The sequence below is a fragment of the Chelonia mydas genome, chromosome 10 (assembly GCF_015237465.2).
Source record: "Chelonia mydas isolate rCheMyd1 chromosome 10, rCheMyd1.pri.v2, whole genome shotgun sequence".
NCBI lineage: Eukaryota > Metazoa > Chordata > Testudines > Cheloniidae > Chelonia > Chelonia mydas.
The window spans coordinates 30,339,129-30,397,396 of record NC_051250.2 but is presented as its reverse complement, the minus strand read 5'-3'; the positions used below and the strand labels follow the sequence as shown (position 1 = coordinate 30,397,396).

The 58,268-nt window shown below is 53.7% G+C and overlaps 1 protein-coding gene across 4 annotated transcripts; it reads right to left on the bottom strand.

Annotated features, from left to right (window-relative positions):
• Nucleotides 1-15,644: 15,644 nt before the first annotated feature.
• RHBDL1 (rhomboid like 1) lies at nt 15,645-38,945 on the bottom strand. Of its 4 annotated transcripts, none has more exons than XM_037911622.2 (8): nt 38,500-38,945; nt 32,213-32,371; nt 30,547-30,771; nt 30,095-30,243; nt 25,657-25,769; nt 19,696-19,796; nt 18,831-18,891; nt 15,645-17,283 (listed from the first exon to the last, which is right to left on the bottom strand). In XM_037911622.2, exons 1-8 carry the CDS (start codon nt 38,536-38,538, stop codon nt 17,012-17,014), a joined length of 1,119 nt encoding a protein of 372 aa, XP_037767550.1. In that variant the 5' UTR covers nt 38,539-38,945; the 3' UTR covers nt 15,645-17,011. The 4 variants fall into 4 exon arrangements, with proteins under 4 accessions (XP_037767550.1, XP_037767549.1, XP_043379533.1 ...); XM_037911621.2 differs by having other exon boundaries at nt 32,204-32,371; nt 38,500-38,874; XM_043523598.1 differs by having other exon boundaries at nt 18,827-18,891; nt 32,204-32,371; nt 38,500-38,806.
• Nucleotides 38,946-58,268: the final 19,323 nt, after the last annotated feature.

The window sequence follows — 58,268 nt, the reverse complement described above, 5'->3', positions numbered from 1 at the left end:
CAGGATCGTTTCATGCTGCCTGGAGTTTTCCACTCTAGCAATTTTCCCTTGGGCTTTTCCCCCTCCCACTTGTTTCCATATTTCCTCTTTCTGGGAAGCTCGACTGGGTCTCGCTTTCTTTCATTCAAGAAGCAAAGTGGCTGGCTGAATAGCAGGGAGGATCTTCTTGGCCAAGTGAGAGCCTGAGCTTCCTCCCTTTATAGTCAATTGCAAATCTTCCATTGACTTGGTGTTTAAAAATCAAAGTATAAAAGAGTATGGCTACACTATGGTGACTAAACTGCCATAGCTATGGCACCATAGCTGTGGATAACCCCGTAGTGTAACTCAGCCTCAGTGGAAGGGGTTTTCCTTTACTGTAGGAACAGCACCTCCCTAACTGATGGCCGCTAGGTTGTCAGAAGAATGCTAGCTAGACACCTCGCTCTGTCTACACTGAGGGTTAAGTCAGCATATCGACATCATTCCGACCTGTGGATTTTTCACACCCGTGAGCAATGTAGGTATGTCTACCACATCTTTAAGTGTAGATCAGGACTAAGCGTTGGTCAAAGACCTCTAGGTGTGTTTTATAGAATGTAGACAGGGACTCAGAGTCCTCAGCATGAGGGGCCAAATGCAGCCTGACATGAATGTGTGAGTCTCCCATAAGCCTCCAGGCCAACTGTTCAGTAATTGGGTATGAGCCAGTGCTAACAGGTAATTTACACCAATTGGCATCTCATATCTGAATTTGGCCCACTGAGCCGGAGCGTATGAGAGTGGTAGGCCTGGTCTATGCTTAAAAATTAGATTGACCTAGGTACGTCACTCAAGACTGTGAAAAATTTCTCACCTTGGCCACCATGGCTAGGTCAGCAGAGGAATTCTTCTGTTGACCTAGTTACCACCTCTTGTAGAGATGGATTAATTACATCAGTGGAAAAAACCTGTCCGTCGATGTACGAAGCATCTACACTACAGCACTATAATTGCACTGCTGCAGTGCCGTAGCTTTGCCACTCGACAGACTGTAGCGTTAAGCATGCCCTTAAGTTAGATTCTCACTAGAGTATGCCTACACTACAGTCTCACAGCTACAGCCCGGCAGCTATGCCTCTGTTGCGTAGATGCTTCCTGCATAGACTGAAGAGTTTTTCCATTGATGTAGGTAATCTACCTCTCCGAGAGGCTGAGGCTAGGTCTTCCATTGACCTGGCTGCCACTACACCAGAATTTAGGTCGACCTAATTATGTTGCATGGGGCATGAAATTTTTCACAGTCCTGAGCGATGTAGCTAGGTTAACCTAAGTTTTAGGAGACAGAGATGCATGGTAGAAAAAGGGCATTTAAGAGCAGGGGGATAAGAAGGTGTAGGTTAAAGACTAATTTACACCTTCTCATGACTCCTCAGACAATAATTCATACTAACAGACTACCATACACATAGGTCAGTGGGTCTAAGTAGGTCTAAGGAAGTTCTTTTCCATCTTTCACATTATCTCTGCATTTGGCTCAAGTGTATCCAAAATACAATGAACCAGGTCTAGCCCTCAAAGTTTTATAGTAAAACCTGTTGTGCTAGCAACCTACAGATACTCATTTGGTGAATTACCATATAAAGGTTTCAGCACTATTTAGGACTTCTTGTCCTTGTCTATTTGTATCCTTGGCTATCTGTCTCTAACTCATCCACAAAGCCAGTGCTAAAGAGATGTCTATGGTAGGAATTTAAGGCTAGATTGCACAACCTTTACTTACTCATGTTGGTGAACACTTAAACAAGTAGTTACATTAGCCCAGTGTAAGGATTACACAACCTCACCCTTGATATTTGGCAATCATTTCCCCACTGATCTTTTGCAGGGAAGCTCAGAAACACCTAAGGGATCAAACTTTATATGGTGTAAATTGAAGATATCTAACTAATGGCAGTTATTGCTTTGCACCGTAGCAGAAGAATCCCAATCTAAGGGGTTTCGGATCTCCAGGAGGTCCTGATACAATAGATCTCTGAACTGGGGATCCTAATCAAAGGCTTAGTAAGTCAATAGAGCTAGGACTCAGAAGCGTTTACACCAGCTGATGATCTGCCCTATCAAGTGTCAGAGTGAGCATTCTCCGATTTCTGATCAGCAAAATCAAACTTACTCAGAAATAATTAATGGCCACATGTGAACTCATACCAAAAACAACAACAAGAGGTGAATTAAAGCCAATTCTGTTATTTCGGTGCAAGTTTGTGTTTGGATGAGGCCAGAGATGTGGCCTGAAACAAGGGCGGGGGGGGGGGGGGGGGGGGGCTGATTCCTAAAATGAAGATCCTTTTCTCTCAAGTGTTTTAGCCAAACAAATGTTGAAACAATTCAGCAGTGCCAACTCTCAGGATAGCTGGAGTTTTTCCTCTAAGCCCCAGCTTCTGACCATTGCATGAGAATGTTGCCTTTCATATGAACAAAAACACACTTCTAGCCTTCCTGGTATGGTTTCAGAGGGAGAAGAAAAAAAAAACCTCTGAAATACAAACACTCAAGACTCAGATAGCAAAAGATGAACACAATAAACCCAACATGTATTCTTTTTGAAGTCTCAGCTATGTTAAACCAGTCGCAGGATCTTTGATTGCTTGGGCTCAGCAAGTTTGCCAATATGAGTGCCCAACATTAGGCACCTCCTGAAAAGTGCCCTGATTTTCAGAGGTGCTGAGCAGCTGCAAAGTCCAGTGAAGTCAATGGGAATGGCAGGTGCGCTAAACAAGATCTCATTTAGGTGTCTAAAGGCGCATTTAGAGGGCTACAGTGCCATTAAAAATCTCTTTCACACAGTGCCTAACTTTAACTCTCTAGTCAAAATGTTCAAACAGCCTGAATAAAAATCACTTCCTTTCTCAGTCAGGTTTGACTTCTTTCATTTCTCAAGGATAAACCTACTAGTTCCCTAGTCATCCATATAGTCCTCCAGGGGAGAGGAGATTAAGATCTAAATGCAAAAAAACAAGGCTTGAAAAACAAGACGCTCTCTGGTCAACTTCCCTCACTCTTCTCAGAGAGCTGGAGTACAGGGGTCAACCAGAGAGCACTCTGCCACTACCACCTTTGAGATCTTCTTTATACATCGAAAAAATGAGAGCATGAAACATACCCATTCCCTTCCACTTTGCAAGTCACCTTTGGAGACCATATGAAAATGAACTAACTTTAAAGAGCTGAGCATCACTACTTTTATACTTCTCCCCCACCCCGCCCCTGTTTATGGATCTCTACTGTTTATTTCCCCTCTGTGGGGTAGGACTTAACATTTATTAATAGTGACTATCCCCTCTTGCCTAAGGCCTCTGCTGCTCTAGTCTTTCCAGGTCACTTGGCAGGTTGTTTCTGTCCCCCTGTGTGTTGGCAGGACTCTGCTGAAGGCCACACAGATTGGAAGAAAAGGAGAGTGACAAATTCTTGCCCTGACTTTTGAGGAGTTTGGAACCACAGGATCATCTGCTCCTGAAGGATCAACTAACCAGACACTGGTGGAGCAATAAGCCTGGGAAATCAAAGGCATTCCTAAGGTCACGTCTACACTAGTCTGTTTTCTGAAATGTGTCCCACTCTATCCAACAGTAGTGCAGTTCCACTAGTGATAGCAATGGTGAGACTCCAGGCACCCCCCGCTGTGCTAGACACCCCATCATCCAGCCCTGCTTGGAGAGGAGCCTGAGACACTCGGAGCTTTGAGTGGCCAATACAGATTGTAATTATTATAGAAGGATGACATATTTAAGCTTTTGTCTAGGAGATATCTGAGAAAGCGGTCACCGAGCAAAGAAAAAGATTGACAGAGATGCGGGTGCCATTAATAGGCCTTGTTTTTTTAAAGAACGGAGAGGAGATGTTTATTCATAACTAGTGGCTATCTTCTGGGAAAATGCCATGCAACACATAGGAAACACACTTGAGAAATTCTTATTGAGTCTTTGTAGAAGATCAAAAATACTTCTGAATGCTGATATGCCAATTACAACCATAAACACTAATTGGGGAGCAGCTCCCACAGTTTGGGGGATCAGAAACCATTAATCACGTTGTAATTCACTGAGAGTATTAGTGGCACAGTGCATGTCAATCAAGATATCCAACCCTTAAATCACAAAGGCTCTGAGATCTACTGAGCTGACACAAGTCAAAGGAGATACCTGCTGAACCTGTGGAAGGAGGAGATGTGAATTGATTGGCTTGCTCAGTCCATCACTGAGATGTCAGACTTGTACTGTAATTAAAATAGTCTATTGACTAAGCAGGAGTAGAACAGGTTAGTCTGCTGCTCAGTCCTGAAGCTCATTTACTTGGATTTTCTCTCTAATTTCTTGATCAAGCCAACCTTGGTTTATTTAAGCGAATGGGAATTGTGGAACATCATGGGGAGCAGGTACAGCTGACCATTTCCAGAGGAAGGAAGCTCAGAGGAGGCGGAATGGGGATAGAAGTGCCAGCATTTTGGATCTGTCACTGGAGCCTCAGTTTGCTACGCCTGCTGGCATTTCTTGTCATCAGTGATTGGGTGGGTGCCTATGAGTTCTCCCAGCTCAGGAGCACGGTCCTAAACAACATACTGTCCTCAAGAACCAGCGAGCCAGTGTCCTCACTTTGCTTGGAGTTTTTCTGTCACTCCTGAAGGACCAACCCTCAAAAGAAGCTATGCCAATGTACCATCTTGGGGCAGAGTTATTACTGTGTCTGAAATCTTACTGCTCCCTCCCACTTATGGGTCAACTGTTTGGCATGCTTGTAGTATTGCTTCTTGTCCAATTTCCTGGCACTTAGTTATTTGCAACTATTACATCCACAGAGGAAGGAAGGTCCACTCATGAGGGCGCTTGCCTGGGATTCCAGAGACCGAGGTTTAATTACCTGCTCTGCCACAGACCTTGGGCAAATCACTTAGGCTCAGATTTCTAAGGGTACTGAAATCCGTGGGAGCTGGGTGCCTAAACAACTTTACAAATCCAGCCCTTAGTCTCTCTGTGCTTCAGTTCCCTGTAAAATTAGCTTCAAGGTTCAGGGCACACTGCACCTGTGTTCCTGCTCCATGGTTCCTTGAGGGCTCCCACTCTAGGCTCCTGGCTCCTCAGCCATCACCTCTCTTGGGCAGAGACCCACGACAGTTTCAAAGATGTTCTGGGTGCACTTCTCCCCACACTTTTTCATTTACACATTCTCTGTCCATGGCCACAGAAAGTACTGAGACCTCCTCCTCAGTCTTCTCCTGCCACTGGCCAAGATGACCAACCAGCAGTCCCAGAGGAAGAAGCTGGATGGGCTGGTCCTTTGGAACCCTGGGGGCCAATTTGTAGCCATTCAACTATTCACAGATCTCCATGGAGTTCCTTTTGGGCAGCATCCACTAACTCTTGGGATACTTTCTCACATAGTGGGTGTTCTCAGGTTCTCAGCTTGGTGTCACCCTCTGGATTCCTTGTTTTGCCCCACTCTGTTTGTATTTTTTGCTCTCTCCTTCCTTCCCCTCCCCCCATTTAACTGATTTCTGGGCTCTGCAGCCTCTCCTCTCAGGAGAGGAGAGAGGCCTTGTTTTCCTTGTCATCTCTGCTCACATAGGCTGATTGTAGTTCTGTTGGGTTTTAGAAGCATATGCCACCAGGCAATCATCTTGCAGGACAACCCCCAACCCGTATGAACATGCATTCACTGAGATCCTCGGTTCTTAACCCAAAGTATTTCAATACCAGTGCTTCTGTGACAGCTTGTTTGTAAATAGCTGGCTTTTGCTAGTCATGACTCTGCTATCCTGTACCATCCACAACCAGAATTCTGAGGAGACTTAAGTAACAAGTGACGGGTGAATCTGTTTAGATACGTTAATGAACTCATTCATCTCCGTAATAACTTTTATTTTAGGTCCTTTTCAACTATGCAGTTACTTCCACCTTTCTGGAGCTGGGTCAGACACCTTGTCACCAAGTAGGTGTCCTACATAACTAATATCCTCAACCTAGTTTGGCAGCGGTTCCTGTTCAATTTAAGGCTTTATTATTTTTCATGCTGGAGAACACTGTAGTTTCTTATTGTGCTCTTGATCATTTTCACCCCATGTGAGGAGACTGTCAATTCCACCCGAGCCAGATCCTCAAAAATTCAGGACATGATGTTTTTGAACACCTTTGGCAGAGGCAATTCCAAGGGAAAGTTGCTTAAAAATATCTGCCTAGAGGGGAGTTGAAGGTGTTGAGTCAAACCTGCCAAAAACCCTTGGCTTCTACCCAAAACCAAAAATATTCTTGTATTTCAAAGTCTAGTCATGACCTCCTCAAGTGTTCTCAGGGGGGTGGACTCACATTAGATACCCTTACTTGGATCTATACTACTCCTGAGCTTGTTTGATTTTATTACAGTAACCATACTATTAATCAGAGCTGGTCTCTACCTGGTGTTTATCACTGTATTCTCTCTAAGGGTAGACTTTGCATTCTAGAAAAGCAGTCAAAAGTCTGCAGTGTCACACTTTCATTTGAGAAGTGCAGTTTTCATAGCCCTGCAAATAACCACTGTTCTTTACAATGCAAAGTCCATGTTTCTCACGAACCTTGGCCTGGCTATCAATTATACTATCAATGCCTTGGGTTCCACTTTGTCCATCTGCCCAAATTCACATAACAGCTTTAATACATAGGACTGCAACATGACAATCAATGGTCTCACCTAGCAGCTGGAGTCTTGCAAAGAGAACATGATTTTCCCAGGTAACACTCTTGCTGGGATTATAGTAGTCTTGGAATTCATGAATGATCCTATCTTGCTGTTTGCAATCCCCTTCATGCTCCTACTAATACATGCAATAGCTCTTCAAACCTGCTGCATGCAGCAGAGTAAGAAATTTCACTTCCTCCAGTTTCTCTACAACTCCCTTGCTTCCAGAAAAACTTCTAAGCACTGCAATCACCTCCTCCAGTTTCCTGATCCCAGTCACCTGATATAGGGCTGGGTTAGTAAAGGACAAGGATCAGCAACCACTGATTGCAGAGGTGGTTGTTATATTCCCTGTTTGTTTGGGGGCTTCATTTTATAGCCTCTTGTGAGAGCCCCCACATTGATTAGGGAGACAGAAGATGAAGCCAAATACCATTTCCCCAGATGGGGACTGCAATCAGGGAACTAGTCTCTGCTGAGGTTTCACCCTCCACAATCATTGTGATATTCCTGTGCCTTTGAACAATAATAAAAGGCAAAGCCCCTATAGGATCACAGGACTCTGAACAATAAACAGCTTGTCAGCCTGGCTTAGTGGATAAGGTACCAGCCTGGAAGTTAGCACAGCCAGCTGCTGGCCCCATCTTTGACTTGCTAATTCATGACCTTGGGCAAGTCACTTGCTCTCTTTCTGACCCTTCAGAGTAGCAGCCGTGTTAGTCTGTATTGGCAAAAAGAAAAGGAGGACTAGTGGCACCTTAGAGACGAACAGATTTATTTGAGCATAAGCTTTTGTGAGCTACGATGAAGTGAGCTGTAGCTCACGAAAGCTTATACTCAAATAAATTTGTTTGTCTCTAAGGTGCCACAAGTACTCCTGTTCTTTTTCTGACACTGTTTCCCCATCAATAAAATGAGGGTAATTAGCCACACCTTTGTAATGTGCTTGAGACTGAGGGAGGGAAATGCCATGAGGGTTCTATGTATTCCATAATGATTAGCAGGCCCTTTTTATTTTTTCCCTATTCCCAAAGGAAGGGCATGCAGCTGACATGCTGTATAACTCTGGCTGGATGTAAAGCATTTGATACAATGACTCATGGAAATCTTATGAGGAAAATCAGTTCAAAGTGGCTGGGACATGCAGGCTGCAGGTCTGTGAACAAAAGACATGCTAAATGGCAATGTACTGAGTTGGGGCGGGGAGAAATCAATCCCTGCAGGGAGCAGGGTAAGCCTGATTTCATTGTTAACGCTCTGGCTGCAGAAGTAAACAGCACGCTAATTAATTTAGCAGCTGACACAGAATTAGCAGACAACACAATGCAAACAGAGCGAGAAGGGGGAATGATAATTCAATGGAGCAGAGGTGTTGGAAATCACAGAATGAGATTCTGGAAAAAGGGGAGCGAATCCATTGCGGGGGGAAGATAGGAAAGTTGATCAAGGGGAGTAAGACTGTGTGTGGGTGGTGCAGTATACTTGTGTGTGGATGGGGGCACAGACCCATATACACTGCTGTGAGTTTGGGTGGGTGGGTGGACAGCGCACTGCTCTGTCTGTGGGTGGGTGTGATCGTACAGTTTGTGTGGGTGGGCGTACAGCATACTGCTGCGAGTATGTAGGCTGTACAGCTGGTGCCTACATTGTGTACGCTTCAGAATACATCCTGACAGACAACAACACAGCTAGAGAAGGTGCCTGAGACACTGGAACTCCATCAAACTTCCCTGCAGACAGAGAACACAGGCTCAGAGAGGGCCTTCTGGAGAGATTCTCCAGGGACTTGGAGTCACAGTTCAGGGCAACTTGTGATTCCACTGAGGGCACCCACTCTAGGTTCCAAGCACCCACCCGTCAACCCTCTGGGTAGAGACCTACATCTCTGTTCCTCCTAACGGAGGGTTTTCCAGGCTGCACAGTGCCTTGCCTACACTGTGATATCCCCAGCAAGACAGACTGCCTAGCCAGACCAATGTCTGCACTTTGCTTTTTCTCTGAAGGCTAAAGCAAGGTAATTGGCAGCAGTTACGAGTCACCGCACAGCTCTCTCCAAGCAGGCACACTTATTCTTCGGGTGAAAGCATTCCCAAGAACGTACATAAAAACAACAAAAGTTCTTATATGCATGCTAACTCTTTCAGAGGTCACCCATTAGTCACACGGGGCCATAGTACGCCGAGGTCCTTCCAACACTTCCCAGGCAGGATTGGGGACCCCCCTGGACAGAAGGTTCTGTCCATTTAGTGGATCAGAAAGAAGGCCCTGAGTCATTTTAAACTCAGGCTATTTACACAAAAGTCCATTCTTTGTCTGTCGGTCTCTGGAGAATCCAGTTTAACCCAGTACAGAGGAGCCTCCCCAGGGGGTGGCACCTCTCTGGAGTGTTACAACCTGAGTGAATTTGCCTAGTTACCCCTCCCTGTTCTTAGTTCCTGGGGGGCTGTGGTTCCCCCCACGGAATCATATACAAACCTGGCCCACAATGATACATACATTAATACAGTGAGGTCTCCCAAAGAGATTGTAGGAACTTGCCATCTCTGTCACCTCTCCCCACTAAAGGAGTGGGTGTAACTAAGGTGCTTGACCTGTATCCTAGGAGAACCCACAGGTTTATTCTCTGGACGGCGTGTCATAATTCTGCCATAGGCTGGGCAGTGCACCGCAGCTGCTTCAGTGTCCCTACGTTTGGCTGGAGACACTGCCATCCCCATGCTCTGTGCTATCTCTGGGACCCTGGCAAGGACAGGCAGAGAGCTTATTTCCCTGGCCTGGGCTTCAGGATTCAGAGAATTTCCCTTTAAGTCAGTTGGTCTCATCCCTCCCCTGGAGCAGGCGGCTCTCTCACCCCTTCTCTCCTCAGGTATTCGTCTGTGTAACCCTTCTGCCCGTCAGAGTTGGCAGCAACAAGGGCCAGGTTCAGCGTCTAGGGGTTCTGTTCCAACAACACAACGCAAAACCAGCTCGAGCCCCCACCCAGTGACCTGGGATAACTACATACCACCCTCCCTGGGCACCTCCAAGAGGCAATATTTCCCCTCTCGCAAGCACAGAGTCTGAGTGTAGCAAAAGCCTTTTAATAACAGAGAGAAACTATGTGGCATTATGTTGGGGAAACACCACAAACAGGATTTGTAACACAAACCATGAGCAAAACCCACCCAAGCAAATTGGGCCGTGTCCTTTCCCTTTGGTCCTTGAGTCCAGCAACCCCAAAAATCACCCAAGGTCCCAAAAGTCCAACAACCCAAAAGTCTCTGTCCCTGGTCAGTGCAGCCCCAGAGTTTGAAAGTTTATCTGCAGAATTTTACCTCCCAGCTTGGGTGGAAATGTGGGGGGGTTAAGGGGCACCTTACGTGGTCCAAAGCCGACTGCTCTGCCTCTCCGTGGGGCTCCGCTCTGCTCTGCTCCACCAGCCGTTCCACGAGTCACTCTGCTCCGCCAGCCACTCCGCTCCACCAGCCGTCCCATGAACTGCTCCAGCCATCCCATGATATATTGTCAGCCCCCTACCCCCTACTTAACACAGCTCTCAGTGACTTCAGCTCTTAGTAATTTTAGCTCTTTAGTGATTTCAGCTCGTAGTAGGGGAGCCTCAGTGCTGGTACACCATTAGCCCAAAGTGAATTCAGCTTAGCATCCTGTAACTAGACTCCTAATAGAATCAAAATTAGCTCTGATATTCCACAATGGAGACAGTGCAATTACTGTTTCAGGCCCTCACCAGGGAGCTCATACCCCCCAGATTTAACAATTTTACTAATACCTATCTCCCAGCCTCTCTCAATTCAGTAGGTTTTGGAACCCACATCCCTTGCCTAGCAAGTGCTGCTTAGTTGATGGCGAGTCCCTCCATTATAACAAAAGGCCAAGTACAGTTCCACTGTCCTAGATTCACATAATAAGGATAATAATAATTTATTCTTCCTGTCCCAATAACAGAGAAATTGGGGCTCCTACAGCAGCCAAAGTGACCATCTATGCAGGGTGGGTGCGCCTATGCAAATGAGATCAGCCCCTGAAGTTCTTTTCCACAATCCGCCACAACTCACCACCAGATGTCAGAGTACAGCTCATCCTGACTCTGCTTAAATTTGCATATACTGGGAAGGGAACCAGATTCCTCTTGGATTCTGGAGGGGGGAGCCACTGCCGTCCTCCTTGTCAGCTACCCTGTTTGCATTTTGTCTGACAGTCCCTTGCCTGTCGGGAGATCACTGGGGGTCTGCCCTCCTGCTTTTAAAGCCTTAACATAATTTCTCCAAAAGCAAGTAATATGGAATATCTACACCCAGACACCTGACCCTTCCTGGGTCTCTACAGAAATCTGTGATGGTGTCTACACCAGGGACTTTAACCCAAATTTCACCCCCTGGGAGTGTTTGATGGGGTTTCATAACATACAGCTTAACTCTAGTCTTAGCAGCCCCAAAGTCACTCCCACTGGTGATTCCATGGATCGGCACCCAGGCAGGTTCAGGTGGACACGTGGGTGGTGCTTTGGGGTGTGGATGTCTCAGTATGAGCATTAGATGTCATCGGGGATTGGCTGTGCGACTTTCTCCCTCCGGAGATTCAGCCACACAGTTAACTCTGTGAGGTTAGGGTACAGCTGGCCTTCCCAGCAGTGCACTGGGTATCCCTGGCAAAGTGACCCCACTGGCCACATATGGGCCACTGCTTTTCCCCACTCACCCCTGGGCTTCTCAGAGGTGGCTTCCCTCTGCTTGGACCCGATCCCTGTCTTCTGATCTCATTCCATTCCTGTTAGGTTTTCTATCAAACCCAGGCTGACTAGCCACATAATAGTCTGCTTATTTCCCAGCTATGGTTACATCTCTGGATTTTTCTGTTAGCCATGATTTCAGGTCAGGGTGGCAGAGTTAACAGAAACATTCTATACCCATTAATTTGTAGGCCTCATTGATCATGGTATTCCCCCCCTCCAGTTTCCCTTTTTTTTACATAACCCCTAACTTGCGTTGAAGCCTCACAGAGGTCATGTCCCCTTTTTCTGACCCCCCCCCCCCCCCAACCTTCTCCTACACGCTTCACGGGTCAGTTAAACTTGTGCAACAAAGCTTGTTTGCATGGCTCATAGTATTGTCCTCTCTGCCCATAAGGGTGGAAATTTCCAAAGCCTTGGCTCCTGACAAGGTGGAGCCAGATACTGTCCTCCAGCCCCACCTTGTTCAACTGACATCCCATTTCAAAAACATTTAGAAACACCCCTTCCCTAAAGTCATGTGGTACCTAGGCCACTCACTAGGACAGGCACACTGGGCACACTGGGACTGGCTCCACATACCAGATTATGGTTGTGCTGGCACAGTCTCTCCATCTCAAGGTGATGTTGTTGAAGCTGGTCCTGCTGGTGCAGTCTCTCCATCTTCAGCTGCTATTGATGCTCCTTGTCCTTCTCTCATTCCTTATGCTGGTGCTAGTTCTCCTTGTGCTGGCACTCCTGGTCTGCAAGCAGCTGGGTTTCCATACGCAGTCAGTCCCACTCCAGGTGTATCATCTCTTGGTCCACCTGCGCATCTGACCATGATCCCACTTGCAGTGACGCATTCAATCTGGGAGCCTCCTCCCAGCCTCACTCCATGGAGTTGGCTCCAAGATTGTCTCTGCCGGTGGGCCAGATGTTCCCTGTGAACCTGGACTATCATTCCTCTTCTGGTCATGAGAATACAGTAAGTCAACTAGCTTTGTCTTTCTTCACTCCTTAGTGCAGAGTTACCTTTCTCTCCATAGTTCAACCAGCTGACCTTTCTTCAGCCATCCATAACTCATTTTGACCTGTCTCTCTTTTTGCTCTTCCATTCCTCAAAAGACCATGAGCCCTTCCTCTGGGCTTTTCCCATCTACGCTACTTGCTGTCACTGCACTTATGGCAATTCAGGCAGTTACAGATTCCACACACGTTCCCACAATATATATCACAGTTCAGCACAACTGTACCTGTATTTCCTCCTCCTGGGCCACCAAGTGCACCCACTTTAGGTTCCTTGGCCCTCTGCTGCCACCTGTCTTGGGCAGAGACAGGGGTCTTGTTCCCTCCTGGCTGGGGTTTTTCCAGGCTTCACAATTCCTTGCCGACATCCTTGATATCCCCAGCAAGTCAGATTGCCTAGACAGGCCAGTGACTACACTTTGCTCTAGCTCTTCAAAGGCTATAAGCAGCATAATTGCTCACAGTTATAAGTTACTACCCAGCTCTTTCTAAGCAAGCACATTTATTCCTAAGCATTACCGAGAAAGCATTACTGAGAAAACATAAAAACAATAAAAGTTCCTACAAGCAGGCTAAAAGCTTACCAGGGGCCACCCATCAGTCTTATGGAGCCCCAGGGTTCTTTGTGGAACCCTTCCACAATGATTGCCCTCCGTTCTCCCCAGACAGAAGGTTCTGTCCATTTGATGAATCAGAAAGAAGGTTCCCCCCGAGTTAGTTCAAACTCAGTCGATGTATCCAAAAGGCCTTTCTTTGTCTGTTGGTCTCTGGAGAATCCAGTTTGAATCAATATACTGGCCAGCCTGCCCAGCAGGTGGTACTGCCCTGGCGTCTTAGGACCAGAGTGAATTTGCCTACTCACCCCGCACTGTTCTTAGTTCCTGAAGGAGCTGTGGTTCCCCCTCTCCCATGGACTTTCATCCAATCCCTGGCCCACAATGATACATGCCTGAATATGAGAAGCTCTCCCAAAGAGAGTGGAGAAATTGCCATCTCTGTCACACCCAGGTGAACTGTGCCACTTTCGGCCCAATGGAAGCACTGGATGAGAAGCTACTGATGAATGCCAAAGTGCATGAGTGGTGGGAGAAGGGATCTGATGCGATGTAAAATTCATAATGCATAGCAATATTTTGCCCTCCCCGCCGAGGCTACATGTGCATGAGGGGGTGTGATTTCCCCTGCTTGTGAACGCCTACTGGCGTTAGCGCACATTGCGCTAACGTGAGCACAAGTAGTAGTGTGGCCAAGGTAGCAGAGGCAGCAGCAGAGAAGACACAGCTGAGCCATTCTGAGAACATGTCCTTTAGCTAAGGCATGTCGCCTCTGCTTGTTGTGGGTGCTACTGGTGCTACAGAGCTATTTGTACTCAGGTGCTGAGCGCTCGCCCGAGTATGTGTCTACGAGCAATGGCATCACACCCCAAGTTTGCAGCGTAGATGTAGCCTGAGGAGCTCAAATCCTTTACAGGTGTCACTGAATTAACCCGTGAAGGACCTCACGGAAGCAGGTCAGGAAAAGCCTCGTCCTCATGCTACAGCTGGGGAAACCAAGGCACAGAAAGGCTAAAGCACTTGCCTGGGATCCCCCAGGGAGTCAGCAGCACAGCCAGGAATGGAGCCCAGATCTCTGACTTGAGCCTCAAAGGCACTTCCCATGAATTTCGATGTACGGTAGGTACCTAAATCCCTTTGAGAAGCTGGGCCATGGTGCTTTCACCAGATGACCTCCCAAACAAATGACATATGGCATCAGGAATCTCTGCATGTTGTCTTCTCCCTGCAGAGAAAGAGCCCTTCTGATCAGTGGGGAACCCCAGAGGGGCAGTGTGGGGAAGCGTGCACTGGTGCTACCCAAACTGTACCTGCTCTGGGCATGAAGATGACCTCAGTCTCCAGGCCTGGCCATTGGGCCCCTTTCCCTGGTGCTAAAGTCACAGGCACAAACACTCACGAGATCATGGTATGACGATCCGTCAGAGAGCCAAGCGGCTGCCCGACAGCACCTTAGAAGAGCTGGATGGACTTGGGGCATTAGATATGCTTTGACCATAGTGCTGGCTTGGCTGAGGGCTGCAGTCCCTGGTTCAACACAGAGCAGGTAGCAACAGGGCAAACTCCATACCACAATGTGGCTCACCTGCAGGAATTCAGTCTCCACAGCTTAGTGCTTGGCCTACTAGGACTGCCAATCAAGGGGCTTGCTGCGATGCGGACAGCTGCCTGCTGAGAGCCCCATTGCATTCCACACAGCCTCACAACCAGCCATGAGATGGTAGCAGCTCCAGTGCTGGGCTGGATTCGAGCTGGCACCTTGGGGTGGTGCCATGCATCTCATCACCAGCTCCCACCCCCAAGACAGCCACTCCAGCCTCCCACTTCTCTTCTCCTGCCCATTTCATCTGCAGCTTCCTCCAGTTAGAAACCAGAATAGTCACCAATGGCCAGTAAGCGTAAAGAGAGAAAAGGGCAACACCATCAACCCGTGGTTCTGGGGCCGGATTTTCAGAGGGGCTGGGATTGGAAGTGAGCCTGACACACTTCAGAATAGGGTGTGGTACTGCCAAGTTAAAGGCCCAGCTCCTCAGCTACTGTGAACAACCATCACTCTACTAAAATTAGAGCTACGGTGATTTACTGTAGCTGAGGAGCTGGCCCCACACTCGGCTGGTGCAAATGATCTTGTCTACATGTGACTGTTAAACTGGATAAAGTAGGGTGTGACTGGAAAGCAGATGAACTATTCCTGATTCACTCCCTGTGGGGACACTCTTATTCCAGAATCAGAGTGCCTTCCTGCAGATTAGCTAAATCCACATCCAAAATGGATTTTGTTAGAACAGAACACTCTTAATCCAGAATAAGAGTGTCCACACAGGGAGTGAATCAGGAATAACTCCCCTTGTAGCCACGCTCCCAGAATCTTAGCATGTTGGACAAACTACAGCAGCACTCAACATATGGGCCATTGGTGGAAGGCAGCCCTACTTCAAATACCCAGTCCTTTGCCAGTCCTCCCTCATCATCAGTCACAAGCCCGGATGTCACAAGTGGCTCTATGTGGATGAGCAATTTTCCATTTGGGCCACAGCAGATGAGGATTATGTCCCATTCAGCAGTGAATAAGCAAGCCTGGCTTCTGGTTCTTTGCCCAAGACGGGGAAATCTAGTCCTCCCCTAGGAGGAGCCAGGGAATGGATGCAACACTGCAGTGGAGACAGACAGAGAGCAGAGCCACATGGTGTGCAAAATATTTATTTATACTCCAAAAAGGGTCAGACTTCAAATGCGGGTCCTGCCTCTTTCCCTCGGCCATCCCTGCCCCTCTCAGCACGAGGCACCAACCCATTGCTCGGGAAAGCTCCCAGCAACGCCTGCCGCCGTGGAGCGACTCCAGGAGGTGTTTCACACCAGCTATTGAAACCTCTGGGGTGTGCAGGCTTTGGGACCTGGAGAGCCAAACTCGGGGTCACAGCTGAAACGAGTCTGGCTGGTCTCAAGCTCTGATTTGGCGCAGAAAAAATCTTGTTGGCACCACAGTCCATCATGTAAAAGAGCAATTTGTGTTGGGAGGCCCTGGCCTGTGGCCCCTGCACAGTGGGTGGGTGCTCAGACTAACCCTGAACTGTGTGCCACGTGAGCTCTTAAAGGGTTAAATAAGCCAGGGAGCACTGTAACTGCCCTTGGTACAGAGACCAGAGCTTGACATGGCTGTTTCCTAGGGATAAAGGAAAGATGGGCTCCCTCCTGACCTGCTTCCTGGCCTGTGGCTACACTGAGATTCCATCAGTCCCTGCACCCAACTGTATTGGCCCTATCTTCTGCAGAGTCAGGGGGCACCCGTGGCTGCTGCTGTCTGCCCGGTCTCTGCTGGCCGTGGGCAAATGGAGTCCCCTCGCTACTCTCTACTGGGCCTGGAAGCAAGGAGCGGAGATTTCATGCGGGGAGCTTTTCCACCCTTACCATGCTGCCCCCGCAGGGCTCTGCCATAAGGGACTGCACGGAGAATGGGGTGCAGGGATGGGGAGAAGCAGGAAAGGGGGAACAGAGAGCATGAGAGCGAGCGAGAGAACCACCTTCACAGGGGAGCAGTATTTTACTGGGGTCCCTGCTGTGCTGGTGCTGCCCAAAGCAGAGTAGCTGGGCTGCCCCCGCCCCCAAGAGAGCTAAGGAGAAGCAGGGACAGGGAAGAGGTACGGGCAGGAAGACTGTACATTCAGTAGGGAGCACTGGCATACCCAGCCTGGCACAGGGGGGCAGGTCAGCCGATTCACTCCCGCCCACGCTCGCCCGGGGGGCACACTCATTCGCTCACACGCAGGAGGGCGGAATAGCTTTCTGGCCGAGCTCGGCTGCGCAGGGAAGGAAGGGGGGTTGCCTCGGGATTTGCGAGCGGGCAGCGTTCCTTGTTTCCGTGTCACGCGTCTGTTGCCTCCCAGCCTCAGGCAGGGGCCGAGGAAGATCCAGTCCAGCATCCGGCTGAAATAACACACTGATAGAAGAAGTGTGTGGCTGGTAACAGGCAGGGCTCCGGCCGGGAGGTTGGCACCCGCATCGTCTGGGTTTTGGCACTTTCAGGGTGGGTGTGGAGGGCCCGGGGGGGATGCTATGGTGGAGGAGGGATATGTGTCCCCAGCAGGTCATAGGCGAATATGTTCCAGAAGACGGCGAAGACAAGGAAGGTGGCGTAGGAGAGCAGCACCACCCACCAGACACACTGGTCCTGCAGGTTCTCCTCGTAGCTGCGCAGGATGGTCAGCCCCATGCTGATGCCCACGATGGCGCCTGCCAGATGGGCCATGAAGCTGGGTTGGGGGCCAGAGGCCACCAGGGGTGGAGAGAAACGGAGCCATACGGCACGGCCCACCTCGGAGCTCACTGCAAGGGGGAGGACGAAGAGTGAGAATGTTCGCCACAACTCTGCTGAGGAGGCTATTGGCTAAGAGCCACAGCTGCCCTAGAGAGTCTTCCCTTCTCATGCCCCAGTCACCTCCCCTGCAAATCTATCCCATCAGACCCTGCTGATTCCCAGCAATCCTGCCCACTGTGCCAGGCCTCCCTTCTCCCAGACGCAGACAGGGGCTTCCCGGTGGAAGGTTGTGCAATTCTTCACCATCAGCATCTGCGTATCGGTGGGGGTGACAAGCTATGGGAAGTGGTGGGCTCTCCATCCCTGCGAGTCCCTACACTGAGCCCAGATGCCTCTGTAAAAGAAATGCTCTAATTCAACTCATCCCTTAGCGGCGGTCATACAGGCCTATGGGGGTAACAACCACCTGCCCTTCCTTTTGGCACATGGGAAGGGGGTAACATGGGGTCCTGGCATGGAAGAGAGTGAGAGCTAGTTCAATCACAACGTACTGCACTTGGGAGCTGTCGCTTACAGAGTAAGGAAGATAATTCCCCCCAGGGCAGGAATCCCTGGGGGGCAGGGTTCCAGGCATCCGGTTTTGGACTGGAACGCCCTGTTGAAAAGGGATCCTGGCGGCTCCGGTCAGCCCCATGGACCAGGCCATTAAAAGTCTGGTCGGCGATGCAGTGGGGCTAAGGCAGGCTCCCTGCCTGCCCTGGCTCTGCTCAGCTCCCGGAGGCAGCTGGCATGTCCCTGCGGCCCCTAGATCCCTAGCTCTGTGCAGCTCCTGGGAACCACAGCCAATGGGAGCTGTGGGCGTGGCGCTTGCAGGCTTGGGCAGCACACAGAGCCCCCTGGCCCCTCCACCTAGGGGCCACAGGGACATGCCACCACTTCCAGGAGCTGCACAGAGGCAGGGCAGGCAGGGAGCCTGCCTTAGCCCCACTGTGCCATCGACCAAGAGCTGCCTGAGGTAAGCACCGCCTGGCTGGAGCCTGCACCCCGATCCCCCTCCCACACCCCAACTCCCTGCCTCAACCCAGAACCTCCTCTTGCACCCTGAACCCCTAATTTCTGGTCCCACCCCAGACCCCATACCCCCAGCCAGATCCCTCACCCCTTCCTGCACTCCAACCCCCTGCCCCAGCCCTGCACTCTCTCCTGCACCCTAACTGCCTCCAAGAGTCCACACCACCAGCTGGAGCCCTCACCCCCTCCCACACCCCAAGCCCCTGCTCAAGCCCAGTAAAAGTGAGTGAGGGTGGGGGAGAGCAAGCGACAGCGGGAGCGGGGATGGAGTGAGTGGAGTCAGGGCCTCTGAAGGGGCGGGGCAGGGGCGGGGCCACAGAGAAGAGGAGGGGCAAGGTGTTCCCTTTTGTGCGATTAGAAAGTTGGCAACCCTACTGGGTGAGGTTCTCTGGCTTGCGTGAGACCGGCAACTGAACTAGGTGATTAGATTGGTCCCTTCTGCCCTTGAAATCTCAAGACACCACAGTGCTGCCAGCATCCTCACCCAGCTAGGCTCCCACAGGCCCTGCTCTCCACTGCCTGACCACATCCGACACGTACTTACTGCACACCAGAGCCAGGACCATCCGGAGCAGCTTGTACGGGCAACGCATCCCCGCCCAGTTCTGTGGACAGAGACCCCAAGTTACGGCGGCATGAGAGCTGTGGCCTGGGATCCCCTTTGGACCATTTCAAAGTGGGGAGGGACCTGAGGGTGGCCGGCCAGGCTGTTGCTCATCATTCAAAATGGCAGCGGGAGCGAGTGGCGCTCCGTGTGCGCAGGGAGCCCACCGCCTGCCCACAGCCGCATCCCATGGAACAAGACATGGTGGCCAGAGCCGGCTTACTGGACCTGGAAAGCAGGGGGCCTGTGCTGGGCCCATCAATGGGCGTAAGCACAGAGATAGGACAGCGTGCAGGAGGCAGATACCCCACACTGAGCCTACCAGAGCTGCCCAGCTGTCACTGGTAATGGCAGAGACACAGACAGAGGCAGAGGCAAAGGCTTCTCCGGGTACCTATCAGACCTCTCCCACTCAGCATTGCCCCCCTGCCAGTGCAGTGCCCCAGCTGGTGCTGGACAGGAGATCAGGAATGAACCGGTCCCTCCTGCAGTGCTAGTCCCCTGGCTGGTTATGTATCAAAAGACACAGACCAATGCTGTTTGTTGGAACGTGAGCAGAATGGCGACTTACAGTAACCCTGCAGGCCCAGACACACCCCTGGCCCGCCATGCTGCTCTCCACAGTACCTGGCCAAATCCCCTTTAGCCTCATCTCACTGGGGGCTCCTGGCCCAGGGACGTCCTCTCTGCTGTCCTGTGACCCTAAGGGACACCAGATCTCCAGTGCCAGGGGGGAGAAGCAGATCAGCCACCTCCCAGTCTGTCCTTCCCCAGGGCTGGCCTGGCTGCAGAGCCAGGTACCTACCATGACAACGTTGGCCAGGTGAGCGGAGCAGAGGGCGTAGACACCCCCCGAGCCTCCGACCAGAGGGGCCCTCATGTCTGTGATGGAGACAGTCAGGGAGCCTGTGGGGGAGAGAGGAAAGGGGGTTACAGAGTGGGGGAGAGAGGATCACCCTAGGCAGGACTAGACCCCTCTCCTGAGGAAGGAAGAGGTGGGGGGGCAGGGCAAACAGGTGCTCCGGGGCGTCAGTCATTCACTCGCTCAGCATCCAATTTGAATGGGAGGTTTCCATACTTGGGCTTTTCCTCTCCATCTGCCCACGTGACAAACTCAGTTACACACGCTCCACCTATCTCCCCCAGCCCCAACCCCAGCGCACTCACCCCTCACACGGCACGGTAACTCTCGGCACAGCCACCGCACCACCCCCCATGCCAGCCAGAACACACAGCACACACCCCCGAAGCCCACACTCCACATGCACCCCACAGGCCGCAACCACATCCCAGGAGCTCACACCTCGCAGCACACGTGCCACACCTTACCCAGGCCATATATACACACTGGCTAACACAACACACACACCCCGCCTACAATCGGCACACTCCACACCTTACCCAGGCCATATATACACACTGGCTAACAAAACACACGCACCCCGCCTACAATCGGCACACTCCACATCTTACCCAGGCCATATATACTCACTGGCTAACACAACACACGCACCCCACCTACAGTCGGCACACTCCACATCTTACCCAGGCCGTATATACACGCTAGCTAACACAACACACACACACTGCCTACAATAGGCACACTCCACATACTAGAAAGAGGTTACTGGACTTTACGCTGGTAGAATCATAGGATCATAGAAGATTAGGATTGGAAGAGACCTCAGGAGGTCATCTCGTCAAACCCCCTGCTCAAAAGGTAGTAACAAAATGTTTTTTTAAGTACATCAGAAGCAGGAAGCCTGCTAAACAACCAGTGGGGCCCCTGGACGATCGAGATACAAAAGGAGCACTTAAAGACAATAAAGTCATCGCAGAGAAACTAAATGAATTCTTTGCTTCAGTCTTCACAGCTGAGGATGTTAGGGAGATTCCCAAACCTGAGCCATCTTTTGTGGGTGACAAATCTGAGGAATTGTCACAGACTGAAGTGTCACTAGAGGAGGTTTTGGAATTAATTGAGAAACTTAACAGTAACCAGATGGCATTCACCCAAGAGTTCTGAAAGAACTCAAATGTGAAATTGCGGAACTATTAACTATGGTTTGTAACCTGTCCTTTAAATCAGCTGCTGTACCCAATGACTGGAAGATAGCGAATGTAACACCAATATTTAAGAAGGGCTCTAGAGGTGATCCTGGCAATTACAGACTGGTAAGTCTAACGTCAGTACCGGGCAAATTAGCTGAAACAATAGTAAAGAATAAAATTGTCAGACACATAGAAGAACATAAATTGTTGCGCAAAAGTCAACATGGTTTCTGTAAAGGGAGATCATGTCTTACTAATCTATTAGAGTACTTTGAGGCAGGGGTCAACAAACATGTGGACAAGGGGGATCCAGTGGACATAGTGTACTTAGATTTCCAGAAAGCCTTTGACAAGGTCCCTCACCAAAGACTCTTACATAAATTAACTTGTCATGGGATAAGAGGGAAGATCCTTTCATGGACTGAGAACTGGTTAAAAGACAGGGAACAAAGGGTAGGAATAAATGGTAAATTTTCAGAATGGAGAAGGGTAACTAGTGGTGTTCCCCAAGGGTCAGTCCTAGGAACAATCCTATTCAACCTATTCATAAATGATCTGGAGAAAGGGGTAAACAGTGAGGTGGCAAAGTTTGCAGATGATACTAAACTGCTCAAGATAGTTAAGACCAAAGCAGACTGTGAAGAACTTCAAAAAGATCTCACAAAACAAAGTGATTGGGCAACAAAATGGCATGTGAAATGTAATGTGGATAAATGTAAAGTAATGCACATTGGAAAAAATATCCCCAACTATACATACAATATGATGGGGGCTAATTTAGCTACAACTAATCAGGAGAAAGATCTTGGAGTCATCGTGGATAGTTCTCTGTAGATGTCCACGCAGTGTGCAGCGGCAGTCAAAAAAGCAAACGGGATGTTAGGAATCATTAAAAAAGGGATAGAGAATAAGACGGAGAATATCTTATTGCCCTTATATAAATCCATGATACGCCCACATCTTGAATACTGCATACAGATGTGGTCCCATCATCTCAAAAAAGATATACTGGCATTAGAAAAGGTTCAGAAAAGGGAAACTAAAATGAATAGGGGTTTGGAAGGGGTCCCATATGAGGAGAGATTAAAGAGGCTAGGACTTTTCAGCTTGGAAAAGAGGAGACTAAGGGGGGATATGATAGAGGTCTATAAAATCATGAGTGGTGTGGAGAAAGTGAATAAGGAAAAGTTATTTACTTGTTCCCATAATATAAGAACTAGGGGCCACCAAATGAAATTAATGGGTAGCAGGTTTAAAACAAATAAAAGGAAATTCTTCTTCTCTCAGCGCACAATCAACCTGTGGAACTCCTTGGCTGAGGAGGTTTGAAGGCTAGGACTATAACGGGGTTTAAAAGAGAACTGGATAAACTCATGGAGGTTAAGTCCAGGATGGGTAAGGAATGGTGTCCCTAGCCTCTGTTTGTCAGAGGGTGGAGATAGATGGCAGGAGAGAGATCACTTGATCATTACCTGTTAGGTTCACTCCCTCTGGGGCACCTGGCATTATCCCCCTTCAGGTAGTTGAAGGCTGCTATCAAATCCCCCCCTCACTCTTCTCTTCTGCAGACTAAACAAGACCAGTTCCCTCAGCCTCCCCTCATAAGTCATGTGCCCCAGCCCCCTAATAATTTTCATTACCCTCTGCTGGACTCTCTCCAATTTGTCCACATACTTTCTGTAGTGGGGGGCCCAAAACTGGTCGTAATACTCCAGATGTGGCCTCACCAGTGCCGAATAGAGGGGAATAATCTCTTCCCTCGATCTGCTGGCAATGCTACTACTAATGCAGCCCAATATGCCGTTAGCCTTCTTGGCAACAAGGGCACACTGCTGACTCATATTCAACTTCTCATCTACTGTAACTCCTAGGTCCTTTTCTGCAGAACTGCTGCTTAGCCAGTCGGTCCTCAGCCTGTAGCGGTGCATGGGATTCTTCCGTTCTAAGTGCAGGACTCTGCACTTGTCCTTGTTGAACTTCATCAGATTTCTTTTGGCCCAATCCTCCAATTTGTCTAGGTCACTCTGGACCCTATCCCTACCCTCCAGTGTATCTACCTCTCCCCCCAGCTTAGTGTCATCCGTGAACTTGCTGAGGGTGCAAACCATCCCATCATCCAGATCATTAATGAAGATGTTGAACAAAACCGGCTCCAGGACCGACCCCTGGGGCACTCCGCTTGATACCAGTTGCCAACTAGACATCGAGCTGTTGATCACTACCCGTTGAGCCCGACAATCTAGCCAGCTTTCTATCCACCTTTCATTTATCCAATCCATACTACTTTAACTTGCTGGCAAGAATATTGTGGGAGACCATATCAAAAGCTTTGCTAAAGTCAAGGTACACCCAGCTGACTTGACACCTCAAAATACATGCAGTGCACAAACATGCATTGGGCTGAATTTATCCCTGCTTGATCCCTGAAACCAACTAGGGTTACACCAGGGATGAACTTGGCCCATTAGGATGACTGGTGGGCGACAGCCCCGCAGGGCTCTTCCTGGCTTTTTGTGCTGCTCTAGAAGGAGTGGAGGTTCAGAGTAGAGGAGGGACACAGCTCCCTGCACACCCCATCCACGGCTGCCCTGGACAGCTGTGCTGGAGCTGACTCCCCGAAGGACTTGGCAGAGCAATTCCATCTAAGGCCAGTGGGCGTGGCAACAACAGGATCTGGGACTGCATCCTGCCAGGTGGGGGACAAGATCTCCCTGTCACACAGGGAAGAGGTGTTTGGGGAATGGAGCCCTGCCCCACACTGCACTGTGTGCCGCCTCTCCCAGCTACGCCACCATGGCTTTGGGGAAATCAGACAGCACTTCTCATGCTGCTCCCAATGACTAGGGAACCGGGGAATGCCCATCACTATAGCATCTAGGTATCAGTTCTGGGGACTCAGGCTTCACCCAAGAGACTCCAGCAGCACAGTGCCCCCTGCAGCATTGATCTGGTACTGACTCAGGTAGTCAGAGCCACCACCACCACTTCCTGCGCTCTTGGGTGGGCTTTCCCATCCATGATGAAGTCTAACGCGATCACAGCGCAAGGTGCTGGGGGTTAGCGACAGCGGGATGGGGGAAAAGTCTGGTTCCGATACTTCCCCAGGGCCCCCGCCCCCGTCTCCATGGATGCAGGACAGGCCACAGCAAAAACCATGGTGCGGGACTGCAAGAGAAACAGAGGTCCCTGAAATGAGGATGATGGGGTGGCTGGGGATTCCACCCTCCACCGCGATGCCAGCTAGTTCCCGCCTCACGGCCACACAAATCCACTGGTTTGAAACGAAGCTATTGCAAGAAGCTGGCGCGGGGACACTGAGCCCCTCAATTCTAGGTCACTGGTTCAAACCCAACTCAGCTATGAGTGAAAGTCAGGGTCATGTGAAGGCTACTTTGGAGTCTCAGTGCTGCTCCTGGGGGGCACAAACCCATCGTGCCTGGCCCTGATTTGCTCCCATTTTTGGCAGCAGAGGGGCCTTGCATGGAATGTGCTGTGGATCCTGGCCTTCCCTCCAGCCTCAGGTCCCTCCAGGTCAGGCTGGGCAGACTAGGGGAGTTGGCACTGCTCCTGCTACCTCTTCTGCAGCTGCAGAGTGAACGTGGCTTACAAGGGCATGGCCAATTTCCACCAGCTGAATATAAAACCCAAAGCTGGGGACCCTCCTGCATGTACTTCCCAGGGTAGCATCATCTGAGCTAGAGGAGAATCTCCATTCGCTGTGGGGCATGTGATGCAGAGCTGAGAAGTTCTGCTTCCATCCAAGAGAGGGCAGCGGTATCACACACACAGCCACTTTACTGCATGGCTGTCCTGGGCAGATGAGATGGGATAATAGCCCTTCCCCAGTGTCCCAGGGCTGGCTGCAGCTGCGTTCCCCCACAGCAGGGTTACAGTACGGGGCTCCACTCTCCCCATGCACTCCAGATATCACAGGGACAATATCGAGACCCACAGGAGGAGCTCTGAACCCCTGTTAAAGGGAGCCAACCCACTGCAATCACTATCTGTGTCTGTGGAACCCAGATCCGGTTTACAGGAGAAGGGAATAGAGCCGTAGGAAGGGGACCTCTGGGAGCAAGTCAGTAACCAACTGAAGCTCAGCAGAGATCTGGGTCACCATCTCTACGAGCCCAAGAAAGCCCGGCTCTCCTGGAAATTGCCCATGAAGGACAATCTTTCCCCCAGCCCTGCTGTCCTCAGCCATTTCAGTGGGGCTCCGCCTGACCTAAGGACACGTAATGTATCACGAGCAGCTCTAATTCTTTATTGATCTCAGCTGGCGGTGCTGACCCACCTTCTGGGAATAAGGGAGACGGAAATGCAGAGCTCTGACAGCTTAGCGGGTGGGTGTGGGGAGAGCCCAGGAGTGGCCTGCACCGCCAGGGGGAAGAGGGGAAGGCGGAGAGAACATGGGAAGGGAAAGACAGGCCAAGAGAGGAGCAAAGGAGAAAAGAAGCTGGCGGGAGAAGACAGCGGTGAGCTCTCAGGCTGACTGCCACAGCATAGGCACACACCTGGGCCTTTGCAGCCGTCTCAGGAGGGGCCCAGGGGACAGCTGAGGACTCGGTTCTAGGAGGATCAGTCACCATGGGAATAAGGGGGAGCTAACAGCCGGGTTGGCAGCGGGACGGGGTCTTGAATGAGCCTTCGCCGCCAGTGCAGGGGAAGGGAATTCCTGCAGGAGGCAGCCTCCAGCCGGGCGCTCCCCACCCACCTGCCAGCACTCCCGCCAGGTAGAGGAAGCTGATGCGTAAGATGCCATGGACCATCTCCAAGGGGACCCCAATCATCAGCTGAAGGAGGGCGTTGAATCCCAGCTGTTCCAGCCTAGACAGAGGGACAAGGAAACACATTCATCCAGCAGTAACTCGGTACGGACTAAGCAAGCAGAGGGCGCTGGCCAGCTGCGCACACAGGGCAGGGGTGGGAGGGTACACGGTGCCCTGTGCAGGAAGGCAGCGGGTTAAACCCAGGGCCCAGGATGGATCAGGGAGTTTCTGGGAATAACAAATGCAAATTGAGACTTTGGCCCAACCCTTCCCTTCTGAAGGCTTTAGGATCCCATGCTGGCCTCAGCACAGAGCAACTAGGCCCAACCGTGGGAGATGCTGGTGAGCACCTGAAATTCCCACTGGCTTCAGTGGGAGGTGGATACCCGCTGCCTCTCAAGAGCCTCCCTCCCCAGCCCAGCCAGTGTGCCGCAACCCTGAGCAGGGAGGGCCTCTGTACGGGGGGAAGGGAAGGCTGCTCTTCATGGCCCAGCTCTGCACATCTGCAGCATCTCGTCTCTCGGCACTTTATACACACCAATGAGTCCTTCCAGCACCCCCGTTTTACTGAGCAGGAGTCGAAACAGAGGGGCAGTGACTTGCCCAAGGGCACAGACTAAGCTAGTCGCAAATAAAACCTCCTGCCTCCCATGCTTCCTTGTGTAGCCCAGACCCTTCTCCTGCAAGCCTCGCTGTGATGGCTGCTCCCAGCCACACCTGTGGATATCCACCCAGGAGGGAACTGAACTGAGCCCACCTAACCTGGGCAGGATTGGAAACAGAGACCAAAAAGATCCCTCTTCCAAGATCCGCTCCCTGAGACAGTCCATCCCATTGCAGCTTGTGTAAACACCACTTCCAGCTGAATTTATTTTCACTTGGAGCCTTGAGAGCCAGTGGCCACATTCACTCACTGAGCTGAGACCTCCCGGGGCTGAGGGTGGAAGGTCTGAGACAGGAAGACCCGGCTGCAGCCTCCTGCCATGGGGCCTGTTCCCAGGAATGCCCTGGGTACATAGCAATGAGTCCTGGCCGAGCCCTGAAATGCCAGGCAGCCTCTAGGATCCCACTGACATTGGCATCGGGGATCTATTTCAAGATAACACCACCCCAGTGCTAAACGGGCGACGTTTCACCAAACAGCCTCCAATTAGAGGGCGGTCTGTTGTTAATCCCACCAATCAAGAGGCCATGATAAGTGTTAACTGCAGCTAATCTCACCAATCGGGGGAACGGGCTGCGCTCCCGTGATCAGACCTTTGTCGTTCCTTTCAATGATAATTATTTGTATCATCCCTAATTGGCATTCTTTGCTGTTACCGCGCTGGTGAGCCCCACAAAGCCGTGGTCTCTGCGCTGAGAGCATCTATGAGGGCGGGAGATGGCTGTCGTCCCCGTTAGACACTAGCTTGGGAAGGAGTCGAAGCCATGTCTCTCCTGCCTGGGACACAGAGCCATGTAACAGCGCAGCTTGCTTTTCTGCTGCTATTCGTGGCCATTGCTGGCCGATGGCCCCTTTGTGTGATCCCTCTTCCCCCTTACTCTGCCTTTGAGCATCAGTGTGTGTGGGTCTGGAGCCGTTCTCATGCAAAATGTATTGGGAGGGCCCCTGGGGTCCGGCCTATTCTGAGCCACTGGTCACTTGCTTCGTTCTCCAGGCATTTGAGGTGAATGCTTGTGCCCTGACACAGATGGAGAAGGGGGAAAAGAAAGAGAAACCCGGCAACTTTGGCATGAAATACATTTAAACACGGGTAATGCATCTGAGCTCACCCTCGATGTGCCCCAATTCTGGGCAGGCACAAGCAGGAGCCAGGTACAAGAGAGCACCTCCAAGTAGCTCAAGAGGAACTTCAGTCCTGCGGAAAAGCTTTCCAGCCCTACGCTGTCACCTCTTATCTCTCGTGACACTGCTTGGCCAGCATGCAAATCCCTCAAGAATCGACAAGGTGTTTCCCACCCCATCATAGCCCCCCTTATCCTGCCTCCCACAGCAACATCATAAGGCTGGATTTATGACATCGCAGCTCTTTCCATGACGACAGACTGGGAGGTGAGCAACCCTGGGATTCGGTCTTGGTGCCAGGATTTAGCTGCCAGGACACAGCTTTTCTTTCACAAATCCTGGCAGCTTGGACGTGGGGAGTAGTACCAGGGAAGGGTTGGCAGAGGAGGAAGGGCCTGGACTGTCAGTAATGCTAGGCCACCAGTGACTTTATCCCTTTCTCCTGTTGGGGAACTGGCTGCTCCACAAATCTGACCCTCTTCAATATAGTTTGATCAGCGTTGTGTGCGAATGAATTGCAGACGGTGGGCTGCTCACCCACTGTCCCAGCAACCATTTGATGCTAAAACTCTGTGTATTTATAGGCTTTTCAGTGGGGCTCATTTCCATCCCAGCTGATGTGCTTACAAGTGTTAATGAATTAAGCCTCACAACTGTGATGCGCCCTCTTTTACAGGTGGGGAAACTGAGGCACGGAGAGCAATTTGCCCCAAGGTCACATAGTGAGAAAATAGTAGAGCCGGGACTAGAACTCAGGTCTTCTGACTCCAAGTCTTATCCGCAACTGTATCCTTCCTTCCAAGTCACTTGGTATTGCTTTTGCTTCCTGATTGGATGACCTCCCCTTTATTATCTGCCTCTGCCCATAAGGAATGTCACTTCATCACAAGACAAATGTGTTGAGTCAAGTCTTGACCACTGGCCCAAATTTGCTTTCTGTGAAATTCGATCAAACCAAACTGCCCGTCCGGGTATTCGAACAGCAAATCAGATCATTCTCCCAGCCCATTGCTTTGACCCTGCCACCCCTCTCTCTGCGTCCCTCCACTGGTTCCGCCTTCTCTATCGCCTCTAACATAAGTTTCTTGTGTTCACTTTCTAGATCCTTCATGTCCTAGCCCCACCCAACCTGTCCTCTCTCATTCTGCATCAATAGGTCAACTCCCGCCCCCGCTCGGCCCAGGAACCCGGCCTCTGTCGCCCACTTCTTACATTTTCAAACAAGCACTTTTGTGCTTTCTCCCCTCGCACTTGAGAGAAGCTCCCTGTGCACAGCTGCAAAGCCACGTCATTGTCCTCCTTCAAACCCCTCCTTCCAACTCTCCCTTGGCATGAGGCCTACAAAAAACTGGACAATGGTTGGGCTGCAGGTGCACTGAGATCGCTGCCTACCATGGTGACTAGACTTGTCTCACTGTTCCGCCCCCATTTCTCTGTCCGTATCTGTCTGGCATCCCTTGTCTTTTACTTAGATTGCAAGCTGACTGTCTTTCTGTTCTGTCTGTACAGCACCTAGCACCGTGGAGTCCTGTGACAAGGGGGTTCTAGATGCTATGATCATACAAAGAGTAATAATAATTATCATAATTAATAACAAAGAAGGGCTGCAAACCCAACTGAGGCTAAATTCTAGTCCCCAAAATGTAACTGTCTCACTATTCATCCAGCTCAAAACCCCCTCCTGGAGTCTGATGTCCTTTATTACCCACAAAGCAAGGCACCGTGCTGGCAGCTGCAATACAAGGTACCGCCCACCCCGTGCCCTCTTAGGGGATGTCTACACTGCAGCTGGGAGCCTTCCTCCCTCCCAGCGTGGGTAGAGACAGACGCATACTAACTTTGCTTGAGCTAGGCCTCTCCGACTAGCAGCACAGGTGATGTGGCATGGGGGAGGCTCCAGGCTGAGCCCAGGGGGTTGGGTGGCCAGCCCAGGCCACCGCCTGTACAACAGTGTCCACCCTGCTATTTTTAGTGTCCTACTCAAGCAGAGCTAGCACGAGCCTGTCTCCCCAGCTGCCATGTAGACAGTGTAGACAGACCCTCAGCGGTACCTGAGCCCTGACCTGGAGGGACCACACCTACGGGGGAGAGGATAGGCCAGTCTCAAAGCCCATTCAGCCCTTGGCCTCTCTTCTGATAATGCCAGGGAGGCGCTGGGGGCTGTTGTGCACTAGGAACGCACTGAGACCCCCACTCCTCACTCCTCACTCCACACAGGCCAACAAAACGCCCATCGGGTGGGAATACCTTTCAGCCATTTCTGATCTGGGCTAGAGACAAGGAGGCAGCCTAGAGGTGACCGGTTCCCAGGAGCCATGCAGTGCCCCAGGAGTTAAATAAACGGTTCTAGTCCGCAGTTCAGAGCAAGCAGAGCGAGCTGTCGCCCATACCTCGACCTTAGCCATGATCTGCAGGCTCTGTGATCTCCGGGGGGCAGATAGGAATTCATATCCCAAGTTCATCCAGCCCTGGGCTGGCCCACCCTGCTTCAGTGACAGTCCCCACCACCCCACCTGCTGCAGAGAGACAGGAACACAGTCTCTCCACACCAGCTGAGCTGCCTACCCGCAGGGGGCATGGGAGTGGTATGTCCTTACCCGACGTGCATGAACATGTAGGTGAAAAATCTCCAGGCCCGGGCTCGGTGCCCCGGGTGGTACACCAGCGGGCTCTTCATGTACTCTGGGTGGTAGGTCTGCAGGACCCACCGGTTCAGCCGGGCCCCGTAGCAGAGGAACACGATGATCTGCAGAAGGGAAGGGGCTAGTTGTCAGTTATGACCGGAAGGAATTCCCCGCCGCGATGCTAGGCCGAGCTGAGCCTGTGATACCCCTGCCTGCTGCCAGGCCGGGTGACTCTGTGACATCCTCCTCCTGCCCTGGCTTTGGAGCTCAGCATCCCCAAGGAAGGTGCCCAGGGTGGATTATTTCCTCAGATCACATGCAGGTGCCAGGGAGCCCTACCCCAATGACTGGTTGCTAGGACCGCCCCTTCTCCCACGGCAGATACAAGGGCAGGACAATGTGGTCCCCCGGAGCAGTCAGCATACCTGGGTCAGCGTGATGGCTGCCATGAAGATGGGCGGAGGGCAGGTGCGGTGCTGGTAGAAGTACCAGCGCCGGTCCATCTCGCAGGGCAGGATCTCATAGGCCACGTAGCGGACAAAGCGCTTGTAGAAGCCCAGGCCGGTCTCGTCCAGCAGCACGTCCCGGGGCAGTGCCCTCTGCCCATTGGCAATAGCTCGTTTGAAGCTACTGGAACGTTTACTGCTAATCTGCAAAGAGAGACCGTGAGGTACACAGCCCGCCCAGCTACTCCACTCCCAGCCTCTGCCAGCAGGGGTCAGCCCAGGGCAGGGATTCCCCGTCCCATTCCTTCCAGTTCCTGCCATCATCAGGGAAGCACTGTGACCCAGGCCTTCTCCATCCTCAGCTGAGGAGAGGGGGAGGAAGGGCTTTTACTGGGGCCATGACGGGTTTGGGATTCTGAGCACACAGCAGGGACAGGGACAGCATGCTAATCTCTCTCTCTTGCCGGATCATTGCCTCGCTCGGCCAAGGCAATCAGGAATAATCTATGGAGAATTAAGGATTTCTTTCTGCATAGCCAGCGGTGCTGCCTGCTTTAGTCGAGAGCTCAGCAAAAAAGGGGGAAAATATTCTTTATTTTCCACCTCCCTATTTGTTTCCCTCTTGGAGGCCTCTCACATGGGTCCTGAACCAGCAACTTAGGTCAGAGCGCCCGCTACAGACAAAGCCCTACTTCCCCGGTTGCAGCTGCTAGAACAGAATGGGGCAGCAGCCCTGGCTGCGTGGGAGCCCCTAGCTGTGAGCTGTCCCACCATCACCCTGGAGAAGGAGCTGTAGGAGCTCCCTGCAGCAGTCAGTGATAAGGGTGGCTCTCGATGGGAGAGTCACATGAGTTCCCCTCCTTTTGCTCACAACTGTCTTTTCCTCTCACCCAGTGCTGGCACCACATGGCCAGCCCTGGGGAGGCCTCCCGAGAACAGCAATCAGCAACACAAACCATCCCCACCATGTCTCAGTTCAGGGAGGGAGCGGCTCTGCTTCTGTGGCCCGTGCCATGCTGGGCCTCCCTGCTCAACAATGCTGGCTTGCGTGGAACAGCCTCTTGTCCCCTGGGAGCTGAGCTGACCTCCCCAATTCATTTAACACAGGCCAGCCAGCAGGGAGTGCTGACTTGGAGTTCCTTCTTCAGCACCCCAGCCCAGCTGCCCACAATGGGCACTGGGCCGGCCTGAGGGATCCCACCAAATGGGCTTCATTCCGTTCTGTGCAGCGGGCGCCCTGGGAGAGTGGTTACTGCCTGGGAGCCACACCTTTGAGTCTCAGTGCCACGTTCAAGCCTGGCGTAAGCGGGGGCAGAGGGCACTGACATCAGCAGGAGCCGGGATCGCTTACACCAGGGATGAATTTGCCCCATGGTCTCTAACACCGAACTAAACGGAGGGCTGGGTTTTGCACTTCCCCTCCCTAAAATCCTGCCTTTGAGTGGCAGGTCCATGCACATGAGCGATGCCCATCTGTCCTTCAGTTGCCACCCTGAGCCTGTCCTCTTGGGGGCTGCAGGATTAGAACTGCCAGGTGGGTTGTTCCAGCTGCAATGTTTCCTGGGCAAAGCATTCCCTGGCAGCACACAGATCTACAGCGCTTGCACAGCGCCTCGGGGCTGTTACTAGTACTCACGTTACTGACCAGGTCTACCAGCTCCTGATAGCAGATCTGTCCTTCATCGTTGCTCTGGGCCAGAGCCACCAGCATCTCCAGCTTGGCGGGATCCAGGGGCAGCTCATGGCTGTGCACCAGGCTGGCGAAGGTCTCTACGCCAATGAAACCGGTGTTGTCTGGATCAAGCTGCAAAAGAAACCAGAGTCAGAGAACCCAAGGCCGAAGGGGGTCAGCTCCAAGCATTGGGAAGATGGCACTGCGGCTGGAGTAGATGGGAGCTTCCCTACACCAGGACTCTTACACTATTCCCTAAGGTCACTTCTTCTAGGAGAGGCTGGCACTGCAGTAGCTGTCAACTTGTGGGGAGTGGAGTGGCTGGGCGCTGCCCCACAGTCCTCACTCTGCTACAATGCCTGGCACAGTCATGGAGGGAGATTTTTAAAGCAAAGGATTTCAACAATGGGTTTTACTAACCCTGGAAACCCTCAGCCCAGCTGCTCTGTCTCTCTCACTCTCCCACATGAGTGCAGCCAAGGAAGTCTAGGACATGAACCAAGAGCTCCTGAGACTCAGTCCAGACCACAGAATCCTTCCACTCCATCCCTCCTACACAGCTCCTAAGATGGGAGAGTGGGCTCTGCTAAAGGCAGGAGAGAAAGTTATGGGGTGACTTGATCACAGTCTATAAAATGGGGCTAATGCTGCCCTGTCTCACTGGGCACACTCACTAACATGCGCGGAGCTCAGGCAATTGAAGCTCTGGAAGGACAAAGAGAGGTAAGTCAGCATGCGCAGGAACCCCTAACCCTAGCACCTTTGTTTATGACACTCCTGCCTCTTTCTCCTTCACCAACAAGCCCCCGAATTCTTTGCAGGTCAACTTCCAGAAAGCAGAAGCTGCACGTAAAATACGAGGGCCTTGGAAAAGGAGCAAAACTCACAGGCCTTCAAAAGGCTTGGGGAAGGGGGGGTTAGGAACATTGTCCTAGCTCTACAAAGGACAATGTTCCCCAGGTGGGTGACCCCTTCAACCTGCCCTACATTTACTGGGAGAGCATGGCTGGAATCAATAACCAGCTGTGATTACGGAGTTCAGAACCAAGGTGTCCAAACCCTGAGTCCTTTCAGAAACTTCCCAGATTCATACCTCAAGTCCCAGCAATTCCAGCTGCAGTATGAGCAACGGATCAACTCTGAAGACCTTGAACCTGAATCAGGACACGCAGCCCAATGTCGCCCCATTTCCCAACTTCTTCTGAGCTTCCCATGCAGTTTAAGAACACAAGAAAGGCCACACTGGGTCAGACCAATGGCCCATTTAGCCCAGGATCCTGTCTTCCAACAGCGGCCAATGCCAGATGCCCCAGAGGGAATGAACAGAACAGGACAGTTATCAAGTGATCCATGCTGTGTCGCCCATTCCATTTCAGCGTGTCCACATCTGCACCCTCCTCTCAGCTCCAAACTCTTTGAGATGCAATGCCCCTTCGGTGTGCAAATGGAGGGATTCTGATGGGCTGATGAGCGGGCCTTTTTCAAGTTCTCCTTTGCACTTCCCACCCTTTCCCTCACATCCCGTCTCCTGCTCCCACTTCAGAACAGGGAGCCAGACTCACACTGGCTCAGGTAAACAGAACCCCATCGAATTCCCCGCGCACCACCTTCAGCTCTTCCAAAGTGTCACGTCCTCACTCACCCAGAGCAAAGCCACAGTCATGCTGGATGTACCAGGAAGGTTTGTATCCAATTTCCTCCTTGAAAAGTACTTTGAATAATGTGGGGAAAGGGCTAGTCTTTAAAAAAAAAAAAACACGCTGGAAGGTCAAGAAGAAAAGTCAGAGTGTGGCTAAGGGCCCTGCCGAGGGCATGACAGAGGCTGGGTTCTGCCCCGGGGAGGCAAAGCCAGTAAAACAGAATTATTCTGAAAATAATATTGCCTCTGTCATCTTATTCTCCAGGGAACAAAATGCAAAACACAGAGCTCCCTGGCAATGTCCTTGTGGAATGGGCAGGACGGAGAAGGCTGCGGGACACGGACACGCTATTCTGGTTTGAGCTGAGGGAGACTGCAGCCTCTCCAGCCCAAAGAATCTACTGCTCCCTGGGGCTACTGACAGACCTAGTGGAGATTTCGCATCTCGCCCTGGAGGGCGCAGCAGCTGCAGAGAGAGCCCAATCCAGGGAAGGGGAAGGGACCCTCCTCCCCGCAAGAGCATGAGAAAGGGGATTACAAGGAGGGGGGATGCAGCACATGGCCAAATTAACCCTTTGGAAGCTGATCACAGCACCTAGACCTTGCTCTAGACAAGGAAAGCAAGTTACAAGCGGAGCTTTCTAGGGCAGAGGTTCTCAAACTGTGGGCCGCAGACCGAGCTCCACTCAGGTGGTCCGCGGACAGTTCCCTCTAAGGTGCGCACCTGGGCGGCTGCACACAACAGAACAAAGGGCCACCCACCTAATTAGAGGAGCCACGCAGGCTCGACTTCACTAATTAGGTGCCTGGACCCTGGAGAAGATGCACTTGTTAGGTGAGGTAGGGGCCTTGGGGGGAATGGGGGTAAGTGGGAGGGGGCAGTGGGGTGAGAAGAGGGGGCGGGGGGAATTTGGGATGTGCAGGGCTGCGGCAGCCAGAGAAAGAGACGACTTTCCCCAGCTCCAGGCTGCTGTGGTGGGGGAGAGACCCCCCCTCCTTCCCAGCCCCAGCTCGGGGGCTGCCGTGGCGGGGGAGAGAGGGCACATCCATCGCATTAGAAAGGTAAAACTACTGATATAAAAATATGAGTTGTGTGCTTTTCTTTGTAGAACAAAAAATATTATTATAAAGGTTTTTTTATATAGCGCTTTTATTCAACGCATTTTACACTAGTTAGCTAACGGTGCAAACAACATTTGGAAAGGTCATTAAGTGGTCCGCTGAGACCCCCTGCAACTTTCAAGTGGTCTGTGGAAAAAAAGGGTTTGAGAACCACTGCTCTAGGGGTTACTGCCTCTCCACAGCACTTGCTCCTGATCCTTCATGTGGCTGGCCATGTGCCCTGGGCTACATTTCCAGAGCCCAGTGAGCCTAGGATGGCTCTGCTGTAGGAGGGGTGGGGCAGTGCTCCAGGAAGCAGTCAGGAAGGGGCTGTGTGGGGGCAGTGTAGGACATTGCACCCCCCCACAATAAACCCCACGTCGGGTACCAATTCCACTTTTACTTTCTCCTTGGAGCCCCCAGTTCCCTGCACACTGGGCCTAGCAGGGAACTGAGGGCTCCAAGGAAGCTGTGACACCCGTGTTCACTGAACAGCATCTCAGGTAGGCAACCCCCCAGCATAAGCAGCCACATCCAAGTGTGGGCTAGTGGATAAATAGCTACGGTGCTGGACTGGGACTCAGGAAACTTGGGCTCTATTCCCAGCTCAGACACAGACTGGCTGGGTGGCCCTGCCCACGTCACTTCACCACTCAGTGCCTCCCTGTGCCTCCCCTTCTTTGTCTCTCTAGGTTGTAAGCTCTAGCGCCTGTCTCTTACTATTTTACGTACAGCGCCTAGCGCACAGGGGCTCCCACCACACTTGTGGCCTCTAGGTATGACTGTAATACATATACCAGGAATAATAATCCCTAGGGTACTTTCCAGTACCACTGGGTTTGGCCTCCAGTAAACGACCCACTTCCACCAGGCAGCCACTTGCCCCCTCTCCCTGGGTATGACAGCTGGGCCTCCATTCAGCTCACTAGAGTCAATAGCTATTCACTTCCTCTTCCTGTGGCCAATACCATTGCCATCGCTGCCCCCTCGCACCACCGTGTACTACAGCAAACGCACATGCTCTCACCCATGCACACCACACATAAATGCAGACCCAAGCACACACAACACCCGTCTGCATGCGCGCATACACACTGCACATGCATGCACGCCCTATGTGAATGCACACCCATCTACACGCATATATAGACACTACAGTATGTCCACACTTAGGATCACACACTTGTTCTGCATAGGCACACATACACATGGAGATGCACACATAGTATACCTCCACATCTCGTGTACACGCATGCCCACCCACATGTACACACGGAGATGCACACACACTATACCTCCACATCTCGTGTACACACATGCCCACCCGCACATACACCTGGAGATGCAGAGTATACACATGCCTCACACATATGTATACCTGTACGCACATGATACGCACGATAAATATGTATGCCTGCACCCTCCCCACCACACACACACGTGCATGCACATAGTATACACAGGCACACACCCCATGTGAAAGCACACCCACCCACCTGAATATGCACATAGGCATTTCATACACCCAGTATGCACTTAGAAGCACACACATACCCACATATGAGCATGCACACTTGCTCCATGCTTGCACAATACACACGGAGATGCACATCTACCATGCATGCACAAGTGCATACATGCACTCAAACACACACTTGCCCAGCTTCTCTCTTGCCTTGTGCATTTCAGTGCAAATTGGCCAGCCCATAACAGACCAAAACAGCAGCAGCAAAGTCATTCCCCACTCAGTGGCCTGCAGAGACCCCATCTCCAGCCACATTCCAGCGCCTGTGGCCTGCGCCCTCCCAGATCAAACTGTCATCACCGTTGCTCATATCCCCTGCACCTAAGGCTGCAGCATCACAACTCCCACAGGGCACGAGGACTGGGAAGTTTATTCAACCTCTAGCTGCTGAGAAAGGTTGGACATGGAGGTGACAGGATCTGAAGCCCTCCCTTAAGAAGCTCTCTAACCTTTGGACGATCATCTATAGGCCAGTGGTTCTCAGCCTATTTACCATTGTGGGCTGCATATGCAGCTCTCTGTGTGTTGTGTGGGCTGCATCCACACAATATATATACTGCTTGTATGGCCCTGAGGAGGTCACCTGGGCTACAGCTATGTGCTGATTGGGCTGCAAGTGGCCCACGGGATGCAAGTTGAGAACCACTGCTCTAGGCTGACTGGCATTGCTGCTTCCCTGCCCCCAGGAGTGTAACAGGCCCAAGCTCTCTCCCTCATGGCAACCCTTTCCTTACAGAGATGTTTAAACACATGTGTACCCCTCAACTCCTGGAGGTTCAGCTCAGATCCCACATCCGATTGCCAGTGAGACGCCTGGTAACCCAGCTCCCCCCTCCAACGAGGTTGTGGGACTTGCCCAAGGTTATGCAGTGAGTCATAGGGATAATTATTGAAAGGGGAACTTGGAGTCTAAATTCCTAACTGAAATTAACGACCAATCTCCCCCACATCAGAATCCCTGGCAGCGCAGGGGACTGGCTAAAGAGACTGAATTTGGCTGCCAGAGTAGATGAAGGGGTTCCAGCCGGGAATCAATCAGAACAGAGTGCTGCTCAGTTCCACCAAGGGTTAATGCATTAGGGCCCAATCCTGCAATCAGAGCAGAGAGCTCAATGCAACACAGTGTTAACGCATTAGGGCCCGATCCCGCGGTCAGACCACCATGTATTAATGCACTAGGGCCCAATCCTGTAGTCAGGTCACAGGGCTCAGTGCCACCATGTGTTAATGAATTAGAGCTCAGTGTTTCCAGGTGCTGGACACCCCTCACCCACTCTTTGCCCAGTCTGAGGGCAGCTGCTGCTGCTCAGCGCTGCACTGAATCAGGTCCTTAGCCTCAAACCTCTGAGCTAGAGAGCTCTGGGCTGGGATGAATGAGGAGGTCAAAAGTGAGAGGAGCTGCATGGCCACTGAGGCTGCTGGCTACAGCACATATTTCCCCCTCTGCTGCTCGAGCAGGTGCCCCGATCCAACACCCTTGGCGGCCGGTGGTTCAGGAGGTGCCCCCGGAGCTGGAATAGCAGGGTCACGGCAGGCCAGCTTCAGAGTGCCTCTGACGGAGCTGGCGGGGGGCGGGGGGAGGATGCTTGGCTCTCACTAGTGTAAGCCGCCCCCTCGCTGCCAGCAGGCACCACATCCACGCTCACGAGCACATCCGTTCTATTTCAGAGGCACGACAGAGACGGTGCTGGCTGAGGACACCAGGGCTCCCCGCCTGGACGCCACCAGGAGGGGGAGACAGACCCCAGAGGTGCACGTGGCCTGGTCTGCACGAAGCCACGAGCTAACGACACGGCATGGGAAGAACCCACCAGGGAGATACCAAGGGGATGGGCACAGAGCCGGGGTGGCACGTCTGCAGAGAGCCCCTGTTCCACTGCCCCCCCCCATGGAAAGTTAGCCCCCTCCCCAGCCTGCATGCCAGAGCTGGGCTGGCACCCACCCCATCCGAGCTGGAGAGGAGCAGCAGCCGCTGCCTTGGAAACCAGCACTCACCTGCTCCTGGATGAGCTGCAGCAAGGAGCTCCTATCCATATACCTGCCGGGGCTGGCTGGCTGCAGGGGCGGCCGGCTGCGGGGCTCATCGGAGGCACGAGGCGGCGCGGGGCGGGTTTGCTGCTCGCCTCCCAGGGCGCCGGGAGCGATGGCGGGGGGGGAGCCGGGCTGCAGCCGCCGAGCCAGCCAGCCAGCCCCGCGTTGCTGCGGAGCGATCGGAGAGCGAGCGCCGCTCCTCTCCCGCACAGCCGGGCTCCGGGGGCGGGTGCCAGCGAGAGGGGCTGCGGGAGACGCGGGGCCGGGAGCCAATGGCAGCCCAGAGGGGGCGGGGGGAGGGGGCAGCCGCGGAGCGCCGAGCCCACCGGAGCCGGGAGCGACGCTGCAGCCGCCTCTGGCGCTGGCGAGACACCTGCGGGCCCGGCCGCCGGGGAGCGCACGGGGCGGGGTGCGCGGCGGGCACGCAGCAAACGCCGGGCGGTCACCGGGATGCTCTGGGCACCTCCCCCCTGCATCCCGGGTGACACCCGCCCGGGCACAGCGCCCCCTGTCCCTGCATCCCGGGTGACACGCGGCCCGGGCACAGCGCCCCCTGTCCCTGCATCCCGGGTGACACCCGGCCCGGGCACAGCGCCCCCTGCCCCTGCATCCCGGGTGACACCCGGCCCGGGCACAGCGCCCCCTGTCCCTGCATCCCGGGTGACACCCGGCCCGGGCACAGCGCCCCCTGCCCCTGCATCCCGGGTGACACCCGGCCTGGACACAGCGCCCGCTCCCCCTGCACAGCGCCCCCCTCCCCTGCATCCAGGGTGGTACCCGCGCACAGCGCCTCCTGCATCCAAGGAAGTACTTGGCCCGGGCACAGCGCCCCCTGCCCCGTGAGTGGTACCCGGCCCAGGCACAGTGCCCCCCCCTTGCATCCAGGGTGGTACCGGGGCACAGCGCTCGCTGCCCCCCTGCCTCTAGGGTAGTACCTGGCCTGGGCCCAGCACCCCCTGCCCTCTACATCCAGGGTGGTACCCGGCCTGGGCACAGCGCCCCCCTTCCCTGCATCCAGGCCAGTACCAGGGCACAGGGCACCCTGCCCCCTACATCCAGGGTGGTACCCGGCCTGGGCACAGCACCCCCAGCCCCCTGCATCCAGGGCAGTACCCGGGCACAGGGCACCCTGCCTCCTATAACCAGGATGGTACCTGGACACAGCACCCCCTGCACCCCCATAACCAGAGTGGTACCCAGGCACAGCGCCCCCAGCCCCCTGCATCCAGGGTGATACCCGGGCACAGCACCCCCTGGCCCCCTGCATCCAGGGTGGTACCACTGCACTAAGCCATTATCTGTCTCTCCAAATGTCCCCGGGCCCGACCAAAATTCTCCCCCTGCTGGTGTCTCAAGTGAACTGTAAGCTCTGGCCTGGCCTGCAGATGTGCACAGCTGTGGGCATAGGAGGTGCAGGGTACATGACTAGCTGTTGGGTGAGTGAGCCACGTCCATGGTAGAGGGGGTGGACAGGTATTTGAGATGTAGTTTCGTTGTGATGACTGCATGAGTTTGAGCTCCTGGCTCTTTGGAGCTTCCTTCCCCAGTGTGATCCTCCGCCCTGAGACCCCTCAATAACTTCACCCCTCAATAACTGCCATGGAGCTGCATGGCGGAGATAGGGGATGCTGGCAGCAAGGAGGCAGGTTAATAAACTGTGGAATCCTCAGAGCCTGGTGCTGTGAATATTCATCCACTTCCCAGCTGTACCCGCGCGTTCCATAGGGCGCGCAACTGGAGGCAAGATGCCAGCTCTGCTCCAGCCCTGTAAGAGAGGGGGCAGCCCAGGGCACATGCCTGCTAGAGCTCGACCCGGGTGGAGGGGCTTCCCTTGGGGCAGTGGAAGGAAAGCCAGGCTGCGAGTTCCTTTGGTGCTGGGCTCCTCCTGGCTGATCCCAGCTGTGGCTGCGGGACAAAGCTGCCAGAGGAGGTCCTGCCACTGGGCTGGGCCTGAGGACATGCATTTGCACTTGCGCTTTCAGGCCTTGCTAGCTCTGATGCAATTCAGCTACAGCGGCAATAGTGAGCTGCGGAGCCGGTCTGCTTGCTGGCCGGGGCTGCCTTGTCCTCCGTCCCTTCCTCTGCCCTGCTAGGGGGGCCCGATGGGCCGTGCAGACTCATCCCTGGGAGACATTGTTGTCCTCATCACTCCGACCCCTCTGATATGGGTGGGATGGGGCCCTGGGTTCTCTGGGATAAATCTCTCCTCTGCAATCTCAGGGCTCCCTCTGCCTCCCTCCCATCTGGGCATTTCCACGGTGCAGCCTCGCAGCCAGCCTGCCTGGGGATTCCAGCGTTGCTAATATCCAGCATCGCGCTTCTTTTAGCATGTTGCTGCACTCTGCCTTCGGGCAGCGAAGGCGAATTTAGCTCTTCATTAGAGAACACTGCGCACCAAGGACAAGTCCCACACTGGCATCGCACTCACCTCCTTGGCCAGAGGCTTCTCCCTGTACAGCTCACACCCCTTATCCTGAGGCTTCCCCCCCCCCCCTACTATTCTGTGCTGTGCCCATCACCTTGGTATCTGAGCACCTTCCACAATTAACTATGAAGACTATCATCTAACAGTTACTCTGGATACCACATAAAGCCTCCATCACCAGGCAGTGGGTCAAGGGGACCTTTCCCCTCCCACCCAGCCACAGCTGCCTCTGGACTGGGAGGGTCTGTCACTGCCCTCGAGTGCCTGGAAGCAGAACTGCTCAGCTCTGTGGTGCAGTTCCCCTACTGACCCCTGAAGAGCACTCTCCTGTAGCTCAAGTGGCAGGGACCACTCCTTTCTCCCCTTCACAGCCCCATATACCTTTCTCCCCCCAGCTCTCTCTGTCTCTCAGATAAGTGGGCTGCTCCAGTTTCTAGCCACTCCCTGTTTCTCTGGAGGGGGCAGATGGGGCTCAGCATGTTTAAAGTGCAATGACAGTTTGTGAAGGGCCATTTTTGCCGCTGCCCCCGTCTATTCAAGCCTCACACGTCCTCAGTTTCTAGGTCAAACTCCCCACCCTGCGAGCTGGGCCTGGGACCGGAGAGGCAGCGGGGTTCTTTCTGCTTCTTGCACCATCCTGAGGCCTGGCTCTGGGGTGAGCTGCGCAGGGCCCTGGTGATGCACAGGGCAGGGCACGGCTAGAGGGCTCTGCACTAGGGCTGGCAAGTGGAGGAGCTGGGTTTGGTCAGTGAGCGGAGCAGCTGGGGCTCTGAGTGCACAGGGAGCCCGGACAGGCAGGCTCAAGGAACGAGAACTCCCCCCCACTCCCCACAGGTAACCTGAAGGGAGCATGGTCCCTTTGCTTTAATCACAACCCCCAACCCTGCTCCCACATGAAGCTGCAGCTGCATTACACTCAGCCTCTAAATCTGCCAGCCAATGTCCTGCACTGGGGGTTAATGCTTGGAATGACCCAGGGAACCCAGCAATACAGCAGGGTAGCTCGAGGTCGCCCTCTGGAGGAGTGCTGCACACTTACAGTAGCGAGCACCATTCAGCTGCTTTTCTAACCATCAGAGCCCCCCCCCCCGGAGGATGCAATGTTGCATTTTACAAAGGAAACTGAGGCACAGGGAAGGGGCTCACCCAACTCAGATAGATCCCAGCAGTTCTGACCCCAGCCCTCACTCTAACGCACACACACACGAGTGTGTGTGTCAGGAAGGGGTGGTTTCCTGCCTCAGACACTGGCCTTGTACGCTGCACACCTTGGGCTAGTCACTGATGCCGTGAGCCCCCCCCTCTGTCTGCCTCCCCAGGGGATGAGGACACTTTCCTGAGGAGCTGAGAGGCTGAAGCTAGCCAGGTCTGGCAGGTGCTTTTGACCCCTTGGTGCACGCGAAGGGCAAAGGCTGGTTACAGTAGCAATCCCGCTCCGCTTCGAGCGCCGCCTGCCCCACGCTGATTGCTAACACAGATCCCTGGGAGAGACAGAACTAATTCAACCTGGTTAATTAAAGCCTCCTGCAACTTATCTGCAACGGGCAGGACTTCCCCCGCATTGGCTGGCAGCTGATTGTTCCACATGCCCTGCTCTCACTTGGATGAACTGGAAACTCCTTCATCCACAGCCTCCCCATCAAAGGGGCTCACTAGCGATGGCAGACAGCATGGAGCTGGGCTGCCTCCACCTTCTGCTGCCCTTGAGCCTCCCAGCACCAGTACTGAGCAAAGCTGGCCATGTCACTCAAAGGCTAGGCCTTCCCCAGCCCCCTGTAGATGGGTCAAAGCCCTAACCTGAGCTGCCTTAGCCCACAGACCTGGGCATACCAGACCACTTCACAGAGATGCTATGTGGGGGCGGGGCCAGAGGACGGATTCAACGAGTATATTGGACTGGTGCTGAGCTGGCCAGGTATCAGGCAGTATGATTCTGGCCGGTAATGACCCCCGGGGTGGGGTATCAACAGGGCTTGCCCCCAAGACCCCTCACCTCAAAGCATGAGCCTCTACAGGACTGAGCCGAAAGCCCATGGGAGTTAATGAAAAGACTCCCATTGCCTTCATTGGCCCTGCCGCTCTTACACTTCTATGACTGGAAGGGATCAGGCCCCAAGTCCCCTAAAAAAGACTCATTACCTTCTCGTGGCCCAGCCATTAGATGGGTACAGAGAGCCAGGCTGGATTATAGGGGCTCCAGTCCAGGACCAGTTCCAAAGCAGGATCATGTTCAGTCTTAGCCACACTGCCCAGATCCCTAACTCACTGCCATCTGCCAGGCTGGGGGCGTGAGGCCCTTTGGGGGCCCAGAGTAGCTGTGAGCAGTGGGGGGCCGGGGAGCGCTAGGCATACGCAGTGTACCCACTCCCCTGGCACTGCTCAGTGTCCTGTGGAAAGGGAGGACCAGCCAGAGAGACACAGGCTGGGCAACGCCAAGGGGCACGTTTATGCTGCATTAATCACTGAAGGATCCCAGGGCACGGCACAGCCCCTGGACTCACCCTCCCCTCCCACATACCACCAGCCAGTACCCCCACTGCAGTGAACTGGCTGACACCGGGGTGAGAGGAGAACCAGGTCCCCCACACATGGCTCTGCTAGCCAATAGCTCAGCACTCCCAGATTGACAGTCCTTCCTCATCCAGAGAGCCCCAGGCCCCTGTCCCCACTTCCCCTCCTGGATAGCTGGTCCTAGGCCATGTGAGGCCAGGTCCATGCTAAGAAGGGCCACGTGGGACCTCCTTTGGAGCCTGCTGCTGCCCTAGCTAGGGAATGGGGCATTAGGAGCAGCACAAGACACAGGAGGAATAAGCTGTTCCCACAGCCCTTCCGGCCAGGAGAGCATAAGGCCGGGCTGAGGAACTGAAATCACATTTAGGCAGAGCAAAGTGCTAAGCCAGGCCGATGCCCACCTGTGGAAGGGGCTTCCCTGGCCTCGCGGTGAGCTGAGCCCATGTGCTGCAAGGCTGGGGCTGTGACTCTAGGGCACCACAGGGGACGCCAAGGAGCCTCTGCTCGCTGGGCTTCCTCGCAGTCTTTAGCTGGAGCAATGAGTGGATACACATTGCTCCCTGTCCGGGGGAAGGGGGCTCAGACTCTCCCTCACCCCAGCTCACACAGGAAGAGGTTTGCAGCCCAGCCTGCTGCTGTTGGGAGTAAAGGGCAGATGTGCCCAGCTCTGGGGAGACAGCGGGGTTAGAGAGAGACCCTTAGGGGAAGGGGTGGGGGGCTGCTCTGCTTCTTGAAGGCTGGAGAGTTTCCCCTCCCCATTCTAGTCTATGGGGCTCCACAGCACAAGGAGGGCAGGCGGTTGGGACACCTCAGCTGCCAGGAGTCCAGGATCGAGCACGTGGACAATATTGGCTGACCCCCGGAGGGAGCCCTGAGCTTGCAGTTTCCATGCCTCGCTGCAGACCTGGAGGGCCAGCTCAGTCTGACACCAAGCCCGTCTCCTAAGCAGCAGATAAGTGAGGGCCCCGCTGCGCTGGCTCCCCTGCTCTGCACCATCCTGCAATCTCCTGCTGGGAGCAAGGACCTTGGGCTGTCCTCTGTAATTAGCTCACCTCATCAAGAGAGAGATGGAGAAGCCAAGAGTGGAAATTGAATGCTCGAGGGCCTGCCGCTCCCATCCAGAGAGGGAATGGGGAAGGAGCACTAGCAAAGCAGGGAGTCACAGCGACTGCAGGGTCTGCTGGCTGGACTGGTGTCGGCATGCTGGATCTAGGGGGCGAACACAGCTACTGCAGGGCCTAGCACTACCAACAGGAGGTGCTCAGGGCCTGGTGCTGTCTCCCAGCAGCCCTGCCTGCCCTCTGAGCCAATGTTCATTCTGCATAGTCTCCTCTCCTCCCAGATGTGCTGAGAGCCCCCGTTAAAGGGGAGGCCATAAAAGCCCAAGCGATTAACTGATTTTGTCCTCAGGGGAGCCATTGCTCAGCAGAGGTGCTGAGAGGCAGAAAGAGACAGCAGAGTAATTCTCAGCAGAGTAATTCTAGAGAGAGGAGATGGGCTCTTTCTTCCCTTCCTGCCCCCTCCGGGGGAATAGCATAGAAAGGCCAGAGGCTGGGCTGGTGCCAGCCCACTGGGAGCCCTGAGTAACCCCCCTGCCCCAACACTAAAACAAGCAAGTTCTTATAATAAAAAGCGAACAGGGGCTCCTCCAGCTGCTTGGGGCCCAAAGCAATTGCTAGTCTGCTTAGGTGCAACATACAGCCCACCAAACCGACAGCAGTACACCAGAGCAGGGGTCGGCAACCTATGGCACACGTGCCAAAGATGGCACATGAGCCGATTTTTAATGGTACGCGGCTGCCTGCCGGGTCCCAGGCACTGGCCCCGCTCAGCCCGCTGCCAAACCCAGGCCAGCAACGGGCTGAGCGGGGCGGGGGCCCGGACCCCAGCAGGCAGCAGCGTGCCATTAAAAATCCTGCTGGCCCCGGCCCGCTCTTCTCCGCCCCACCTTGCAGGGGCAGGGTGAAGAAGCTTGATCCTGCCAGCTGCTGCTGCAGGGCAGGTGAGCTCCCCCGTCCCACGCATGCGGGGTTCCTGACCCTCCTCCTCTCCCTCCCTGCCGCCCATCAGCTGATGGCCCTTGCGAGGGAGGGGGAGAAGCGGAGCAGCAGCGTGCTTGCTGCTCCAGGGAGGAGGCAGAGAAGAGGGGGGGGACGGGCCTTGGGGAAGGGGGGTGGAATCAGGGCATATCCCCTCCAGCCCCGTCGTGAGCCGCTCTGGACAGGGGGCTGGGAGCACTGCCACAACCCTAGCCCACACCCCCAGCCCTCTTCCCTGACCCCTACACCCCCCCACACACTCCCAGTCCCCTGCCCTGACCCCTGCAGCCCCCACACACTCCCAGCCCTCTGCCCTGACCCCTGCACCCCCCTCACATGCTCCCAGCCCTCTACCCTGACTCCTGCACCCCCCACACATACCCAGCACCCTCACACCCCATGCCCTGACTCTTACACCCCCCACATTCCCACCCCCACCTTGAGCACCAAACGGGAGCTCCTGCACACACACACACACACATTCCCACCTGCACCCCTTGCACCAAATGGGAGCTGCCCAGGTAAGTGCGCCACACCCCAACCTCCTGCCCCAACCCTGAGCCCCCTCCCTCATTCTAGCTCTTGGCCAGGCCCTACACCCCAACCCCCAGCCTGCTCCTTCACCCCCAGCCCTATGCTCAGTGCACTCCCACCCTCAGCTCAATGCAGAAAGAGAGAGGAAGAGAGTGGGCTAGAACCAGGGAGAAGGTAGGTACCCACTCTATACGGGCAGGGCAGGGATCCCAGACTGGTACCGGGCTGAGTGGCAATGGGCTGAGCCGCTCAGCCCACTGCCGGTCTGGGGTCCCGGCCGCAGGCCCCGCTCAGACTGCTGCCGGCCTAGGTGAACAGAACCCCAGACCGGCAATGGGCTGAGCGGGCCGGCGGCGTAAGATCAGCATTTTAATTTAATTTTAAATGAAGCTTCTTAAACAGTTTGAAAACTTGTTTACTTTATATACGACAATAGTTTAGTTATAGAAGATGTAGACTTATAGAGAGAGACCTTCTAAAAACGTTAAAATGTATTACTGGCACGCGAAACCTTAAATTAAAGTGAATAAATGAAGACCCGGCTCACCACTTCGGAAAGGTGGCCGACCCCTGCACTAGAGCCTCAGTAGCTCATCGTGAGTACTAGGTAGGGCCCTTCGTGTTCGTTTTTTATTTTATTTAGTTTTTCCTGGGAATTTATCTGTGTTTATTACCACAACAAAAATCGGTGAAAATCCGTGGAAAAAACTATTCATACTTTTTCTAGATAAAGATGGGGGTTTATTTTGGTGGACGAAAGGATGTGGGCGGGGGGAAGTATTTGTAGCTTAATGCTTTGATGAATGGAATTCAATGTGGTTTGCTGCAGAACTGAAACGGAACTCAGAACACAATGCCGCCTCGGCGTTCAAGAAAATAATGTCTCTCGAATCCCCCAATAAAACTGTTCATTTGAATAAGCAGTTTACTGTGGGAGACTTAGCACTATTAGCCTGTAAATATTTACATTTAATATTTGGGCCCTACCATTTGCAGCGCATACACTCAGCTTCTCCCTTTTCTCCTGGTTTTGTTTTTTTAAAACTGTTGAATACTCCTGTGTGTTGCGAAACGTATTCAGAGATAGAGTTTCATTTTCTTCCCATTTTAGCATGTCAGATCTTTACACTGTTATCTGCGAACAGCTTGAAATGCGTACATGGTGGGAGTGAGATTCATCAGAGCTTGCATGCGTCCCTGTTTGTTTATTGTGTGTATCTTAATTTAGACTAATACATAGCCTTGCTTCAACAGGAAGCTTTGCATACACACACAGGCTCATGTATTATCATAATCCATATATCTCATGTCATAGATTGTATTTTCCTAAAAAAACAAGTTTTTGTCTATATATATTTGAATGATACAAAAGTTGGGTGAAAATTGGGAAAAAAACGAATACTACTTTTTGTAAGCCTGGGATTTTTTTTGGTAAAAATCGGTTTAAATTGCAAACGAAGGGGATTAGTAATAGGAGACACAGGCCTTTTCAATAGTCTAGCAGGATTAAACCACTGGCTTCCAGATCAGGAGCTAGCCAAGCTGTGCGGGGCACAGGGAGAATACAGGTTTCAGAGTAACAGCCGTGTTAGTCTGTATTCCGTAAAAGAAAGGAGTACTTGTGGCACCTTAGAGACTAACCAGTTTATTTGAGCATGAGCTTTCGTGAGCTACAGCTCACTTCATCGGATGCATAGCATATCGTGGAAACTGCAGAAGACATTATATACACACAGAGACCATGAAACAAACTTCCTCCCACCCCACTCCCCCGCTGGCAACAGCTTAGCTAAAGTTGATCATCAAGTAGAGCCATTTCCAGCACAAATCCGGTTTTCTCACCCTTCCTCCCCCCCCCCCCCCCCCCCCCACACACACATACAAACTCACGCTCCTGCTGGCAACAGCCCATCCCCCTTTGAAACCCCTCTTTATAATGCGCATGATAATCAAGGTGGGTCACCTCCAGCACTAATCCACGTTTTCTCACCCCCCCCACACACAGCCCCCCTCCAAAAACCACACACACAAACTCATTCTCCTGCTGGCAACAGCTCATCTTAACAATGTGCACAGCAATAATCCAAGTTTAAACCAGAACGTCTTGGGGGGGGGGGTTGCAGGAAAAAAACAAGGGGAGACAGGCTACCTTGCATAATGACTTAGCCACTCCCAGTTCTCTATTCAAGCCCAAATTAATAGTATCCAATTTTGCAAATGAATTCCAATTCAGCAGTTTCTCGCTGGAGTCTGGATTTGAAGTTTTTTTGCTTTAAGATAGCGACCCTCATGTCTGTGATTGCGTGACCAGAGAGATTGAAGTGTCTCCGACTGGTTTATGAATGTTATAATTCTTGACATCTGATTTGTGTCCATTTATTCTTTTACGTAGAGACTGTCCAGTTTGACCAATGTACATGGCAGAGGGGCATTGCTGGCACATGATGGCATATATCACATTGGTGGATGTGCAGTGTGAACGAGCCTCTGATAGTGTGGCTGATGTTGTTAGGCCCTGTGATGGTGTCCCCTGAATAGATATGTGGGCATCAGTTGGCAACGGGCTTTGTTGCAGAAGTAATGAAATTGAAGTAAAGCAGCCTCCCTCCATCACCTCCTCTCTGCAGACCCGCTTTTCCTGGGCACCTGCTAGCAATCAACCAGTACAGGAAGACCAGGCTGAGGGGATGTCTGGGGAGAGTCACTATATCTATTACGATGTTTATTACAGTAGCGCTTAGAGACCCCAGCCGAGATCAGGGCTCTGTTGGGCTAGGTGCTGCACGTGGACGTAGACCCAAACCATCCATGCCCCGCTGAAGAAGACAAGAGAGACAGAGGGCAGGAGGAAAGCAGGATTATGCCCCTTTGACAGCTGGGGAGATGAAGCGACTCACCCCAAAACCCGTGACAGAGTTGGGAACTGACCCTAGGACTCCCAGGTCCCAGGCAAGCGCCTTGACCACAAGATCAACCAATATAGCCAGTGTATATTAAACAGGTATCCAACTGGCTGGCTCGCGCCTCTCTCGCCCCACCACCCTTTGAATGTCATTTGGCTTCTGAGACTGCGTCTACTTCTGTGTTTGTACAGCAACCGATGTAATGAGCCCTGCGACCGCGATCAAGGCCTCCAGGTGCTACTTAACTGACACAATCTATACGTAGCAGTGACATTAAGCCCCAGTGGAATGCAGCCATCATTGGGGTGGCACACACAATCTTTGGCACAGCAGTTTAGGCCAGGAAGAGGAGAGGAGCCCTGCAGCTAGTTGAAACCACAGGGCAGTTTCCTAGGCAGAATGGACTGACCCAAGTTAGCATTTGGCCAGAACACCCCAATTAACGCCCCAGCACTCACACAAAGTACCAGAGGAGCTCTAATGACTGCAAATGGGCAGGGCCTTGATCCTACTTCTCATGCAAAAAGCTTTCCAACACCGCTATGCTGTAATCTGGGCTTCCACACCAACTCAGGGGACAGCACCCCCTAGCAAATCACCACTACCACCCTCCCTGCAGCACAACGCCCCCTAGCACCAGGCAGGGGCCATCTGCTTCTGCACTCTTTCCCCTATATATCACCACCAATGCTTCCAGCAGCTCTGGCATGTTCCTTGCCTTTCAGATACTGGCAAATCAGCCCGCCAGTCTGGAGCCGGTTTAGAAGGGAAACGGACGAATCTCACAGCATCCCAGTGAGCGCCCGTCTGTAGCTGGGCCCCAGCACAGCCAGCTCGATGCACACGGAACCCGAGGAACCCTCATTAGGGTGATCGGTCTCCCCCCACATCAAGCTCAGATGGGCCCTGGCAAAAGCATGTTGCCTGGGGGTGATTCAGTTTCCCTTGGCAGCCCTGCCCCATGCAGTGCGCTCCTGCTGACCCTGCAGAGGCAGAAATAGCTGAGGCAAGAGCAGCACGAGGGAAAAACAGAGCCAAAGGGAGAAAAGCGGAGAGAAGTCAGGGAGGGAGGGAGCTGGAGGGCTACTGAGAGGAAACAGAGTGATGGGTGGTGAGGAAGAGGGGCAGGAAGCAGAGGGGTGGGGCAGCAAGGGCAGCATGTACCTTTAGCCACAGAAAATTATGTGCAACTGCAAAGGTTTAGTGCTGAGCAACAAAACCACCCCTGCTTACAGCTCCCTGTGACCACAGCCCCATTCAGCAGGGCACTCAAACGGGCTGGACTTTAAGCACAGGTGCAGCCCCACTGGCATCTCTTACACCCTTAAAGCTAAGCTTAAGTACCTAGCTGACTGGGGGCCTCCAGGCCTGCTGAGCCCCCGCCACACCTATTGGCTTCTTCAGCCACTGTATTTATTTTTCAGATTCCTTCCACATGAGGCTCTTTAAAGAGCTTGCTTCGTGTTTAGCCTTAGCATGCCCCTGCTCAGGAAACCGCCCTGCCCCACACACTCCATTGGTAGCCTCTCGAACTCATCTGCTAAGCAGTCTCTGCAGGGTGTGAAGCTGTAGGGACATTCAGGGAAACATTTCCCCTAGGGCATGCACCCCACCCCCTGCCCATCAGCATCCCCAGGGTGGGGGGAGAGTGTGTGTGGCAACCAGAACCAAACCCTGCTCCGCCTCACTGCAGGGGGGGAAGGCAGACAGAAAGGGTCTGCGCAGCACTGTGGGTTTAATAGCCATTGTCTCTGCCCACGGGCTCTCCATGGCTCTGTTTCTGGGTGGTGGCAGAGGCATGGCACACCGAGGCGGATGGTGCACCCTTTTGTCTGCTGGAAGGCCCACATCAGATGAGTTTCCGTTCAGCTGAGCTGGTGGAGTTTGCTAGCTAGAGGCACATGCTCACGGAGCTGGGCTGACAGTCCCCTGATGGCTGTACCTGCTGAGCTAAGAACTAGGGGGTCATTCCTGAGCACGTTTGCTGCTTCAGTACCAACAGGATGGCTGGATGCCTCTATGAGTTCAGGCGAGCCGCTGTCAGCTTTTCCCACCCTGGCTGATTGAAGTAGCTGGCCTGTTCTCCTAAGACCAGCAGCCCCATGATCTTCCTTGCACCAGCACTGGATGCCCTTACACCAGGCTTAGCCAAATCATGCCATGGCCACGCTGGGAGCGGGGGCCGGATGAAAAGAGCGTGAACAATCCCATTCGTCCCTAGCCAGACTGGGCGTCAGTGGGGCTGTACGGGGAGAACACCTGGATTTCATACACCTTGCAAGAGAACGGTGTGTCTGTCCCATCCTGACACGGCCCGGCACTGCTGCTGGAAGGCAAGGTGTAAGAGCTCTGTTAACTGCGAGCCTCCTCTCTCTCCTGCTGCATTCCCCAGCTCTGGCTGTTGCATTTTTCCTAGGCCTTTGTCATGTGACAGGAGTAAAACAGAGCCAGCTTTATTCCTGTGGTTTATGGAGTGCAGCAGCTGGCAGATCCTGTGCAAGGATTGCTGTGGCGCAGCGAGATCCTGGGCCAGGGAACCGCCTGAGGCTGCCATGTGGACCCACATCTGCTTGTCAGAAACTAGGGGAGCTGGAAATGCTGAGGTGTGAGGCCTACAGCACTGCCCACAGCTCTCTGATACCCCTAAGATTTCACAGCTGTCACTGTGCTGCACCCCCACAGCCACTCAGAACTTCACAGCTAGCACCGAGGCTACATTCAGACCCTCCTTCTCCTCCAGTCACTGACAGCTGAGTCAAAGAAGAATCTCCATTTGGCATTAGCAGTGGAGGGCCGATGACACGCAGCTGAGCAGTTCTGATCCTATCCAATAGAGGGCAGTGGTGCACACACAGTATTCCAAATGACATTGGAAGGCTACTGCCACTGCTGTATCTGAGCACCTCCCCTACGTCAGGGACTTTACACTCATTTTGTGGCTACAGAAGCAGAGGCTTGGCGACCCTAAGGTACTCACCCAAGGTCACCCAGGCAGTCTGTGGCAGAGCAGGGAACCAACCCAGGTCACTGGAGCCCCAGCCCAGTGCACTAGCCGCTAAACCAGCCCGCCTCCACAGCTGCAGCTCCGATGCTGTCCAACCTGACTTTCTGGAAGGGCCTTTAATTGCTCTTCCCATGTATTTCCCACCTCCAGCCTACTGCTCTGCCCAGCCCTGGCTGCTCTGCTCCACAGCGATGGTTGGTGGGGCAGCGCACCACGCCTCACCCTTTTGGCTGGAAGCCCTGCTGGCCCCTGGCATTGCTTCAGGGCCTGGCCCTTGCTCCATCAGTCCCACAGAGCCCACTGAGCGTGCTCTGCTTGCAGGGTCGCAGGGCTGGAACGGAGGCCTGAGCAGCTGGGCTGAGGACTAGGCTGGAGGTGGAGCTTGTACCAGCTGTGGCCAGGGCGTGTAACTGGAATGGAGGAGAGCTTGGGAGGGGGACAGCAGCCCAGGTGCCCCCAGGGTGAGGGTGCCACTGGTGCCATCGCAGTGGGAGCTGGGAGGATGTAACGGACTCTTCCCGGAGCTGTATTTGTTCTTGGGGTGGCAGCAGTGATGACAGGAGAGGAGCAGGGCTGCCGTCAGGGGCAGATCTCAGTGACACCTGCATAACCCGGGCAGTAAGATAGGGGGCGATACACACATCAGCTAGTCCATCCTATGGTCACACACAGCACACAGCCCAGACCCACTCCCCCCGGCTGAGAGCATGCACACACTGCAGACCCTCCCCCCTCGCTGAGTGCATGTGTGACACCGACAGACCCGGGTCGTCCTCAGATGAGATCAAACCTGGGACCTCTGAAACTAAAGGCCTGAGCCGCTACTGCATGAGCTAATCTCTAAGTCGGGGTGGCCAGCCTGCGGCTCCTTGTACAGGCACCGACTCCAGGGCTGGAGCTACAGGCGCCAACTTTCCAATGTGCCAGGGGGTGCTCATTGCTCAACCCCTGGCTCTGCCACAGGCCCTGCCCCCCACTCCACCCTTTCCCGGCCCCTCTCCTGAGCCTGCAGTGCCCGTGCTCCTCCCCCTCCTCCCCAGAGCCTCCTGCACACCAAGAAGCAGCTGATCGGGGAGGGAGGGGGAGGTGCTGATTGGCAGGGCTGCCCGTGGGCAGGAGGCGCTGGGGGGGGCGCTGCTGGTGACGTATTATTGTGGCTCTTTGGCAATGTACATTGGTAAATTCTGGCTCCTTCTCAGGCTCAGGTTGGCCACCCCTGCTCTAGGTGGTCTCAGTGCCACTAGAGGGGACAGAGCACCACACCCAGGAGGTGTGTGGGTTACACATGCACACACTGCAGGCACATCCCCCCCCCCTTGCTGAGTGCATGCACCCTCCCTCTCCCTGCTGCGCTCATGCACACACTACACAAGAAACCTCAATCCCAGATTGCCCTAATCTCACTGTTTTGCTGGGGAGGGAGGGGGAGGAAGAAGGATTCTCTGAGCTGCTCTGCTGGAAGTCCAGGGGGAAAACACATTGATGGTCAGGGGCCTTGCAATCCCTTCAAGCCCCTTACAGGAGAGAGGGGGAGGCCGCAGTGACCATCTGTCTCATGGCTGTGGATTCCTCCCATCCAGATTGGAATCACACACCCAGAACAGATTCTGGGCAAGGGCTCCTGAAACGTGTCTCCAAGGCCCTAGCCAGGTTTCCAGAGATCAGATTGGAGCACATCACACTGAGTCCCTGGTAGCCCTTTGCTGAACACACACCCTGTCCAAACAGCAGCGCATGCACAGGACAAAGCCCCAGGGGGCTATAGGGCAAAGCCCCTGCCTCAGGCTGCTCAGACCCCGAGAGCTGAGGAGCAACCAGCAATGACAGCAGATCTGACGCCGTGCTCGCTGGCAGGGCCCGGCCTGTGCCCTCTGAGGGCTCTGCCGTCGGCACCACGGCAGGCTGCTTCAGCACCCCTGAGGAAGGAAGATGATCATTCGCGCCTGGCGGCTGTTCCCATGCAGGCAGGTGCTGACCTCTGGGAGGGATGGAAACTCCCTCCTGGCCAGTGCCTGGGCTCTCAGGGCACCAGAGCATCCCAGGACCCTGCCGGCGACACAATGGCCCCGCAAGAACCCAGGCGAGCAGGCGCGGCTCAGGGTCACAGGTACCAGCATGGTGCTTCCTACCCTGGCATCTCTAAGGTGATCCACCAGAGCAGCCGGGCTCTGCAAACCCAGCCCCCCCCCACACCATCTGATCATCCTCCACATTCAGGAAGCCATGGGCTAGCAGGTCTGACGTGCATAGCTCGAGGTGCAGCATCAGATTGAATGGCAGCCATTGGTGGGAAGTCAGCATCTGCCCCATAAACCAGGTGGGGCAAGCCAATTAGCCTCATCTTACACAAGGGGAAACTGAGGCGTGGCGAGATTAAATGACTTGCCCAAGGTGTCACTGCACATCACTGGCAGAGCTGACTCCCCCCGCCGAGTCCAGGCCTGTGCTGACCACTAGCCCACACTCTCAAACTGAGAGCACCCTTCTGATGTCGCATACCAGCTGCAACAGAACTGGCAGTTCCCCTTAACGTACCCACACCTGATCTTGCCAGGCTTAATTGCTTGCATGGCAGCTGTAAATATTCACATAGTAATTAGCCCTATTGACTGTAAGAAGTGGCCAGCAATGCCAAGGTCAGTCAAGGAGCAGTGTCTGAAGCTGAAGCCAGACTAATTCAAGTGAGAACTAAGGCCTGGGTTTTACAGGGAGGGTGATTAACCCCGGGAACAAACTACCAAGGAGAGAGATGGCTTCAAAGCAGGAGTGGAGGCCTGACTGGGAACCATGCAGCCATGTCCCAGGGCTCAAGACAAAGGCCACTGGGAGAAAGTGAACACCGCAGCTCAGAGTAGGGGATCTCTTTGGCCTTGAACTCTAGGACTGTTGAACACTGAGCAACACAAACTCATGCGGCACGGTCACGAGCTACCTTGGGGCAACCATCCAGTGACAGCCCGCTGTCAAATGGAGCGTGCACGTCACCAGTGGGTCGCACCATTCCTAGTGGGGCTGAATGGTCAATGACATCCCACTGCCTTCGCGACTGACAGCTCCCTCCCGGGGAGGCTCCCAGCGCTACTCGCCCACCAGCTGCTTTCTGCGTGCGCTCTCAGCAAGGCCCCGTTACATGGGAAGGGGAAAGGGATTCTTCTCACTTCATTCCCTCTGTCATCTCGCCCTCTTCAGCATTGCAAGGCCCCCGCCCTAACTCACACCCACCGACCCTCTAGATCCTTTCCCCATCCAGATCGCTGCCCTGGTCCGGACACCAAGCGTAAAGCTGAGGGACGTATCTGGCTCCGTCGCTGTAACATCTGGGCACCTCACAGCCTCTGGTGTATTTATCCTCACAGCGCCCTTGGGGGGCGGGGCAGGGCTGTTATCCCTATTGGACAGATGGGGAAACGGAGGCCCAGAGAGGCAAGTCCTAGAGTTTCAGGCCAGAAGGGACCGCTAAGTCACCCAGTCTGAGGCCCTGCATAGCACAGGCCACCCGCACCCAGCCCCAGCCTGCCATCCCAGCAACAGAAACGAGATCCACAGGAGACTAGACTATTATAGGCCACAGGCAGAGAACAGCCACTTGCCCAAGGTCACCCAGCAAGGCCCTGGCAGAGCAGGGAACTAACCCCACTTCTCCAGAGTCCCAGGTTAGCATCGTAACCCCTGGCCCCCCCTTCCTGTCCTCCTTCTCCTCAGTCCAGGGCCCATCCTACTGGGCGTTAGGAACGTAGCAGCATGTCCTCTTTGCAAAGGGTGGCGTGGACCCTGGCTGCACTGACTGCACCCGGGGGAAGAGAACGCTGGGGCTAGCTCCTTGAGCAGCACCGTAGACTAGAGGACAAGCGAGGCCCATGTCCCCTGAGAAACGTTGCCTGGTGTGGCAGTCCAGTGGACCCCTATCTAATCCAGGGATGGACTCAACCCAGCAAGGGAATCACGAGCCAGGAGGAGAGAGAAACCAACAGGCAGAGGAGAGTGGAATGGGGGAGAGGGGAAAGCCTTCGGGAGACCCTGAGGCTGGAGCTGGGAGGGACAAGGAGTCACTGGATGGGGAAGAGAGGAGACAATCCGAGAAGCCCTGTTACCCTGCACCACGCTGCATGATGGGCCCAGGGCAAGTTGCTGGCCCGTCCATTTCAGGTGCACAGAGCACTACCTGTGAGTCCTGGGGCTGGAAGGTGGCCCTCCATCCCACACCGCCCTGCACTGCTCTGCAGAGTCTGGGGTGCCGTTTGCACCCGTTCACCTTTGCTTTGCTCCAATGTATGTGTCAATGGTTCTGCCCTGCGTGAGACTCGGCCCACAAGGGAGCTTGTAAACAGTGCAGAGCCTGGGGGCATGTTGCAGCGGCAATGCAAACCTCTGTGCTCTGCTGGCCAGTGCTTGGGAGGCGGGAGAGGGAGACAGAGAGGGAGCACCCCACCTGCAGCAGCTTCATGCTGCCCCGGGCTATGACACACCCGTGCCAGCACCCCGAGCCAAGATCCATGCAGGCAGCGAGCCAGCGGGAGAGTTCCAGCTCCGTTTACTCCCCTCTGAATGGCTGAGGAGACACCGCCGATAGCTCAGCACATCATGCAATGGTCCGCCTGGGCCGGGCCTGGAGAGCATCGTCCCATGAGACCAGCTGCCCCAGGAGAGTGTGGCCCAGATACAGCACCTGCCTCCTCTGCCTGGGCAGCCTGCCACGGAGGAGAGAGACACAATGGGAATGGCAGCGTTTCCCCCTGTGGCCAGCACGTTGAGGTCCAGGGGAAGCGTCCCTTTTCTTCCCCTCTGCAGGCCCTCCCCAAGGCAGCGACCGGAGAGATCGCGGGGGGGGGGGGGGGGGGAGGAGGGAGAAAAGATGCAGGATCCATCTTGATGGAAACGTCCTAGAATAGGAAATGGAATTGAGAGTCAAGACCAAGGGGCACTGGCAGACCTGTGGGGTGGGGAGCTCAGCACTGAAATAGCAGGGGGCCTGGGGCACTGGCAGGGCGGGGGTGGGGGTGGAGCCCAGCTCTGGAACAGCAGGGAACTGCCCATCAGTTTTGACATGTGCAGGACACTTGCCAGGGGCCCCTGTACCCTGGCTCCAGCCACTCAGCAGCCCCTGCCTGGCTTAAGTCCCCTCTGCTCTCTGAAGTGCTCAGATCCCATCAAGCTGTGAGGAAACCCCTGCTCTACAGTCAGCCTCTGCCTGCTCATCCCCCACTGTCATTGTTTATTCCAGAGGCAAAGGCTGTTTTCCATGTTGCAGGCAGCTCCCAGCTACGCTCCCGCAGGGGGCTGGGCCGCCTGATGCTACAAAGAGGCAGGTGCAGATTCCTCCTGAACCTGATCCTTTCCCCCCATCCCCCGCTCTGCGCTACGGTCTCCCCTTGCCTGAGGGATCCCAGCCTCACATGGTGCTGCAAACAGCCAGGCCAATGGGGAGCGCATGGGCTAGAATCATCCCCCCGCTACAGGCTACCACCCCTTGGCACTGGCTGCGTATCAGCCCTAGATCTCAAAGCACTTTGCAACAGAGCCGCAATGTCACTATATATCTATGCTAATTTTACAGATGGGGAAACAACTTACCCCAGGTCACACGGCACGGGGATGGCAGAGGCAGGAATGGAACTGAGGAGCCCGGATGCCCAGCCTGTCCCATCTGCCACACTGCTTCACCTGCAGAGAAACCCTTCACACAAAACAGCCACAGCCATGATCTTAATGATCTGGCTTCTGCTCTCTCCAAAGCGAGTGCTCCTCCTTCACGCAGACCTGTCCTGTTCTGTACTCATCGTGTGCTCCTGGGGATTACCAAGTATCGGCCCCCTGTTCAGCCTATATCCTGCAAACCCAGAGTGCTGTAGAAAGAGCACACTCCTTCCTTCCTCAGTGGCACTCCTTTAAGCTCCCCTTCCCACTGTCGCCAACTTCCCTGTTGCTTGGTGTGTTTCCTAATGTGCCAGCTCCTGGAATCATGTGATCGCGAGGGGCTCAGCTTTAGTTTTAAAGTAAGTTTCTAGCTCTCATGGCTGCAGAGGAAAGCTTGAAAATGTGACCCCCTAAACATCCTAATGGCAACCAAAAATAAACAGTGATTTAACATTGGCTACATCGCCTCACTTTTACGGTAGTCTCAGGATTTTTAGAGCTTGGAGCTGGACAGCCTGCCTTCCCCTGCCCTCCAGAGATCTGCAGGGCCATGCTAATCCCCTTTACTTTCCAGGCCCTCTGGGGCATAGAATGTTGATCTTGTCCAGCTCTTCCCTGTAGCAGCTGCAGTGACTCAGGTGCAAAGAGGTGTGAACTTTCCTGCTGCCCATTGGCGCACACAG

Bases quoted from the DNA above. Each gene is read 5' to 3' on its own strand.
- RHBDL1 (XM_037911621.2), bottom strand. From the start codon at position 38,538: ATGGATAGGAGCTCCTTGCTGCAGCTCATCCAGGAGCAG. The intron at 25,770-30,094 runs GTAAGGACATAC...CCCTCTGTCTAG, and splicing joins TACATGTTCATGCACGTCGG to GCTGGAACAGCTGGGATTCA. The intron at 19,797-25,656 runs GTGGGTGGGGAG...TCTCCCCCACAG, and splicing joins CCTGGCGGGAGTGCTGGCAG to GCTCCCTGACTGTCTCCATC.